The 72,089-nt window shown below is 43.9% G+C and overlaps 1 protein-coding gene across 1 annotated transcript; it reads right to left on the bottom strand.

Annotated features, from left to right (window-relative positions):
• On the bottom strand, positions 34,264–62,751 carry BNC1 (basonuclin 1). The gene is made up of 5 exons (XM_018066593.1): positions 62,607–62,751; positions 46,270–46,369; positions 44,981–45,216; positions 40,760–42,624; positions 34,264–36,337 (listed from the first exon to the last, which is right to left on the bottom strand). Exons 1-5 carry the CDS (start codon positions 62,613–62,615, stop codon positions 35,656–35,658), a joined length of 2,892 nt encoding a protein of 963 aa, XP_017922082.1. The 5' UTR covers positions 62,616–62,751; the 3' UTR covers positions 34,264–35,655.

The raw sequence follows: 72,089 nt of genomic DNA, 5'->3' as shown, positions 1-72,089 counted from the left end.
TGCATAATGGCTACTTATTTTCTCTTTTCTTTGAATTGCTCTCTTATTTGTTTATTTTTATTGGGTTATTTATCTTGATCTTACTGATATATAGAGGGCTAACCCAGAAAATCAGCACTTTATTGGTCATATTTATGGCATGTGTTTTTCATTGCTCATAATTTGTTTTTGGAATACTTTTTCATTACAGAAGTTTTAAATTACTATTGTGGTTTAACTGACCAATCTTTCCCATTGTGCCTTTTAGATTTTGCTTCAAACTTACTAGTGGTTTTCTCATTCCACAGTTATAAAAGCATTTATCCATGTCGGTTTCAGTACTTGATGGTTTCATTTACACTGTGTGATTGTGCATGCTCAGTCGTGTCCAACTCTTTGGAACCTCATGGACTGTAGACCCCCAGGCTCCTCTGTCCATGGGATTCTCCAGGCAAGAATACTGGAGTGGGTTGCCATGCCCTCCTCCAAGGGATCTTCCTGACCCAGGGATTGAACCTGTGTCTCTTCCATCTCCTGCATTGGCAGGCAGATTCTTTACTGCTGTGCCATTTGGGAAGCTCTCATTAACATTGAAATTTTTTATTGTTGCAGATTTTTTTTGTGGGGGGGTGGTGATAACAGAGAGAAAGTGAGAGAGAATTACAACTCCACAATAGAGAGGTCATTATACAATTTCAGTTGTTATCTCATCCTCTTCACTGATCTAAAATACCATCTTCATCAGATCCCAGATGCTGCTTATTTTGAGGTTATACTTCTGTACTCTTGATTCTCTTCTGTTGATTTGTATGCTCCTGTGCCAATGTTACTCTTCTATTTCTGTATATCTTGGATATTTTCATTTATCTATAATAATTTTGTAATCATTTTCAACCTCAAATAATTATCTGAATCAATATCCCTTGGTATTTTTATTGCACCAGATTTATGAAATTGAGCATTCCCATGGAAGAGTAAAGTTTGTCTTTCCATAGGTTCACATCTATTTTCTGGGTTTTTTTGGTAGACTTTTAAGATTTTCTTCAGTTAGGTCTTATATGTTTCTTATGAAGTTTATTCCTGGGACTTTAAATAAATTGAGGTTATAATTGGTATGCAGTAAACTGCACATATTTAAGGTGTACAACTGGGTAAGTGCTGACAAAAGTATATGATCATGAAAGCATCAATTCAGTCAAGACAATGATCATACCCCCAGAAGTTTCCTGGTGACCCTTTGTGATCATCATTTCTCCAAGCTACCACTGATCTGCTTTCTGTCACTACAGATTAGTTTGCTTTTTCTAGAATTTCATGTAAATGCAATCATACAATCTGTGCTCTTTTTTTCACAGCTTTCACTGTACTCTTCTTTTTGTTGTGGTTGTTTAGTCAATAAGTTGTGTCTGACTCTTTGCAACCCCATGGACTGCAGCATGCCAGGCTTCCCTGTCCTTCACTATCTCCCTGAGTTTCCTCAAACTCATGTCCACTGATTCTATGATGCCATCCTACCATCTCATCCAATGACTCAGCTCTTTGCATCACGTGGCCGAAGTATTGGAGCTTCAGCTTCAGCGTCAGCCCTTCCAATGAATATTCATGGTTGATTTCCTTTAGGATTGATTGGTTTGATCTCCTTGTTGTCCGAGGGACTCTCAAGAATCTTCTCCAGCAATACAGTTCGAAAGCATCAATTCTTCCGTGCTCCACTTCCTTTATGGTCCAACTCAGGGATGCCCACTCTTCTTTTATTCAGCATAATTATTTTGAGATGCATCCGTGTTGTTCCCTGTATCCATGGTTCAGTTTTTTCATTTCTGAGTGCCATTCCATTGTATGAATATAAGTTGTTTATCCATCCAGCTGTGGAGGAATAGTGGGTGTTTCCAGAATTTGGCTATTACAAATAAAGCTGCTACGAATATTTATGTGCAAGTTTTTAATGTAGACATGTGTGTTCTTTTTTTTTTTTTTTTTCCTTTGGTAGGTACCTAGGAATGAGATGTTTGGGTCATAAGATAGGTGTAAGTTTGACACATTCAGTTCAGTTCAGTCACTCAGTCATCTCCAACTCTTTGTGACCCCATGAATCGCAGCATGCCAGGCCTCCCTGTCCATCACCAACTCCCAGAGTTTACTCAAACTCACGTCCATCGAGTCGATGATGCTATCCAGCCATCTCATCCTCTGTTGTCCCCTTTTCCTCCTTCCCCAATCCCTCCCAGCACCAGGGTCTTTTCCAATGGGTCAACTCTTTGCATGAGGTGGCCAAAGTATTGGAGTTTCAGCTTAAGCATCAGTCCTTCCAATGAACATCCAGGACTGATCTCTTTTAGGATGGACTGGTTGGATCTCCTTGCAGTCCAAGGGACTCTCAAGAGTATTCTCCAACACCACAGTTCAAAAGCATCAATTATTCTGTGCTCAGCTTTCTTCACAGTCCAACTCTCACATCCATACATGACCACTGGAAAAACCATCGCCTTGACTAGAAGGACCTTTGACACATTGCTAAACTATACTGTAAAGGGACTGTACCATTTGACATTCCCATGAGTGATGCCTGAGAGTGTTTTAGATTCTATTTGTGTTATTAACTTCTGCTTTGGGGACTTCCCTGATGGTCCAATGGTTAGGACTTGCTTTCCAATGCAAGGGGTATATGGGTTTGATCCTTGGATGGGAGGTAAGATCTCACATGCCTCGTGGCCAAAAAACTAAAACATAATTTAGAAGCAATATTGTAACCAATTCAATGAAGACTTTCAAAATGGCCCACATCAAAAAAATTTCTAGGTTTAATGCATTATTAGAACACAATGGAGTCTGATTTTATCCTACTTTTTGGAATTTATGGGGTTTTCTTTTTGGCCTTACAAAAGATTGATTTTTATAAAGGTTGTATTGGTACTTGAGGAGAATGTATTCACCATGCTTGGGTATAGAATCCAATCTTATTGATTATACAATTCAGAGCCTTTATAGGCCTACTTATTATTTATCTATTGTAACTGTCATGTACTCAGAGAAATGAATTACAGTCTCTTAATGCTATTACGTTTTTGCCAATTTCTTATTTTCTGAAGTCTTTGTCTTATGAATTTTATTTATTGCAAAAAGATTCATGACTGCTATAACTTCACTGTGGATTGTTCCCTTTAACATTATAAAATCTCTTTTTGTTCTCTAAACCACTTTTTCATTTAATTTAACCTTGCTCAATTTTAAATTATTAGCTTGTATAATTCCTTTTGCTGAATCTTCAAAGCTTTTGTTATGGAAATTTTCAAGCATGTGCTAAAGTATGAAAAAAAACTCAGTATAATGCACCTACATTGTATCTATTGTCCAGTGTCAACAATTATCAACCGATGGCCAGTCTTGGTTGTACTCTGAACACTGTCTCAAACATGGATTATTTTGAGACAAATATCTGATATTATATAATTTCGTCTATAAAAACATTTCAATATGTACCTCTAAAAGTTAAAGACTCCTAAAATTGACAGTAATTCCCTAATATCATCCAATATTACAGTCTGCATTCAAATTTGAAATCAATGATTTGATAATTTCATTTTTTAATTTTCTTGCCCCAAATATGGAATCAGTACTTTCTCCCAGAAGCCCTGCTTCTTTTTAGTGGGTAAAGCTATTTCTAAATCATAACATAGATGTTAAGGACTATATTCTTTATGTTTTCATATGGTCTATGTCTATGCCCATACTTTGATTTTAAGTCTTTCAGAATCATTTTATTTTAGATTCATGAGTTGGGTTTTGTTCATTAGTACATTCTGAGGTTAGCAAAATAAACTGGATTATTTCCATAGTTCTTGAATGTTTAACTGAAATAGACCTATTCAGCAACTTTAAGAATTCCTACACTGGCTTCTTTATCTATTGAATGAGGACTATTGCAATAGGGAGAGTTAAATAGAAAACTTTGAAATGTTTCTCCCCTGCCAGGATATAAATCAGAAGCATATCTGGAGGGTTTTCAGAGGTCACTGTTACTGTCAAAGATTTAAAAGATACAAGGACGTTGATTCTATTGTGTGTCAATTTACCTTCTGTTTGGGCTGCACAGAAGGTGGCTGGAACTTTAAGAACGACATTTGATAATCTTTTTTTTTTTTTTTTTTTTGGCCACGCTGGGTCTTCATTGCAGCATATGGGATGTTAATTGTGACATGTGGGGTCTAGTTCCCTGACCAGGGATTGAACCTGGGCCCCCTGCATTGGGAGCTCAGAGTCTTAGCCACTGGGCCACCAGGGAAGTCCCGACAGCTCATTATCCTTAATCAGGTGAAGATGCCAACTGCAATGGCTTTTGAAGATGTAACGTCTTTTCTGGAGCAAATCTTGGTACACAGCTATGAAAGTGAAAGTGAAAGTGAAGTCGCTCAGTCGTGTCCGAGTCTTCGGAACCCTGTGGACTGTAGCCTACCAGGCTCCTCCATCCATGGATGATTCTCCAGGCAAGAATACTGGAGTGGGCTGCCATTTCCTCCTCCAGAGGATCTTCCCGACCCAGGGATCGAACCCGGGTCTCCTGCATTGCAGGCAGACACTTTAACCTCCGAGCCACCAGGGAAGCCTATAGCCTTGACTGCTAGTACACAGCTATAGATGCAACAAATGAATTTTTTTTTCCCCTATGTCAGTTTGCAGGGTTTCCTGAAGCAGTTTGCTTCCACCTAGCAGCTATAATAATACACTCTCACTTGTCTTAGGGCCATGTCAACTCTCCTGTTCTCTACCAAGATCTATTGGCTGAAATACTGTCTTGAGATAGAAAATTAAAATAGCCCACTACATTCATGATATAACGATGCTTGGTTCTGATGATCAGGAAGTGCGTGTGTTCATGCTCAGTTGTGTTCGACTCTCTGTGACCCCATGGACTACTGCCCACCAGGCTCCTCCGTCCATGGGATTTCCCATGCAAAAACAATGGAGTGGGCTGCCATTACCTTTTCCAGGGGATCTTCCCAACCCAGGGATTGAACCCGCGTCTCTTGCATCTCCTGCATTGGCAGGCGCATTCTTTACCACTCGTGCCATCTGGGAAGCCCTGAGCAAGAGGTAGAAGATATCTTAGATGTCTTATTAAGATACATGTGTGCCAGAAGGTGGGAGATAATAGTCACAGAGTTTCAGGGGTTTACCTCAAAAAGGTTTTTAGAAGTCCGTGGGTCTATAGCATGCTGGGATATCCCTTCTAAAGGAATTCACACACTATCTTGCATTGCCAACCATTAAAGAGGCAAAGTGCTTGATTTTCCTCTTGGAAGAAGTATAAGCTATATTTGACTGTGTTCCAGTTCATTTATAGGGCACCATGTCAGCTTTGAGAGGGGCTCAAATGAGAAAAGGCTCTGAAGCAGGTCTCTGCTTTGCTGCTTGGTTCCTATGACCCAGATGTACTTGAAAAGGCTATGGGACAAAGTGAATGGGCCCCTGGAAAGCCCTATAGGAGAATAACAAGTAAGGTCTCACTTGAGGAGCAAAGTCATGACCCATTCTCCAGCTGAGAACTGGCTCCTACTCATTTCTGGAAGGGCTAGAATGTTTAACCATGAGATATCAAATGGCTGTGTAATTTGAGTTTCTCATCATAAACTAGGAGTTATCTGGCTCGTTAAGCCATAAAGCTGAGCAGGCATAGCCGCAGTTCATGATTAAATAAACATTGTTTAATAGAGTTCAAAATTAAGCAAATTCTGAAGGCATAAATTAATTACATGAGCAGTTGTCTCAGACTCATATGATGCCTACTACTCCTGCTTAATTCTGTCTTCTCTCCTTTTTATACCTGTACTTTATTGGTGAATTCCTTACTACCAATCAGCTAAGGAAGAAAAAGCTCAGGCTTAATGATACTTCACAAGACCCTGACACCCTCAGGAAGTGACTTGCTGTGTGTAGTATTACAACCTTAAATAGAACTATTCGTGAAAGACATTATTGGAGAAAAATTCCCTCTCCTAGTGCAACTTCAAGTGGTCCATTTCACTGACAATTCATTCAACATGTAATACCTGGAGATGAGAATCTATATTTATCTCTTGGAAGAGGTTTATTAATTCACTTATTTTTAAGATATTTCTTTATTTGGCTGCATCAGGTTTTAGTTGCGGCATGAGGTATCTTTAATTGTGGCATGTGAACTCTTGGCTGCAACATGTGGGATCTAGCTCCCAGACCAGGGATCGAACCCAGGGCTCCTGCATTGGGAGCTTGGAGCCTTAGTTGTAGGACCACCAGGGAAGTCTCTTGGTAGAGGTTTATAAGTTGGCCAGTTGGTCAGGGATTTGGAAGGAACGATACTGTAGTGATAAGGAGATCTATGGGCTTCCCAGGTGGTGCTAGCTGTAAACAATTTGCCTGCCAATGCAGGAAAAAATAAGAGAACTTGAGTTCGATCCCTGGATCAGAAAGATTCCCTGGAGGAGGGCATAGCAACTCACTTCAGTATTCTTGCCTAGAAAATCCCATGGACAGAGGAGCCTAGCAGGCTACAGCCCACAGGGTTGCAAAGAGTCAGACACGACTGAAACGACTTAGTACACACCCAGCAAGAGATCTAGGGAACAGGTATGAAGATGGACCTCCTTGAAAGGGCACAGAGTATAGGGACATTTATGTGGGTGCTCACCAAAGGGCATCTGCCATCAAATAATAAAGCAGATAAGAAGACACGATCTGAGGAGGTCAATAAGTCTCTTTTCCCATCCACCTTAGTGCTTACTGAATGCTCTGTATTCAAAGTGGCCATGATAGCAGTAATGGGCCCCACACGTAGACCTCCTCCTCATCAGGGCTATGTAGCAGCTGACCCCCTTCTTTGCCTGTTAATTGAGTGGCACATTAAAGTCCAAATTGGCCAATGGTAGTCTCAACTTATAATTCAAGGATGTTAATCAATTAAGATCCCTAGTGGAAACATTCTTCCCTTAGAAACTGAGACCTCTAAACTAGCAGAAACCTGTCACATTTGGAAACACATGCTTTGTGAGTGGGTTATTAGAAACACTCCAGCTTCCACCTCTTGATCCCTAAACCTGAGTATTTTGATTGTGGAAACCTATTACAGTCCAGTCCAGTACTAGATAACCAGTTGTGTCAGCTGGATACCCAGGCTAAATTTGTTGGACTTACAAACAAATTGGACTTACTTATGTGCTCCTAGAACAGAAGTTGTCCACAGGTAGGAGACTTACAGCAATGAGCAGAGTTCCCTAAGCTATACAGTAGGTCCCTGTTGGTTATCTATTTCATTTCATTTCTTTTTTAAATTAACTTTTTTATTAGAGTATAGTTGATTTACAATGTTGTGCTAGTTTCTGCAGTACAGCAAGGTGAGTCAGTTATACATATATCCACATTTATAGATTCTATTCTCATACAGCTTCATTACAGAGTATTGCAGTCTGTTCTTTGTGAATGCTTTTCTAGAGGTCCTAGACGTGATAATGCTGTGCTGTGCTTAGTTGCTCAGTTGTATCTGACTCTTCGACCCCATGGACTGTAAACCGCCAGGCTCCTCTATCCATGGGATTCTCCAGGCAAGAATACTGGAATGGGTTGCCATTCCCTTCTCCAGGGATCTTCCTGAACCAGGGATCAAACCCAGGTCTCCTGCACTGCAGGTGGATTCTTTACTGTCTGAGCCACCAGGGAAGCCCAGATGTGATTATCAGTTCAGTTCAGTTGCTCAGTTATGTCCGACTCTTTGCGACTGCATGGACTGTAGCATGCCAGGCCTCCCTGTCCATCACCAACTCCTGGAGTTCACTCAAACTCATGTCCATTGAGTCAATGATGCCATCCAACCATTTCATCCTCTGTCATCCCCTTCTCCTCCTGCCTTCAATCTTTCCCAGAATCAGGGTCTTTTCAAATGAGTCAGCTCTTCACATAAGGTGACTAAAGTATTGGAGTTCAGCTTCAACATCAGTCCTTCCAATGAACATTCAGAACTGATTTCCTTTAGAATGGACTGGTTGGATCTCCTTGCAGTCCAAGGGACTCTCAAGAGCCTTCTCTAACACCACAGTTCAAAAGCATCAATTCTTTGGCGCTCTGCTTTCTTTATAGTCCAACTCTCACATCCATACTTGACTACTAGAAAAACCATAGCCTTGACTAGATGGAACTTTGTTGGCAAAGTAATGTCTCTGCTTTTTAATATGCTCTCTAGGTTGGTCATAACTTTTCTTCCAAGGAGTACTAGTCCTTAAATTCATTCTCATGAAGAAGTTACCTAGGTACTTGTATTTAGTTAGGGTTCTCCAAACAAACAGAACCAATAGGGTGTGTGTGTGTGTGTGTGTGTGTGTGTGTGTGTGTGTGTGTGTGTGTGTGTGTGTGTGTGTTGTGTATCTGATGGGGTAGGCTGGCAGGCTGGAGACTTAGGGAAGAGTTATAATTTTAGTCCAAAGGCAGTTGGCTGGCAGAATTTTCTCTTTCTCAGGGGAGGTCAGTTTTTGTTCTATAAATTTTTCAACTGATTGAATAAGGCCCACCCATGTTATAGGGCTTCCCTTATGGCTCAGACAGTAAAGAATCTGCCTTCAATACAGGAGACCTGGTTCAGTCCCAGGGTCAGGAAGATCCCCTTGAGAAGGGAATGGCTATCCACTCCAGTATTCTTGCCTGGAGAATCCCCTGGACAGAGGAGCCTGGTAGGCTATATTCCATGCGATCGCAAAGAGTTGGACACGATGGAACGACTAACACTTTACTGTGAGAGGTTATTTGCTTGACTCAAAGTCCACCAGTTTAAATGTTAATATTATCCAAAATACACCTTCGTGGAAATATCCAGAATAATGTTTGACTAAATAATTGGACACTGTGGCCTAGCCAAGTTGACACAAAATTCACCATCAAAGGACTAGTATTTTTTGAATGGTGATATCAAGAAAGCAAGAATACTGAAGTGGTTTGCCATTCCTTTCTCCAGTGGACCACATTTTGTCAGAATTCTCCACCATGACCTGTCCATCTTGGGTGGCCCTACATGGCATGGATCATAATTTCATGGAGTTAGACAAGGCTGTGATCAGACAAGGTCCATGTGATCAGTTTGATTAGTTTTCTGTGATTGTGGTTTTCATTCTGTCTTCCCTCTGAGAGGATTATGGAAGCTTCCTGATGGGAGAGACTGATTGTGTGGGAAATTGGGTCTTGTTCTGATGGGCAGGGCCTGCTGCTACTGCTGCTAAGTCACTTCAGTCATGTCTGACTCTGTGCGACCCCATAGACGGCAGCCTACCAGGCTCCCCCATCCCTGGGATTCTCCAGGCAAGAACACTGAAGTGGGTTGCAATTTCCTTCTCCAATGCATGAAAGTGAAAAGTGAAAGTGAAGTCGCTCAGTTACGTCCGACTCTTAGCCACCCCATGGACTGCAGCCAACCAGGCTCCTCCATCCACGGGATTTTCCAGGCAAGAGTACTGGAGTGGGGTGCCACTGCCTTCTCCGATGCGCAGGGCCATGCTCAGTAAATCTTTAATCCAATTTTCTGTTGGTGGGCAGGGCTGTGTTCCCTCCCTATTGTTTGACCTGAGACCAAACTATGGTTGAGGTAATGAAAATAATGGCCTTAAGGTGGCTCAGAGGTTAAAGTGTCTGCCTGCAATGCGGGAGGCCTAAGTTCGATCCCTGGGTCGGAAAGATCCCCTGGAGAAGGAAATGGCAACCCACTCCAGTATTCTTGCCTGGAGAATCCCATGGATGGAGGAGCCTGGTGGGCTACAGTCCACAGACTCGCAAAGAGTCGGACACAACTGAGCGACTTAACTTTCAACTTTCAGCGCTGAAGAAGCTGAAGTTGAACGGTTCTATGAAGACCTACAAGACCTTCTAGAACTAACACCCCCAAAAGATGTCCTTTTCATTATAGGGGACTGGAATGCAAAAGTAGGAAGTCAAGAGATATCTGGAGTAATGGGCAAATTTGGCTTTGGAGTACAAAATGAAGCAGGGCAAAGGCTAACAGAGTTTTCCCAAGAGAATGCCCTGGTCATAGCAAATACCCTCTTCCAACAACACAAGAGAAGACTCTACACATGGACATCACCAGATGGCCAATACCAAAATCAGATTGATTATATTTTTTGAAGCCGAAGATGGAGAAGCTCTATACAGTCAGCAAAAACAAGACCAGGAGCTGACTGTGGCTCATGAACTCCTTATTGCTAAATTTAGACTTAACTTGAAGAAAGTAGGGAAAACCACTCAACTATTCAGGTAGACCTAAATCAAATCCTGTATGATTTATACAGTGGAAGTGACAAATAGATTTAAGGGATTAGCTCTGATAGAGTGCCTGAAGAACTATGGACAGAGGTTCATGACATAGTACAGGAGGCAGTGATCAAGCCCATTCCCAAGAAAAAGAAATGCAAAAAGGCAAAATGGTTGTCTGAGAAGGCCTTACAAATAGCTGAGGAAAAAGAAAGCTAAATGCAAAGGAGAAAAGGAAAGATATGCCCATTTGAATGAAGAGTTCCAAAGAATAGCAAGGAGAGAAAAGTAAGAAAGCCTTCCTCAGCAATCAATGGAAAGAAATAGAGGAAAACAATAGAATGGGAAAGACTAGAGATCTCTTCAAGAAAATTAGAGATACCAACAGAACATTTCATGCAAAGATGGGCTCAATAAAGGACAGAAATGGTATGGACCTAACAGAAGCAGAAGATATTAAGAAGAGGTGGCAAGAATACACAGAAGAACTATACAAAAAAGATCTTCATGACCCAGATAATCACAATGGTGTGATCACTCACCTACAGCCAGACATCCTGGAATGTGAAGTCAAGTGGGCCTTAGAAAGCATCACTATGAACAAAGCTAGTGGAGGTGATGGAATTCCAGTTGAGCTGTTTCAAATCCTGAAATATGATGCTGTGAAAGTGCTGCACTGAATATGCCAGCACATTTGGAAAACTCAGCAGTGGCCACAGGACTGGAAAAGGTCAATTTTCATTCCAATCCCAAGGAAAGCCAATGCCAAAGAATGCTCAAACTACTGTACAACAACACTCATCTCACACGCTAGCAAAGTAATGCTCAAAATTCTCCAAGCCAGGCTTCAGCAGTTCGTGAACTTCCAGATGTTCAAGCTGGTTTTAAAAAGGTAGAGGAACCAGAGATCAAATTGCCAACATCCACTGGATCATGGAAAAAGCAAGAGAGCTCCAGAAAAACATCCATTTCTGTTTTATTGACTATGCCAAAGCCTTTGACTGTGTGGATCACAAGAAACTGTGAAAAATTCTGAAAGAGATGGGAATACCAGATCACCTGACCTGCCTCTTGAGAAAACTATATGCAGGTCAAGAAGCAACAGTTAGAACTGGACATGGAACAACAGACTGGTTCCAAATAGGAAAAGGAGTACGTCAAGGCTGTATATTATCACCCTGCTTATTTAACTTCTATGCAGAGTACATTATGTGAAATGCCAGGCTGGATGAAGCACAAGCTGGAATCAGGATTGCTGGGAGAGATATCAATAACCTCAGATATGCAGATGACACCACCCTTATGGCAGAAAGTGAAGAGGAACTAAAAAGCCTCTTGATGAAAGTGAAAGAGGAGAGTGAAAAAGTTGGCTTAGAACTCAACATTCAGAAAACTAAGATCATGATATCTGGTCCCATCACTTCATGGCAAATAGGTGGGGAAACAATGGAAACAGTGACAGACTTTTATTTTCTTAGTCTCCAAAATCACTGCAGATGGTGACTGCAGCCATGAAATTAAAAGATGCTTGCTCCTTGGAAGAAAAGTTATAAGCAACCTAGATAGCATATTCAAAAGCAGAGACATTACTTTGCCAACAAAGGTCTGTCTAGTCAAAACTAAGGTTTTTCCGGTAGTCATGTATGGATGTGAGAGTTGGACTATAAAGAAAGCTGCGCGCTGAAGTATTGATGCTTTTGAACTGTGGTGCTGGAGAAGACTCTTGAGAATCCCTTGGACTGCAAGGAGATCTAACCAGTCCATCCTAAAGGAAATCAGTCCTGAATATTCATTGGAAGGACTGATGATGAATCTGAAACTCCAATACTTTGGCCACCTGATGTGAAGAACTGACTCATTGAAAAAGACCCTGATGCTGGAAAGGACTGAAGGCAGGAGGAGAAGGGGACGACAGAGGACGAGATGATAGGATGGCATCACCAACTCGATGCACATAAGTTTGAGCAAGCTCTGGGAGTTGGTGATGGACAGGGAAGCCTGGCGTGCTGCAGTCCATGGGGTTCTGAAGAGGTGGATATGATTGAGTGACTGAATTGAACTGATCAAGAAAGCAGCTGGGTAAACAGGAAAGGACAAATTATCTTCAGACGTGTAGAATAGATTTCATCAGCCAACCAAACATTAGAGAAGCCCAAAGCTTCTGTGGTAAATAACTATCCTCTTTAATAAAGGGTAGGGACTTCCCTGGTGGTCCAGTGGCTAGGACTCTGTGCTCCCAGTGCAGGGGGCCTGGATTCCATCCCTGGTCAGGGGAATAGATTCTACAAGCCACAACTAAGAGGTATCTGCCTCAACTAAAGATCCTGCATGCCACAACTAAGAGCTGGTGCAGCCAAATAAATAATAATTTTTTTTAAAGGCTAACCCACTATGTAGCATTTTACTCATTCAAAGAGAAGGCAAAGAAAATTAGAGGTGATGAATCAATAGGTGTAACCACAGCTTTGGGAAGACCAAAATGCCTTCCAGGTTATCAAAGAAAGAAGGTAATTTGCATAAGCTAATGATGAAAGAATCATGGTCCTTCATACGGACCACAACATATGCCCCAGGAACTACCTATGCTCATCTTCCCCCTTTCCCAACTTCTGTTTGGTTAAGTGCTTCCACCCTTTGGGGCCCAATTCTGTTCATCTCCTGCAGCAAAATTCCCCTCTATGATTTAGACTTCTATCAAAGGCTAATGCCTTTGGTATCTGTACTAGGCATTTATTGATCACTTATCTTACATATCCATCCTTCTGATGCACAAGACTGCAAGTTTCTCAAGGAACTGTGTCTTCTCTGGAGTCCAGCACACAGGGTGGGGAGTTAGTGAGCTGATAACATCTACTAAAAATGACACTATGTGGACTTCCCTGGTGTTCCGGTGGCTAAGACCCTCAGCTCCCAATGCAGGGGTCCCAGGTTCCATCCTTGGTCAGGGAACTAGATCCCACATGCTGCAGCTAAGATCTGGAGGAGCCAAATATATAAATAAATAAATATTAAAAAAAGAATGACACTATGCTCTCTTTCTTAACACTGGAATTTACATGGTACTATAAAACTGTGATATCTTTATATAAGATTTCAGGGTTAAATGGTGAGTTGAGTAAAGGCAACCTACTCCTTCTATCTCAATCCCAATGGAAATGAACAAGCAAAAAAAAAAAAAAAAAAACACCTAGAAAATGTCCTAGCTCTTTTCTACAGAGGAGGACTGTTGCATGACAGAAAATTAATTTCTGGAAGTCACAAACATGATCAAGGAGAGTTTTGTGGTTGTTGTTTAGTTGCTCAGTTGTGTCTAACTCTTTTTCGACCCCATGGACTGTAGCCCAGCAGGCTCCTCTGTCCATGGGATTCTCCAGGCAAGAATACTGGAGTGGGTTGCCATTTCCTCCTCCAGGGGATCTTCCCACCTAGGGATCCTACCTGAGTCTCTTAAGTTTCCTGCTTTGGCAGGCTGGTTCTTTACTGCTGAGCCACCTGGGACACCCTCAAGAATACCAAATATTAATTTGTAATTCTACTCCCAAGAAGGCAGTTGAACTGGTGGATTCTTAAATCTAAGAATTCCTAGTTGTTTCTTTTTTTAAGATGGGAGGGAACTCTGAAAGCGGGCTACAGGACAGACAGATGACACTCAACTAGTATCTTTTGGACTCTCAGTGACATGTGAGGGCCTGGTTCTGGCACAGAAGCTCTATCAGACACAGAGAAGAAACTATGTGCAGACCTTGGGCCCCAGCCCTAGCTTCCTCCCTCTTCTCTTTGAGAGGCTTGATCACTGAACTGTAACAAGTTCTTTACCGTGGGATATGCTGGGAGAATGCCATCAGCACCTGAATCACGCATGAGGAATCTAAGAAGAATGTTGGGGGCAAACGCAAGGCATGGATGGAACTCTGAGCATCCAAATCCGAATAAACACATGCATACACAAAGAAGCTCTATTCGGTGACTTGAAAGGTGGCTTGTCAAGTTCTCCTGAGTCAGAAGAACATGCATTCAGAGGAGGCATTTTGTTTTGGGTTCTCAAAATTCAGGAGAACTTCCACGTAGCTCTGATGATGGTAGTCACCTAAATTTGTGCCTTTCCACACTTTCTCCAAAGACGATACAGATAGACAGGAAAAACAAGTGAAACCACCACTAACCTGTGCCTAGAAGGGACTTCCCTGGTGGTCCAGTGGTTAAGACACTGCACCCTCCATGCAGGGTACACAGGTTCAATGCCTGGTTTGGGGAAGTAAGATCCTGAATGCTGTCTGGTGTGGAAAAAAAGTATTAGAAGACAGAGAACACTACAAAATTCAAATTCATTTATATATGTAACTTCAGCTCTAAAGCAAAAGAGGGTCAAGGGTGGAAGAATAATATGTTTTGGGAAAGACAGAATTAAGTTCATGGATTGTTGTTTAGGCAACAGGTGGCAGTCACTGGATACTTTTCATAATTAACAAACCCAATGTATAAAAATAAATATTTATTGTTAAATGCATATATAAATAAAAGATAAAAAACAAAGTTATTATAAAAGGTCTAAATATAAGGATAACAGTTAAACAAATATTCTGTGACTTGGCAAACCTCTTTAAATACCTTAAAAATTAGAACAAAGAGAATACATCCAATAGAGAAAGAAATGCAATAAAATAAATAGGCCAAAATATACCAGGTAAATGGAAATTGAAAGAAAGCTGGAGGTGTGGTCCTGATATCAGTCAAAGCAGCATTTAAGCCCAAAAGCATTGTACATAAAAGATAAAGATGATAAACTACACCTCCCAATTAAGATATAACAATTATAGACAGGTATGCACCAAGCAGGGCTTCCCTGGTGGCGCAGGTGGTAAAGCATCAGCCTGCCATACAGGAGATCCAGGTTTGATCTGTGGGTCAGGAAGATCCCCTGGAAGAGGAAACGGCAACCCACTCCAGTATTCTTGCCTAGAGAATTCCATGGACAGAGGAGCCTGGCCGACTACAGTCTATGGAGTTGCAAAAAGTTGACATGACTGAGCTACTAACATTTCACACGTACCAAGTAACATGGCAACCAGCTATAATCACAAGAGTTAAAGATAGGAAAACACTACTACTAGAAGGAGGATGTAACATACCACCACGAGTACAAGACAGATCAAATGGCCATGGCCACAGTCAGCAGGCGTAACGAAGACAATATAACCGATAGGGCAGATTTTACGCACGTATAAAACTTTTACACCCTGACTGCAGAAAATACACTTTCTTAAGCACACACAGATCATTAGGAAAAACTGATCATGTATAAAGTCATAAAGGAAATATTAAATTTCATAAAGTAGAAAATATTATTACAGTAATACTTTCTGATAACTTAGAATAAAACTAGAAATTACTGACAAAGTATTGTTAATGGTCCACCCAGAAATTTAAAAACTTCTATTAGGTCTAATTTTTCCAATGTTTATGGAACATCTACAAAAATTAATTGTGTATCGGGCTACACAGAAACTTCAATTAATTCCTCAAAGCTGAAAATGAATAGGTCACACCACATCTTATTATGATGCAACAAAACCATAAAGTAATAACCCAAAGTTAAACAAAGAAAGAAAGAGTCTTGTAATACTTGGAAATAAAAACAAAATGAATTTATTATATCTTGGATCAAAGAAGATATAGAAGTTAAAATTACACTATATAGAAAGTAATAATAATAACATTATATTTTAAACCTCCATAATAAGAATTAAATTCTTAGCAGCAAATTCTTATACTAGAGTAAGAATAAATGATTGAATATTCAACTTATGAAAATGAAAATAGATGGAAGAAAAGCAGGAGTAAGGAATTAATAAGGATAAAAGTAATATATTTATAAGTAGAAAAGTGAATTAGTGTTATTGATAAACAAATTGAAGGAAAAAGAATAACACAGATTTATGACTGGATTGATTTAGAAAGGAGAAAGAAAATACATGTTTATATTACCCAAATTGGGAAACTACTATTAAAATTGGCAAAGTAAAGGCATTTCTTTTTCTTCCCCTCCTATTCCCCACCTCAAAGCTCATCAAAAGCAACCATCAAAGAGAATGTGTTCTACACTGTGCAATGGGCATAACACTTTCTATGTTTCAAAAGACAGACCAGGACTTCCCTGGTGGCCCAGTGGTTAAGAATTCGCCTGCCAACTCGGGGACACGGGTTCGATCCCTAGGCTGGGAAGATCCCATATGCTACAGGACAGCTAAGCTCATGTGCCACAACTGCTGAAGCTTGAGTGCCTAGAGCACGTGCTCTGCACAAGAGAAACCACTGCAGTGAGAAGCCTGAGCACCACAACTGGAGAGTAGCCCCTGCACTCTGAAACTAGAAAAAAGCCTGAGCAGCAGCAAAGACCCAGCAAAGTCAAAAAGAAGTAAATATTCAGAAAAAAAGAGAAAATCCACTTATTAAAAAAAGGGAGAGAGAGAGCCTGGGAGGAAGCAGGCACTTTGTGGATTCCATTATCTGGAAGGTTGTCTGGGGAGGGGTCTGGCCTTGGGTGCAGTGTGGCAGAATTTCACGGCATCCAGAACCAGTGACTGAGGTCCCAGCTGGTGTGTGGTCTGCAGTAGTAGAAGAAGAGAGGTCTCTGCTGGGTGAGTCACCCGTGTGGATAGGCAAGCATTGCTCCTGGCTGCGGAGCCTCCAAACCCGACTTGCTGTCTGGTTCCCCTGGCGGTTTTGTGAGCCACTTAACATCTTCTGATAAATTCCTTTTCGAGGTACAATAGCTTGAGTGAGTTATGTAGTTAATGACCAAGAACCTCCTGATCTGAGAAGGATCAGAGACCTCAAAGTTCATTGCAAGGGGCAGTCTTCTCCAATTTTTTTCCCTTTTGGCTGCGCTGGGTCTTCGTTTTTGGGAGCTGGCTTTCTCTAGTTGCAGCAAGAAGGGTCTACTCCTCGTTCTGGCGCACTGGCTTCTCATTGCAGTGGCTTCTCCTGTTGCGGAGCTCAGGCTCTGGGTGCATGAGCTTCAGTAGTTGCGGCATGGGCTTAGATGCTCCACGGCATGGGGAATCCTCCCTGATCTGGGATTGAACTGGTGTCCCCTGCATTGGCAATGGATTCTTATCCACTGGGCCACGAGGGAAGTCCTTCTCCAAACATTTTTGATGGTGAAACCACTACCAGAATAAAATAGACACACGGCAACCCCAACACATATTTATTACCTGTGATTTATATACAAATATTGGTATGGTCATGAATGATAAAACAGATTAAAGGAGAAAATTTAAACTGATGAGATTTAATTGGACTAAAAAATATTTAAGGACAGATCATTTTAATTTTACTTATTAACAGTACATATTTACTCATATAAGAATCCATGCATCAGATACTTTTTTTTTAAGATAAAATTTGGCTTTTTCTTTTTCAGTATATCTGACTAGGTTGTCGTTTTTACTCTGGAACATGGCTGATGAAAAGTTCATTTCTAATAGTAAAAGGGGTGTTATGTTGGCCATTTTTGTATTTTGCCCTCTTTTTTCATATTCTTTTCCATTATAGGTTATTATAAAGTATTCAGTGTAGTTCCTGTGCTATGCAATAGGTCCTTGTTTATCTCTTTTATACACAGTGGTGTGTATCTGTTAATTCCAGGTTCTTAATTTACTCCTCCTACCCGCTTTCCGTAAGCTTGTTTTCTATCTGTGAGTCTGTTCTTGAAACCACGGCTACTTGATTAACTCCACAGAAGTTCCAAACTCCTTCTTTGTTGCCGCTTCCCCTATGTTGTTGTTGTTTAGTTGCTAAGTTGTGTCTGAGACTCTGCAACCCCATGGACTGTAGCCTGCCAGGCTCCTCTGTTCGTAGAATTTCCCAGGCGAGAATACTGGAGTGGGTGGTCATTTCCTTCTCCAGGGGATCTTCCCTATCCAGGGATCAAACCCACATCCCCTACATTGGCAGGTAAATTCTTTACTACTGACTATAGAGGAAGGGGGAGTGTTAGGTCGATCAGTTCTGTCTGACTCTTTGTAACCCTATGGACTATAACTCGCCAGGCTCGTCTGTCCATGGAATTCTCCAGGCAAGGATACTGGAGTGAGTTGCCACTCCCTTCTCCAGGAGATCTTCCGGACCCAGGGATTGAACCTGGGTCTCCAGCATTGCAGGCAGATTCTTTATGAGCCACCAGGGAAGCTTGGCTATAGAAGAAAGGAGAACTAAATATCTGCTTTCCCTGCTTCCCTTGCTGCTAAGTATGGCTATATGACATGGTTCTGGTCAATGATCCATAAGCAGACATCTGCCAGGGCCTTCTGGGGGAACTTTTGTTTTTCCTGATGATACAGAGAAACATACCTTGTGCCACTCCTCTACCCCTCCCTCCTACCTTCAGCTCAGGTGTGGAGGCTGGAGTCAGAGCAGCCTCTGTGTCCCTCTGAAGGACCAATGCAGGAAAGGTCGAGAGAATTGCATTGCTGCTGGCCCTGGCCAGGCTAGGCCACTAGACAAACCCCAGCAGTTACTTATGCTTGAATTTCTTGATATTTGAAATAAATTCTGTCTGTTTGACACTGATTTTTTGAATTTTCTCATGTATGCTTCAAAGCATTCCTAAGTGCTAAAAGACACCTCGTTATAGACTAACATTATAGAACATTTCATGCACACACATAGAGCATGTCTCTCCATTTCCTCCCTCCTCTTAGCCACTCATCCTCACTCTATTCTTTAGCAAGTAACCAGCCCCATTCAAAGGTGAAAAGTCATCAGAAAGAACAGTGCATGGCAATAGCAAAAGCAAAGTGGGAAAGGAACATAGGCAGTTGAAAACCATGCATCCCAAGAAGAATTACTCCTTTGGAATAAGGAGCTCTTAGAAATAAATAAATATAAATATCTATGAGAATATAAACATAATAGCCAGAATAAATGTTACTTAGATAAAAATGAAAAGTAAATGATTAAACAGATATTATTTTTTTTAACAAAAGAAAGGAAAAAGATGGAAGAATGTTGGCAGGGTGGGATTTTTTAACTTGTATCTTTTTCTGTGTTTTCATTTACCTTCAGCATCCCGCACCTAATGAGTTTCATTATTTTGCTTTCAGAAAAACCCCCAATATTTAAGAAACACTGTCACCTTATTATGGGCTTCCTAGGTGGTACAGTGGTAAAGAAACCACCTTCAATGCAGGAAATGTGGGTTTGATCCTTGGGTCAGGAAGATCCCCTGGAGTAGGAAATGACAACCCATTCTAGTATTCTTGCCTGGGAAATCCCATGGACAGAGGAGCCTGGTGAGCTACAGTCCATGGCGTTGCAAAGAGTTGGACACAACTTCGCAACTAAACAACAACCACAACAACTACTTTATTATATTCTCATGTCTGTACTCTGGTGGCTTGGATTTTAGGTCTGAGGAGACCCCTTTCTTTACCGAAAGGCATGCTGTCCTGACTGTGTTTATTTTTTTTACCCAAGGATTGTGCAACAGCTTTCCTCTTCCGTCCCTCAGGAAGGTGTGTGGGCACATCCCACCTTGGATCCTGACCTCAAGCCATCTTTGCCAGCACAGCCCTCACCTGAGAAGCTCTGGGAGATCCAAGTGGGGTCTGAACTGTGGGCAACAGAGTTAACACCATCCCTATAAAAATTCCAATGACATTTTTTCATAGAAATAGGAAAACAATCCTAAAATTCGTATGGAACTATAAAAGACCCAGAATAGCTAAAGTAATCTTGAGCAATAAGAAGAAAACTAGAGGCTTCATATTTCCTCACTTCAAACTGTGGTACAAAGCTATAATCACCAAAACCATATGGTCCTGGCATAAAAATAGACACATAGACCAGTGGAACAGAAAGCCCAGAAGTAAACCCATGCACATACAGTCAACTAGTTTTTGACAAACATCAATAATATACAGTGGGGGAAAGAAGAGTCTCTTCAATAAATGGTGTGGGAAAACTGGACAACTACACGCAAAGAAATTAAACGAGACTCATAGTATAAAAAAAAAGACTCAAAATGGATTATATTCTTAAAAGTAACACCTGAAATTGTTAAACTCCTGGAAGAAAACAAGGGAGAAGCTCCTTGATGCTAGTCTTGGCAACGATTCTTTGGAATTGATTCTCAAAAAATTAAAAATAGAACTACCATGTGATCTAGCAATCCCTGCTCTGGGTGTATGTCCAAAAGAAATAAAATCACTATCTTGAGGCGACATCTGCATTTCTATGTGTGTTGTAGCATTCAGTAGCCACGATATAGAAACAACCTAAGTGGATAAACAAGATGCATGCGTGCGTGCTAAGTCCCTTCAGTTGTGTCTGACTCTGTAGCCTGTCTGACTCCTCTTCTGTCCATGGAATTCCCTAGGCAAGAATAGTGGAGTGGGCTGCCGTTCCCTCCTCCAGGAGATCTTTCTGACCCAGGGATGGAACTCATATCTCTTATGTCTCCTGCATTGGCAGGCAGGTTCTCTACCACTAGCACAACCTGGGAAGCCCCAAAGAAGGGGTGTGTGTGTGTGTGTGTGTGTGTGTGTGTGCATGTTGTTTAGTCCAACTCTTCTGCCTGTCCAACTCTTTTGTGACCATTGGCTGTAGCCTGCCAGGCTTCTCTGTCCACTGGATTTCCCAGGCAAGAATACTGGAGTGTGTTGCCATTTCCTTCTCCAGGGGATCTTTCTGACCCAGGGATCAAACCTGTGTCTCCTGCATTGCAGGAAGATTCTTTACCATGGGGTCGCGAAGAGTCAGACGTGACTTAGCAACTGGGCACACAGCACATACTCTCATACACACACCCATATGTATCCCCTTTTTCTTTTTAGCAGAACACAAAACAAAGTATTACAGTCTAGTATGTGAGAACAGAGAGAAGGGCAATGAACTCCTCCTGTGGTCGTTGCCCACCTGGTTACTCCTCATACCTGCTTTGACTTGTGGGGCCCCTTGAAGTTCCTAGAGCACTCTGAAATACAATATGAAACTGCCATGTGATAGACAGAGAAATGAGGCCTCCAGGCGTGAGAGATGTTTAAGGCCCCACAGTTAGTGAGGGGCAGAGGTGGAAGTTGAAACCAGGAGCCCGCAGGCCCCAAATGTCATTTCCACCACATTATGCCTCCACGTGTGGGCTGACTGGAGAGCAGGTGGGCCTCTGGTTTCACCTTCCTTTAAAAAAATATTTTTATTTTAAGTCATTTATTTATTTGGGTCTTAGTTGCAACATGTGCGATCTAGTTCCCTGACCAGGGATCAAACCTGGGCCCCCTGGATTGAGAGCTCAGAGTCTCAGTCACTTGGTTTTACTTTTGGTTCTAAGGAAGGCAAGTGGGAAACTGTGAGTGACAGAAGGAAGCCTGTGTGAACTTTTCCCTGAGACCAGTGCCCTAGGTGGAGGCACTCAACTCTAGGAAGTGGGTTTAAGAACATTCAGGAAGCATGTCTTTTTAGCTGGATTTGGCATTGGAGGTATGCAAGTCACGAAGCAACGGTTAGAATTGGACATGGAACAAGAGACAGGTTCCAAAGGGGGAAAGAAGTACGTTAAGGCTGTATATTGTCACCCTGATTATTTAACTAATATGCAGAGTACATCATGAGAAATGCTGGACTGGATAAAGCACAGGCTGGAATCAAGATTGCCGGGAGAAATATCAATAACCTCAGATATGCAGATGACACCACCCATATGGCAGAAAGCGAAGAAGAACTAAAGAGGCTCTTGTTGAAAATGAAAGAGGAGAGTGAAAAAGTTGACTTAAAACTCAATATTAAGAAAACTAAGATTATAGCATCTGGTCTTATTACTTCATGGCAAATAGATGGGGAAACAGTGGAAACAGTGGCAGACTTAATTTTTTGGGTTCCAAAATCGCTACAGATGGTGACTGAAGCCATGGAATTAAAAGGTGCTTGCTCCCTGGAAGAAATGTTATGCCCAACCTAGATAGGATATTAAAAAGCAGAGACATTACTTTGCCAACAGAGGTCCATCTAGTCAAAGCTAAGGTTTTTCCAGTGGTCATGTATGGATGTGAGAGTTGGACCATAAAGAAAGCTGAGTGCTGAAGAATTGATGCTTTTGAACTGCGGTGTTGGAGAAGACTCTTGAGAATCCCTTGGACTGCAAGGAGATCAAACCAGTCAGTCCTAAAGGAAATCAACCCTGAATGTTCATTGAAGGACTGATGTTGAAGCTGAAACTCCTACTTTGGTGACCTGATGTGAAGAACCGACTCACTGGAAAAGACCCTGATGCTGGGAAAGACTGAAGGCAGAAGAGGATGAGGAGAAGGACAGAGGATGAGATGGTTGGATGGCATCAGCGACTCAATGGACATGAGTTTGAGTAAACTCCGGGAGTTGGTGATGGATAGGCAGGCCTGGAGTGCTGCAGTCCACGGGGTCGCAAAGAGTCGAATACAACTGAGCAACTGAACTGAACTGAACTGAACTGGCATTGGAGGAAAAGAGGGAAATTTCCAAACACATTTCCCAGATCAGACAGGACTCCAGTAGCGCACAATGCCAAGTGCAAAACCAAGAAAATCCAGCAGAGGGCACTATTCACCAACAATCTGAAAGGTGGCTTGGCATCAAAGATCGGAAACCCAAACAGTTCTTTAAAAAAAAAAAAAAAGTTTGTTTGTTCTTAGTATTCCCAGCCCTCTGCAATACAGACGAATTAAGAATCAATCACAGGCTTCTAGGCTGTAGCTTTAGAAGCCTCAGGTGACCAATAGACATTCAGTACTTTGTACATTTTTTCTGATGCCACTTTTTTTTTTTTTTTTGCAAGCCTCCTAGTTTTTATTCATTTTTTCTTAATTTATTTTAATGGGAGGCTAACTACTTTACAATATTGTGGGTTTTGCCATGCATTGACATGAATCAGCCACGGGTGTACATGTGAAGCCACTTTAAAAGTTTCTTGAAAAATATGGTTTGAATGAATAGCCAAGAGTAGACCTTGCAAAGAAGGAGTTGTGGGTGAGGAGGGAGGGTGACAGGGGCTGGACTGCTTGTCAGGCAGAGATTCAGAGACTTCTTTTTTTTCCTTCTTAAATTAATTTATTTGGCTGTGCTGGGTGTTAGGTGTGGCTCGCAGGCTCCTCCTGTGTCATGCGAGACCCTTTGCTGCAGTGCACAGGCTCTCTGGTTGAGGCACTCGGGCGTAGCTGCTAGTCGCTCTGGGGCATGGAGTATCCTAGCTCCCTGTCCAAGGATTGAACCTGCGTCCCCTGTGTCGCAAGGCTGACTCTCAACCACTGGACCAGCAGGGAAGTGCCCAGACATTTCTCTTGCACCCTGGCAAAACCATTTCCTCATGAGTAAATCAGGGTTCAAAGATGTTGCCCCAGGGCATCTCAGGCTCCTTTGTAGATGCCCCTCCCAGGATCTGAGCGGGTAGGAGGGGAGGCTGAGAGAGGCTGCCTGAGCCGGAGGTCAAGTCTATTCTCCCCAAGAATGGGATGACTCACAGGACCATCCCTTTTAGGAATGGTCTAGATCAGTGGCCCTCACCTGGGGACTATTTTGTCACCTACTCCCACCAGAGGTCATTTGGCAATCCTGGAGAAATCTTCAGTCATCAGAATTTTGGGGGTGTCACTGGCACCTCGTGGGTAGACACCAGAGAAGCAGGTGAACATCCTGCAGGGCACAGGGCAGCCCCCTACAGATAATAAAGAATTCTCCGGCCCCAAATGTCAAGAGTGCCCAGACTGAGAGACCCTAGTCTAGAGACAAAGAATTCTCAAAGCGTGGTCCCCAGTCCAAGTACGCCAGCATCACCTATTTAACTGTAGATTCTCTGGTTGTTTCTCAGACCTGTGAGATCAGAAGCTCAGAGAACCACTCATGCTTCATTCAGTGAGCCCTCGAAATGATATAATGCACGTCAGGGGCTTCCTGGTGGCTCAGTGGTAAAGAATCTGCCTGCAGTGCAGAAGACACGGGTTTGATCCCTGGGTCGGGAAGATCCTCTGGAGAAGGGAATGATTACCCACTCCAGTATTCTTGCCTGAGAAATCTCTTGGATAGAGGAGCCTGGCGGGCTATAGTTCATGAGGTTGCAAAGAGTCAGACACGACTGAGAAACTAAACAATGCATGTCTCGTTTGAGAAACACTTGTCCAGGGGCGATCCTGCTTGAGATTTAGAAGTCTAAGTGTGCTTCTAAGATATGTGTGTGCTTACAATCCCCGTGAAACTGTTAAAATGCACATTCTGGTTTAGCAGTCTGGGAATCTGCATTTCTTGTAAGCTGATGCTGATGTGGCTGGTTGAGGCCCACACTTTGAGAAGCAAGGATTTGTGATATGGCTTCCAAAACCTGCCAGGTCATGAGGGAGACCTGAAGTGTGTGTGTCGAAACTTCAGATTCTCAGGCTCCCCCTCAGGCCCACTAACCAAGCCATCTCCAGAGAATGGGCCTGGGAATCAGTATTTTTTAGTAAGTGTCTCAGAAACTTCTCATGATCAAGCAGGTCTGAAAGCACTGACTTCTGACAGTAGGTTCAGGAGTTATCAGTTAACGATGTCATCTCTGGGTCCTCTGTTTATACTGGAAGTTCTCAACCAGGGCTGAGGAGAATCATCTGGGGAGCCTCAGAATCCTAGCAAAGGCCAAAAGGCAGATTGATTACATCAGAACCTCGGAGGATGGGACCTAGGAAGTGGTACTTTAAAAAAAACAATTATTAAAAAATTTATTTTTTAATTGGAGGCTAATTACTTTACAATACTGTAGTGGTTTTTGCATACATCGACATGAATTAGCCACGGGAGTACATGTATTCCCAATCCAGAACCCCCTCCCACCTCCCTCCCCATCCCATCCCCCAGGGTCATCCCCGTGCACCAGCCCTGAGCGCCCTGTCTCATGCATGGGACCTGGACCAGCAATCTGCTTCACATATGATAATATACATGTTTCAACGCTATCCTCTCAAATCATCCCACCCTCGCCTTCTCCCATAGAGTCCAAAAGACTGTTCTTTACATCTGTGTCTCTTTTGCTGTCTTGTATATAGGGTCATCGTTACCATCTTTCTAAATTCCATATATATGCGTTAATATACTGTATTGGTGTTAAAAAATAATTATTTTTAACTGGAGGATAATTGCTTTTCAATGTTGTGTTGGTTTCTGCCATACAGAAATGTGAATCAGCCATAAGTATATGTATGTCCCCTTCCTCCTGAAGCTCCATCCCACCCCTCTAGGTTGTCACAGAGCCCTGGTTTGAGCTCCCCGAGTCACACAGCAAATGCCCACTGGCTATCTGTTTTACATATGGTAGAGCATATGTTTCTGTGCAACTCTCTCCATTTGTCCCAGGCTCTCCTTCCCCCACCATGTCCATAAGTCCATTCTCTATGTCTGTATCTCTAGTCCTGCCCTGCAAATAGGTTCAGCTGTACCATTTTTCTAGATTCCATAAATGTGCATTAATACATGATTTTATCTTTCTTATGGGCTTCCCTGGTTGGCTCAGACAGTAAAGAATCTGTCTGTAATGCAGGAGACCTGGGTTCGATCCCTGGGTTGGGAAGATCCCCTGATGAAGAGAATGGTTATCTACTCCAGTATTCTTGCCTGGAAAATCCCATGGACAGAGAAGCCTGCCAGGCTACAGTCCATGGGGTCGCAAAGAGTCAGACATGATGGAGTGACTAACACTTTCACTTTCTGATCTAGGAAGTGGTACTGTTAAAAGATGCCTAGGTGATTTCAATGTGCAACTACATTTAAGAATCAGTGCTTTACCTATGGGACTCTCAGGTGGCACAGTGGTAATGAACCTGACTGCCAATGCAGGAGACATAGGAGACACAGGTTTGGTTCCTGGGTCCAGATGATTCCCTGGAGGAGGAAATGGAAACTCACTCCAGTATTCTTGTGGGGAAAAATCTCATGGACAGAGGAACCTGGCGGGCTACAGCTCATGGGGTTGCCAAGAGTCAGACATGGTGGAGCGCACACACACATGACCTTATCTATAGCAATTATAATGTCAAAAAAGAGAGAAATGGAGGATGAATCTATGACACTTAAGAAACATGTTACTGCAACTAACACAACATTGTAGATCAACCCTACTCCAATAAAACTTAAAAACAAATCTCTACACAATCTAAGCAATATGGGTGCATGCTGAGTTGGTCACGCATCTCACTCTGCAGTCCCTTGTACTGTAGCCTGCCAGGCTCCTCTGTCTGTGGCATTTTCCAGGCAAAAATACTGGAGTGGATTGTCATTTCCTCCTCCAGGAGATCTTACTGACCCAGGGATTGAACCCATATCTGCATTGGCAGGGGATTCTTTACTGCTGAGCCACCTGGGAAGCCCCTCCATGGAAAATATTTTGTATTAAAAATGTGGTATTAATTGAAATATGACTGGAGATATTTAGATAAAAATAAACTTAATCTATTAAGAATTCTCATAGAATTTTAAAATTATCAAAGAAACCCATAAAAACATATATGTGAAATGATATGTATATATAATAACCTACATTTATAAATACAATTTTTAAAGTTTGAAACACACACACAAAAAGAAACATGTTACAGTGCATGGCCTTTGCTTAGATCCTAATTCAGTAAACAAAGAGCAAAAATTAAAAAAAGAATCAATGATATTAAAAAACAGTCCCCAGAATTCCTCAAAAAGTTAAACACATAGTTTCGATATGACCCAACAAGTCTACTCCTAGGTACATACCCAAGTGAACTGAAAATGAAAGTTTACACAAAAAGTTGTATATGAATATTCATAGCAGCATTGTTCAAAGTAGCCCCAAAGTGGAAACAATCCATCTGTCCACTAACTGACGAGAGGAAAAACAAATTAAAATAGTTATGGCATATCCATATAATGGAATATTACTTAGCCATGAGAAGGAAGAACGTACGTTACAACACGTATGAACTTTGAAAACATGACAGTCAGTGAAAACAGCCAGATGCAAAAGATGATATTTTATGACTATACTGTATGATTCCCTTTATATGACATATCCAGAATGAGCAAATTCATAGAGGGAGAAAGCACATTAGTGGTTTCCAGGGGCTGGTGTGAGGGGCGATGGAGAGTGATTGTTAATGGGCACAGTGTTGTGTTTGGCGGTGAAGAACATAATTTGGAACTAGATAGAGGTTGTAGTTGCAAATATTATAAACATACTAACTGCCACTGAATTATTCACTTTGAAATAGCTAAAATGGCAAATTTCACGTTATGTGAATTTTCTCAGTTAAAAAAAAAAAAAAGAATCAGTGACCTATACAATTTCCTGATAGAGTTGAAGAAATCCGGAAAATCTGGATGTGAGGGGAATTAGTTCATTCAGAAGAAGCCCTAAGATGGGTCATATTTACCCTCCCCATGGTCTATTTTTTTGGGGGGGGTTCTTTTCTAAATGGAGGACAATTGCTTTACAATGTTGTGTTGGTTTCTGCTGCACAACAACGTGAATCAGCTGTAAGTATACATCTATCCCCTGCCCCTTTCCCACTATCCCACCCGTCTATGATTTCTCTATGATTCCCAGTGGTCTTTGACCCTCTGCTGGAGGAGAGAGTGAATGGTTTTTGGAAGCTTGATTGCAGGAGTAGATATGATCAGATCCCTGTGACCAAGGGCAAAGAAGCTAGTTTTCATCTGTCAGTTGAAGCTGTATTGATTTGAGTTTGCTCGCAGAATCTGGGAAGCTCAGGCTGTTTTTACATTCAAAGGCTGATGGAGAAAGTGACGGCTGAGATGAGTTCTCTTCAAGTGTGGGACTTCTTTCATGTGAATATAAACAGAAGGGTGATCCACACAGCTGCAGGTTTAGGGATGTGCAGCAAATTGACAATTAAGTTACACTGATGTAGCCACATGTCCGGGAGGGGAGACAGAGCACCCAACCTCCAGAAGGGGAGGTCACGGGGAGGTCATGACCCCATGCCCTCAGTCAGATGGACACAGCAGGGAGGGCTGCTAGGGAGAGAAGTTGTACAGAGACCTCTTTTCTGGAAATTCCACTTGTATATATTTTTTTAAATTTTTTGGTTTATCGTCTGTCTTCCTTGTTGTTGTTCAGCTAAGTCGTGTCTGACTCTTTGCAAGCCCTAGGACTACAACATTCCAAGCTTCCCTGTCCTTCACCAACTCCTGCAGTTTGTGCAAACTCGTGTCCACTGAATTGGTGATGACATCCAACCACCTCCTCCTCTGTCGTCCCCTTCTCCTCCTGCCTTCACTCTTTCCCAGCATCAGGGTCTTTTCTAATGAGTAAGCTCTTCACATCATGTGGCCAAAGTATTGGAGTTTCAGCTTCAGCATCAGTCCTTCAATGAACATTCAGGTTTGATTTCCTTTAGGATTGACTGGTTTGATCTCCATGCAGTCCAAGGGACTCTCAAGAGTCTTCTCTAACACCACAGTTCAAAAGCATCAATTCTTCAGCACTCAGCCTTCTTTATGGTCCAACTCTCACATCTATACCTGACTACTGGAAAAACCATCCTGACCTTTGTCAGCTAAGTGATGGCTCTGTTTTTTAATACGCTGTCTTGGTTTGTCATAGCTTTCCTTCCAAGGAGCAAGCATCTTTTAATTTCATGGCAGTCACCATCCACAGTGATTTTGGAGCCCAAGAAAAAATAGTCTGTCACTGTTTTCATTGTTTCCCCATCTAATTGCCATGAAGCGATGGGACTGGATGCCATGATCTTAGTTTTCTGAATGTTGACTTTGAAGCCAGTTTTTTCACTCTCCTCTTTCACCTTCATCAAGAGGCTCTTTAATTCCTCTTTGCTTTCTGTCATAAAGGTGGAAAGTGAAAGTGAAGTCGCTCAGTCATGTCCGACTCTTTGCGACCCCATGAACTGTGTAGCCCACCAGGCTCCTCTGTCCATGGAATTTTTCAGGCAAGAAAACTGGAGTGGGTTGCCATTTCCTTCTCCAGAGGATCTTCCTGACCCAGGGATTGAACCTGGGTCTCCCGCATTGTGGGCAGAAGCTTTACCATTGAGCCACCATGGAAGCCCATTAGGGTGGTGTCTGTCATCTGCATATCTGAGGGTATTGATATTTCTCCCAGTAATCTTGGTTCCAACTTGGAATTCACAGCCCGGTATTTCCCATGATATACTCTGCATGTATGTTAAATAAGCAGGGTGAGAATATTCCAGCCCTGATGTACTCTTTCCCAATTTTGAACCAGTCTGTTGTTCCATGTATAGTTCTAACTGTGGCTTCTTGGCCTGCATACAGGTTTCTCAGGAGACAGGTAAGGTGGTCTGGTATTCCCATCTCTTTAAGAATTCTCCACAGTCTGTCTTCCTTTCTGGGATTAAATTCCACAAAAGCAGGGACTATGTCTACTGCATTTGGAGTTCTCTGCTGATTGAGAGCCAGAGGCCACAAATAAAGCCCTTGGTGAGGAGTGAATGTTGACAGCAGAACTGCCCCGTGAAGGGCTGGGGGCAGGGGAAGGCAAGCCAGTGAGTAAACCTGACTACCCATGGGTGCCTAGAACCGGCTCTCTTCACTCAACACCAAGAGGGAGACAGAGGGAGGTTGCCAGGGGCCTCTGAAAGTGATGACACCTGAGCTCAGTCTCCAAGGAGGACCAAGGGTCAGTGGGTCAGAGACTGGAAAGGCAGTTTCTGCAAAGAAAGCAGCAGTTGCAGGGCGTTCAGGACCTGACCGGCCTGGGGACGGTGAAGCAACTGCAGGGTTGTCCGCCTGGCTGAGGGCAGGCTCCAGGGGAAGCACCTGGAGGGGGTCACACCGTCAGACCTTGGACTGCTGTCTGGAGGATGGGCTTGAGAGAGAAATAAAAGGAGGAGGCCGCTGAAAGACTCTCAAGAGAAGGGAGTGGAGGATCTCCTTGATGAACTGACATTGATGGTGAACAGGAAAAACAGGGAGGATGTGAGTGTTTTTTGGAAAAATTTTTGGCTGTGCCAGGTCTTCATGGTGGTGCAAAGGCTCAGTTGAGGTGCGCAGGTTGTTTCCCTGAGGCATATGAGATCTTAGTTCCTGCACCAGGGACTGAACCTGTGTCCCCTGCGTTGGAAGGTGGATTCTTTATTTTTTAAAGTTTATTTATTTTTAATTGGAGGATAATTGCTTTACAAGATCCATCGACATGAATCAGTCATAGGTATACACGTCCCCTCCCTCTTAAACCTCCCTTCCCCCTCCCACGCCATCCCACTCCTTGAGGTTGTCACAGAGCACCGTGTTTGAGCTCCCTGCTTCCTATTTTACATGCGGTAACGTCTAGGTCTTCATGCTACTCTCCATTCCTCTCATCCTCTCCTTCCCCACCATGTCCACAAGTCTGTTGTCTAAGTCTGTGTCTCTGCTGCCCTGCTAATAGGTTCATTAGTATCGTCTTTCTAGATTCCATATATATGCATTAATAATTATTGCTTTTCTCTTTCTTACTTACTTCACTCTGTATAATAGGCTCTAGGTTCATCCACCTCATTAGAACTCAGATGTGTATCATGGCTGAGTAATATTCCATTGTGTATATGTGTACCACAGCTTCTTCATCCATTCATCTGTTGATGGACATTTAGGTTGCCAGAAGGCAGATTCTTAACCACCAGACCACCAGGGAAGCTCCATATTGGAATATAGTTGCTTTACCATGTTGTGTTAGTTTCTGCTGTACAGCAAAGGGGATCAGCTATATGTTTACATACCTCCCCTCTTTCCTGGATTTCCTTCCCATTTACTGTAAGCGTTTTTTGGTAGATATATGTGTTATTTGGTGACTGACTGCTGCTGTTGAGAGCAAGCTGTAAAGAAAAGTCTAAAAGAGGAATGATGTTATTGATGAAGACAATGCTTACGGCTGAAGTTAGATGAGTGTGTACGTGCCAGGCACTGCGCTAAGTGCTTTGTGTGACCATGTCATTTGAGTCTCATCATGAGCCACTGAAGCAGAGATTATTTTTGTACCCATTATACAGATGAGGAAACTGAGACCCAGGGAAGCTATTACCTGGCCAAGGTCAGTCAGAACTAAAGAGCTATGCTCCTAACCACACTCATGATAGCCCCCAGGGTTTTAGTTTGGTTTGGTCAGGTAATGGCACCACTCCCTCAATTTGAGGAAATGGAAAGAAAATGGTTGGTGGGGAAATGACAACTGAGTGGAGGACAAGTTGAGCTGGAGATGCTGTGGATTATTCTGTGGTAACCAATAGTCAAGAGTGCAGCTCTAGAGGGATCCTGCTGGGGCTGCTGATTAAGGAGGTATCAGCCTACAGAGAGCAAGTAGTCTGAGTCATGGGGATAAAGGAGCCAACTAAGCAAGAGAGTGAGGGACAGACCAGGGTACAGCAAGGAACCAGATGTGTCCTATAAACATGACCATCTGGGTGTCACTGGGAGCAACAAGTGTGCAGTGATAGGAGAGCAGCAAAATCCACTATTATGGGACTTTCCTGGCAGTCCAGTGGCTAAGATTCCATGTTCCCAATGCAGAGGGCCTGGGTTCAATCCCTGGTCAGGGAACTAGATCCCTTATGCTGCAACTAAGAGTTTTCAAGCCGCAAAGTTTGCATTCTTTGCATGCCTCAAAGAAACCACAGGACACAACAAAGATTGATGATCCCATATGCCACAGCTAAGATCCAGCACAGCCAAAATAAATAAATATTTTTAAAAAGTCTACTAAAGTTCTTGGCTGCACAAGGAGGAAGAAAGCAGAGTCACCAGAAGGGATTGGGGAAGAGGGGACAGAGAGTAATTTTTTCTTTTAATCATTATGATGAGAGAGATTTGCAAATGTTGCAGGCTAGAGAGACAGAACCCTTAGAAAGATGAATTTGATAATCAATGGGAGAGAGGAGTGACGGAGTGACATCCTTGAGGCAGCTGGAGGGATGAGGTGGGAGCATCAGTCTTCAAAAGGAAAATGAACACTTGAGTTCAGAGAAAAATACAGGTTTAAATCTACCTTGAACAGGCCCTGGGAGCTTTAGAAAGGGAAGGGCTGGCCAAGGGCTCCAGCCACCGGGATTTATGTCCATTGCTGCATTTCCCATGGGCTGCTTGTAGCCAATGATGAAGCACGGCAGGGACCCGATTTTCAGGGAACCCACCTTGGGAGGTAGGGGGCTGCTCAGATGGTTCATCTGGGTTCAAGGACTTGCTAAAGGCCTGGCTGAATCTTCCTCAGGTGCAAGGCAGGCTCACATACTTTCACCCAACCTTCCCTCCTTCACTTGGGGTCAGACCTGCATTGTTTACCGGCTCCTCCAGCTTTTTCCAGCTTCCTTCCTCTTTTCTCTCAACTGTCTCTTAATATAATCTGTGTATGTTTATATCTACCGTGTCTATTCAGATCCACTGGCATCTGCTTCTTGGAGGACCCAGACTAACACAGCCATCCACAGGCACACAGGTAAAATCAGAAAGCCTGAAGGACTTTCCTGGTGGTCCACTGGTGAAGACTGCATGCTCCCAAAGCAGGGGGCCCCGGTTCGATCCCTGGTTGGGAAACTAGACCCTGCAGCCCGCAGCTAAGAGTCTGAGTGTTCCAACTCAAGAGTCTGCATGTAGGGTCTTCCCTGGCAGTCCAGTGGTTAGGACTCTGCCTTCCAGTGCAGGGGTCAGGACTCAATCCCTAGTCAGAGAGCTAAGATCCAACATGACTTGGGGCCAAAAACAAACAAACAAACTCCACCAAAACATGAAAGAGAAGCAATATTGTAATGAATTCAATAAAGGCTTTGAAAATGGTCCACATTAAAAAAAAAAAAACATCTTAAAAAAAAGCTTGTATGCTGCAATGAAGATAGAAGATCCCGAGTCCTGCAACTAAGACTCAGCACAGTCAAATAAATAAATAAATATTAAAAAACATTCCCTCTGATGAGGGGCTTCCCTGGGTGGCTCAGCTGGTAAAGAATCCACCTGCAATGCAGAAGACCTGGGTTTGATCCCTGGGTCAGGAAGATCCCCTGGAGAAGAGAATGGCAATCCACTCCAGTACTCTTGCCTGGGAAATCCCATGGACAGAGAAGCCTAGCGGGCTACAGTCCATGGAGTTGCAAACAGTCAGACACGACTTAGTGACTAAATCACCAACAACATATAATGGAAAGGTAGAAAAAAGACGTGAAGAAGTTGAAAGATAATAAAAACTTTAAAAAACTGAATATTTAAGAAAGAAAAGGCAATGGCACCCCACTCCAGTACTCTTGCCTGGAAAATCCCCTGGATGGAGGAGCCTGGTGGGCTGCAGTCCATGGGGTCGCTAAGAGTCGGACATGACTGAGCGACTTCACTTTGATTTTTCACTTTCATGCATTGGAGAAGGAAATGGCAACCCACTCCACTGTTCTTGCCTGGAGAATCCCAGGGACGGGGGAGCCTGGTGGGCTGCTGTCTATGGGGTCGCACAGGGTCGGACACGACTGAAGCGACTTAGCAGCAGCAGCAGCAGCTCTTTAACTGCATTTCATTTTGAGCATTGGCCATAAGGCTTATCTTTGACAGCACAGTATTTTTAAAAATCCAGGTATTTTCCCTTGATATTTGATACCAAGCCCCTCCTCCCAGGGAAGTAACCACTTAATATCTTTGGAACTCACGACCGCTGCAGTTCCTGTGTGAACGTGGTGTGCGTGTGCATGCTAAGTCACTTCAGTCACAGTAGTTACTGATTCCCGGCCACCAGACCTCCCCTGAGTGGCAGGATCTGTCAGATTCAGTATGTGTGTGATGACACACTCATCACACTCATATGACATGCAGGATGCACTCATATGACAGGCAGGATGTGTGACAAAACTGCTCTGACAAATGTCTGCCTTTTTAAACAAAAAGTGTGCATATATTTTTATTAAATCATAAAAAACTCATTTGTATACAAATTCTTCCATTTGGGGGACACTGGAATATGAAACAGCTGTGTAACAAAACATTTCAAAGATACATCTCACTTTAAGCAGAGACAAAGTTTAAGCTGTCACGTTTATTTTTTTTTTAAAATGTTGAAATAATCATAACACATTATTGGCTTTTTTTCACCTTTGGGCCAGAGGAACGGTATCTCTTTTGACTCCCCGACTCTCATTACTCAAACCAACCATGAGTTTAAAAAGTGATTAACTTGAAAGTTTAATACAAAATCAATTTCTTTTTTTTGCAACCATGGGCTTTTAGGGCAAATGCTGAATTTCAGGAGATGGTCTCCTTTCACAGGACCTGTTAAGTTTCTTTTCTACAATAGCAAACATGTATAATGGTACAGAATATATTTCAGAATAAGTTAAATATTAAGACATACAGTATGGCAATAATGTCCTACTTTTCTTTCTACCATGTAAATTCCAAAGTTCATCCTAATCTTACACATCTGTAAAAGGGTGAAGACTGAGGGATCCAGTGATACTGAAAATACACAACAACTGTCAGAACCACATTCTCTAAATGCTTTGGCTGATTATATACAAATGGTCCTGCCAGCATCACGCCTGCATTCGTTCCACGGGGGCTCTAAATGAACAGATACCGGAGTTCACCAAGCAAAAACAGGCAGTGGTTTTGAATTTTAGGCTGTCACTCACTCTGCTTCTGAGCAGAGACTCAAAGGTCACACTGTGACATGTCTGCACTCACCCCAAATACTCACATAACATAAACACAAATTAAATACTATCAAACTTATTTTAAATTAAATTGAAGACCACTATTTTTAAGTGCATGAAGTACTTCCCGCTAGCTTCCTGAACGTGTGTTATGGAGCAAGAACTAACATCCCAGGGAACATCCGTGTTCCTACATATTAAAGAGGCCAACCCACTTTCTCTGAGAACTCCCTGGAGTAACACATGAGACCTGTAGGGGAAAGAAAGCAATTCTCCAATCTAAATGGAGGGACAGTCTCGGTCATTTTCCCAAACTCCAGTTTGGATTTCAGACTCACTAAGGCAGGAACTCAAAAATGTGATCTTTGGGACTGGCTCCTGGTGTCACCTGTGGTGACAGTCTGTGTCCTCAGGACACTTCATTGACCCTTAATACTACAACCTCCCTTCCAGCTCCCCTCTGGGTCCTGGGCCCCTGTGGTCAAGACATAAACCTGGCACTGTCCCAGGTGATGTGTAAACAAATCTGGGAAAACCGCATTTCTGCAAGTGTTTGCTATATCAGTGAAAAACCTCTTGGGCTGGGAAAGATAACAGGAAACGCTGCCCCTATGACAGCTTCTCACAAGGCCTCTCTTCTGTTCATCCTGCTCTTGAAGACTATGAAGTCAACCCACACACTCTTTGCCTTGCTTGCCCCAAATGGTATTAAACATAGTGAGAAACTTTGGACTACCTTATTCCTGAATTCTGACCAGTGCTTATTCAAGCCAAGTCATCTACCGTCTTGTTACCGCAGGTGACTAGGAGAGGAGGTGAGGCTTCTGTGCAGGTTGGGGTTCTGGCTGTGTCTGTTCCGGCTGCGGACAGATGAGAACATGGTGTTGCAGCCAGGGACCTTGCATTTGTGCAGCTGGCGGAGGTGCACGGTCTTGTAGTGGGCCCGAAAGGTCCCCTTATTGCTGTATGTCTTCTGACAGAGATGACATGTCAGGGGCAGCCCGGAAGGGAAGCTGGTGAGGCTCTGGTCAGCCTTCCCCATCAGGACGCAGAGTGGGTAGTCCTCCCCGGGCACCAGGCCTGGCCCATCACAGCTCCCGTCGCAGTCCTCCGTGAGCACAGCGCCCTCCTCACTGGCCCCATCTGAGTCCCAGGAGGAGTGGCTGCTGCTCTCCGACTTTACGCTCGAGGTAGTGCTCAGATCCAAGACGGTGCCCTCGCTGGGTAGACCAGAGGCGTAGCTCTGTAGGCCGGCACTGTGGACCTGGGCTAGTGGGTACACCAGACTGCCCATCCGGCTCATCCCCTTGAAGATGACAGACGTCTGGGAGGCTTGTGGTGTGAAGGCTGCCTCTTGGTATGCCTCCTGGGCTGTATCTTTCAGGAGGTAAGCTGCCCGGAAGGGGTCTTCACTGCTCTCCAGCACTTCTTGGGGCAATACTTTCTGGTGGAGGTTTAGGTTTGAACTGTGTCTACAAGAGTGAAAAGGTGGTTAGCAATGGGTAGGGCTGTCATCTTTGTTGTTTTAAAGACAGTTTTTGTTCTGAGTAGAGACACTAGGTAGATACCAGGAAAGCTTGTGGCATGAGGGAAGTGACGCTAAGGGGCTCAGGATGCAGTGCCTGTATGGTAGACACTGCCCACTGCCGTCCATCGCTTGTCCCAAGTCAGCATCTGACCAGGGGGGTTGACAGAATGTGTAGTTCTCTTCAGCTTGCACAGTTTGACTGACATGTAAGTTCCTGTACCTCATCTTTGGAGAATGGCTAGACTGCTTCAGTTAGGCCCATTCAACTGGTACACTAAAACCAGGAGATCCCAGAAGAAAGCTGGTCACAAACAGTAAAGAACTAAGCAGAGGACTTTATTTCAATGAAACCAGGAGACACGCTCTTCTAGAGCTGTACTATCCCAAATAACGGCTACTCAAAAGCAGCTACTGAGCACCTGAAAGGTGACTACTGTCATATACTGAAATGATAATATTTTGAATAGACTGAATGATAGGAAATACATTACTAAATTTACTTGTTTCTTTTCACTTTTTTTTTTTTAACTGTGGCTACCATAAAACATTAAGATTCCCTATGTGGCTTGCATCGTGGACTAGAGCATCTGAATGAAACATCACCACATGGAAGTTCTTCAGGTGAGAGGCTAGAAGTGGTATATATGTGTGTGAGTGTGCGTGTGTGTGAAATTTAGTTCATATTTGCAACATTTCACTATATACCAGACAGGAATTTTGCAAGTGCAGCACTGTGAGCACACTGCCAATCACCCACCCAATGGTTAGTCCTGAAGGGCAGATAATGAGTATCCATTATGACACACGCCTTTTACTCATAATGTATCATTTGGATGTAACTTGTCAATCAATGCTGGCCTTGCTCAGAGATCCCCTAACTTCTAACGAGCAAAAATACCCCTTACTACAAGGGCATATTTTCAAAGGTGGCTGGAGAATTATTCTGAGCAGGGAACATACCTCTTCCAATACAGATCAGGATGCGTGCCAGGGTCAAACTGGGAAAAATATCCTCACCAAAATAACAAGAAATCTCCAAAGATGTCTTCAGTGGGGGGCTGTGGGGGGGGGATGTTACTCAAAGTGCATGAAATTTGTTACTCAACTTCTTTTTAATCCTTGTACACTTTCTTTTTTGGGGACATAATCAGAATTATATTCCCAGATCACCCACTTTGCCAGCAGCCCTTTTCCATTGCAACTCTGCCCTGTGATTATGTCAGCGTCCTGGGTTGAAGGGGCAGGTATGTCTCGGCAAAACACCAGACACTAGATTGACAATTAGATTCCAGGATATACAAGTGGTCAAAAAAAGGTCAGACAAACACATTTACTGGAACCCTGTACAGATGTAAGAGGGATGTAATAGAGGGATGTGATGTAACAGAGGGAACCTCTGGGTCCTGTGCTCAACTCCTGAGGATTCTATGAACACCAAAAGCTAACACGTGGGCAGCCCTCTCTCCTTCTTAACCATCCTGAGGGTTAGATGCACTTTCCAAGGTGCCATGTCCCCTAAGGCCAGTGACAACCACATCTGCAAAACCCTGGGACCATGTGCTGGGCTTTCTGCTTCCAGGACTTTGCTAACGCTGTGCCTCCTGCCCAGGTCTGCATTTCTTCACTTCAACCTCAACCTCACACTCCAACTCTCCCCTCCCCTGCTCCTGACTATGGAGATTAGCTGATACCAGGGTTTCAAAGTGTGATCTGGGTACCCTGAGTGGTCCCTGAGATCTTTTCAGGATGTCCCTCAAGTCAGACTCATCTCATAACAATACTAAGACATGATTTTCCCTTTCAGCCTCATTCTCTCACTGGTGTGCATGTTTGTGTGCTAAGTCACTTCAGTTGGGTCTGACTCTTTGCAACCCCATGGACTGTAGTCCACCAGGCTCCTCTGTCCATAGGATTCTCCAGGCAAGAAAACTGGAGTGGGCTGCCGTGCTGCTACTCCAGGGGATCATCCCACGACTCTTAAGTCTCCTGTACTGGCAGGTGGGTTCTTTACCACTAGTGCCGCCTGGAGTGGTATTCCAGAGGCCACATGACATGTGATATTTCAATAGACTGAATGCAGAAGCTGACATGAGAATCCAGTCGTCTTCTACTAAAGATACTAGCAAAGAGTAAAACAAAGCCGCTTCTCACTAAAGCTCTTGATCCGGAAAATGTAATTTTTCATAAAATTGTAATAAACTGATTTATTAAGTGATGCGATGTATGTATTAATTTTCAGTTTTAATTTCTAACAGTAAATATTGATAGATATACACCCAAACAGACATAAGTTCTTGAGGTTTTAAGAATTTGTAAAGGGGTTGTGACATCAAAACTTTTGCAAGTGGCTGGTTTAGACATAATGCCATGTAAAAATGATTTATGGGAACCATCCCTAACTTCTCGAAGAATTCGGTGAGATGCCCTCCCATGTGCCCATTATAGTCTGTATCCCCCCAGTTATAGCAGCCACCACAGTCAGTTGTAATCACCCGTGTACTACTGCCTCCCCACTGGCCTTTGTGGGCAGGGACTGTGTCCAGAGCACCTAACACAGAAGGTGATTAAACACTTGCAGTCCAAGTACCCACAGTGCTGTGGCAGTCCCCTTGATGGGTCCTAGGAAGTGCTGTGGGCAGTAGCCGTGGCTTGAAGACAGGAAGGCAGCTTCCCTCACAGCAACGCAATTCTCATCTCTGACTCAGAAAAATGGTGGTGGACCTGGGACTGCTAGCCAAGTCCTGTTCAAGATGGTATCATTTTAATCACAGATTCCAGGGAAAACGCAGTGCCAGTTCTAGATTACTAGAATTAGTGGTTTACATTTAGCATGCAAGATGATTTCCTGTGGTGTGGGGAGGAGGCTCGCATCTCAGATAGATCCAAAAACAGGAAATTATTAAATATGTGAAAAATAAATATGAATAGTATCTTAAATACAATATGCCTTCTAACTTAGCAGGTGATGTAGGTCAGAACAGTATCATAAATAACAAGGATAATCTGACTGACAGGACTATCCCTTCTTTATAACAACAGCTTATTCATGAACAAATTCTTCTCTCAGAGTCTGGAGGAGGAGGACCAGCTCACTAATTAGGTGTCCTGGAGGTTGGGTGCAACATCCAGCAACGGAAACAGGAATTTTAACAAATATCACCCCTGCCCGATCCTCTCTGCTCGAGACAATGAGTGTGTTCTTAGGAACCCTGTCCAGGAATGTGTGTGGGAGTCTATACCTTTTCGCCCTGTTAATAAATTAGGGGCTACAATTTGGGCTAAGGCAATGGGGATGTTGAGCTGCTTGAAATAAAGCTTGTTTGGACAAATGTAACATTTTAATGTTCTGTGAACCATTTAGCATCTCTAACGCTGCAGGTGAGGGCTGGTTTCATCAGAGGGCTGGTTCTCTCCCTAAAGCCTCCTGGTATCATCTTTCGGTAAGCCTCCTCTTCCCTTTACAGGCTGGGGAGGTAGGCGACCTGTAGCATGTTTCTGCAACCCGAGTTCATCAAGAAAAATAAGACAGGAATGCCAGTGCTGTGTGACCACAGTGATGAGGGGTACTCTAACCCCCAGCAGTTGGCGAGCAGTCTGATAGAAAACCCAGCACCGACAGACCTCTCATCTTTCAACTACATGTCACAGACATGGAAATAACTTGTTAATTGCCTTTACTCTTTGATAGCTCAATATTTCAGACATCTTCAATCAGGCAGTTATTCTTCTTTTCAAATAGAGCAATTAAGTAGAAATCAGAGAAAATGCTTCATTTTGTAGACTTCAGTTTGAAATGAAAGTCAGACAAGCTTTGGGAAGCTACGATCCTAACATGAAAAGCTCCCTGCCTCCCTTGCTCCTCTAATGTGTGACCTAGTTCATGGTTCCTGATATCCCAAACCACTGGGACCAGATGTGTTTCTGAATCCAGAATTCCTCAGGCTTTAGAAAGGCAAAGTGGTGCATACACTGTGATATCACGGTAATGTCCCCATAAGAAATCCATTAACATTTCTGTACTGAATATATACAAAGCCCCACACAAAGGGAGACTCTAAAAGATCAGATAGCCTCATGTCATTTCATGTCAGGTCTTGTGACTAAATGAGTTTAAACACTGGAGCTGAAAACGCAGGGACCTGGATCTATAGGACACTCTTCTTCAGACCATGGCCCCTGGAATAGCTCAGTGTCCCCTGGGAACTTAGCAATGCAAACCTTCATATCCAGTCCCAGACCTGCTGTGACAGAAAGAGTAGGGGTGAGGCTCCGAAGTCTGCTTTAATGACCCTCCCGGTGATTCAGGTGCATATTAAAGATTAAGACCCATTGCCCTGGAAGCAAAGATCGCCGCCAGGTGTCTTACCTGTCCCTGCTCCTGCGGGAGGGGAAGGTGGCCTTGCAGCCCTCCACTGTGCACGTGTGCATTTCCCGGGAGTGAATGTTTTTCTGATGCATCTTCACGCCGCAAGCGTTTTTAAAGGTCTTCTTGCAGATGTCACACTGGAAGCGATTCTCCTCCTTTGACCTCACTGATGCTGGCTGACCCAAGTGCTCCGGCTCTTTGGAATCTTCGAAACAAGGAAAAGCCATTCCTTGGGTGGACAAGGCACCAAAGAGGCCCCCAGCCAGCAGGTGCTGCTGCAGTTTGATATAGTCAGGAAAAGGCACGCAGGGTTCCAGCCTGGGTGTGAGGTGAGGTTCACGGCCATCCTCCTCTGCGTCCCGTGGCACAGTGTTCAACACTGACTTCTGCCCAGTCTCCCTCTCCGAGTTGTGCGTGGCCTGCTCAGGAGTCTGGCGGATGGCTCCACTGGACTCAATTCCTGGCCCGAGACAGCAGGGCCTCTCTTCCTCAAGGCGAGGCCTCTCGGAGCTCCCTGCTGGCGTGTGCAGCTCCTCTGGGGCTCCGTCTGACTGGGGGCTGCAGGTCTCCGGCTCGTCTTCACTGACCACCTGCAGGGGCATGTCTTCATCAGAGCTCAGAGGCTGCCCCTTCTCGTCTGCTGTCTCCATGGTCTCCTTCTCTATTTTGATGGGCATACTGGACTTGCGGGATTTCTTCTTGGGCAGGGTGTCAAACGGCGCTTCGTTGGAAGCCAGCTGTTCCGGGATGGACGAGGACAGCAGAGGGAGGGAGGGCAGCATCCCAGGGGTGTTGGCCAGCTCGGCTGGAGTGGCTGGGCTGCGGTAGAAAGGCAGGACTGGCTGGACAGTCTTCAGGTTGGGGAAGAGCACCCCATTGTGGCTGAGGCTCGGGAAGGTGGGCTGGCTCCGGGAGTCTTCCACGGGCCCCGCGTAGCTGGAGAGAGGCCGGCAGTCTGGAGGCGTCACCCCGCGGCCGGGGCGCCTGGTGCTCTCCGGGGCAGCCAGCGTCAGGCCGCTCCTCAGGTCTCTGTCCCTGTTGTTTCTGTTCATGGGCATGTGCAGCCGGGGATTGGGGTTGGCGCTGTGGCGGTTGCGGCTCCTCAGGGAGCTGAACACCATGTTGCAGCCTTCGATGGTGCACTTGTGCTTGATCTTCAGATGGACGGCGTTGTAGTGGATCTTCAGCGTGCCCTTGTCATAGAAGGTCTTCTCACATGCGGTACAGAACACCCGGCCTTTCTTTGTGCCCAGGCTGTTCCTCTCGGGCTTCACTTTGGCCTCTGGGGACAGCTGTGTCCTTTCAAGCTTCGTGACTATGCTGTATGAACTGGAGTCGCTGAAGTGGGTGCTGTCTTCCTTTTTGGTGACAGCATCGGGACAGTTGAGACACGGATCTTTTTCAACCTGAAATGGGGTAGAACTGGAAGTGAGGAAGCTGCTGTCAGGGAAGGCTCCATGGACTTCCTGTTTGGGGTCCTGGCTTTGGTCTTGACTCTGCTCTAGCACATAGGGATCGGGCAGTGACCCTATCAGTGCTGGGGGCAAGGGGTTGAAGAACTGGAAAGGCAGCATGAAGGTCATGTTGTTTATGAGGTTCTCGAAGGGGTGCACGCTGCTGGGGTTTCCTTTGTCCACGGGAGTGGGGAGGCTGGCACTCCGATGGCTGCAGCTCTCGATGAAAGCCCTGATGTCGACATTGGCTGTGGAAGGTGGGATGACAACAGACTGCTCTTCTTTCTCCTGAATTGCCATGAGCTCAACTATGGACTTGGTCTCTCCAAAACGAAGGAACTGCTGTAAGGTGGCCACCTCCTCCTCACTGGTCATGATGCTCCAGTGATCCAGCACTTTTCCCGATGCATCCTAAACCCAAACCAGAATTTAAAAGGACAATTAATTTACTGTTCCTTACTCTTCCCAGGTGGCTCAGCAGTAAAGAATCTTCCTGCAATGCAGGAGATGTGGGTTTGATCCCTGGGTCAGGAAGATCCCCTGGCATAGGAAATGGCAATCTACTCCAGTATTCTAGCCTGGAAAATCCCATGGACAGAGGAGCCAGGTGGGCTACAGGCCATGGGGTTGCAAAACATTCAGATATGACTGAACGACTAAACAGCAACCACCACAACCCTTTTCTCTAAGAAAGGAGTCATGCCATGTGGTTAGGGCCTCCTCTAGCATCATGGGACACTTTTGTATATGTTAGAAAAAGACACCCCTGGGAGTGCTGGGCTCGATAAGTTCAGTCCTCACTCACCCCACTTTCCTAGGAAAGAAACTCTCTGTGGAAAAATAAACTGCACAAATGTGAGTGGTGGTCCAGAAGATAGAAATAAAATTATATCACCCAAGCCTAAGGGAAGTTTGGTGATCATTTTCCAGCCTATTTCAAACCAATTGGTAGTCTTGAATTAGGCATACAATTTTCTCCCACTAAAATTAAAATATGTATCATTTGAACAACAGTAATTTCTTTATCTAAAGAGTATAGATGGGAAATCAGGCCTAGATATAGCTCAAGTATTTATTTGCTGCAGGTTGAATGATCTTTCCCAAGCAACTAACATCAAAATACAAATGAACCTGTATTGATCTATTGCCTGTGTTCACAAAGCAGAGCGGTAATTACACTGGAGTGTTGGAGATTTTTCAAACTCTAGCAAGACCTAACTTTTCCCAAAACTACAATAAATATTTTATCACAGAACATGTATTTGATGGCCTACTGAGATTTTTCACAGTGCATGTAAGAGTTTTGAAGATGATGAGGAATGTAACATCATAAATTTTTCATGCGCTGGAGGTTCAAGGTAATTGATTCCATATTTTTAATCCTAACACTAGAAAGCAAGATTATTAGGATCATTAAATATTGATCTATGTCATAATGTAAGAGCATAATGCTGTTCTACATAAAAGGTGGTTTCTGGCCTGCTAGGGGTCCTGCACTCGAGGTGAGCCTACAGGGTTCCAGAGGAAGCCTGCAGGTGTTGTCAGAGTCAGAGAGAAATGGGTTCACATTTCCAGTCTGCTGCATGCAAACTGAGGGACTTCAGCAAGATCCAGAAGCACTCAGCCTCTGTTTTCCCACCTGGAAAATGGGGATAATCGACCTACCTTGTGAGATGACTAGAAGAGGGACTAAGTCAGTAAATGGTGGTTTTTCGTGCTTGTTTCAAGTTTATGGCCTAGCGGAGTTGGACTGAATGTATGTGAGTCTTGGAAATACATTCATTGAAATTTTTACCAAAGTCAGCTGACATTTTCTAGCATAGTGACAGGGAAGAAATGCTGTAGCTGTTTCCTATGTCAGAAAAATCCAGGAAACATGTTCTTTGCCTGTGAAAACACTTCGACAGCCTCTCTGGATAGGAAGCATAAGGTCGACCCCTGGAACACAAAAGAGAGGTGAAACTACTCTGCAAAGAAGAGAGATGAGAGAAGGGATGAAAGGCATAGGATGATGGAGTGATGCAGAGAAGAGGCAAGAAGGCTGGAAGAGAACTGGTAGGAGAGACAATGAGCGAGAGGACGCCCACAGAACTATCACAAGTCACCGAGGCCTGGGAAGGATGATCACCAATTAGGTGGATGGCAGAGGGCTTTAAAGGACAGGGAGGCATGGGATGAAACTGAAACTGTCTGCTGTGCCTTTCTGCAATGTTAAGTTCCTCAACCCCCACCTTCAGTAAAACTGGAAACCAATGATGTCGTGTGTCAGTAAATGCTCTGAGGATGATAAAAAAAATGGAGCAGTGCCAAGGATGGGGCCAACAGCTGACTGTGCGAGGGAGTGTGCGATGTTGACTGTGCAAGCTGGCGAGTGAAACCCAAATCAGAGAACATGTAATGGCCCAACTCCCTGAAGTCTAACAGATACTAGCGCCTGTGTGCTCAGTTATGCCTGACTCTCTGCGACACCACGGACTATAGCCCACCAGGCTGCTCTGCCCATGGGATTTCCCAGGCAAGTGTACTGGAGTGGGTTGCCATGCCCTCCTCTAGGAGATCTTCCCAACCCAGGGATCGAACTCACATCTGCACTGGCAGGCAGGTTCTTTACCACTGTGCCACAAGGAAAGCAATGGATTTCTCCCTGAATGTGAGATAGGGCTGGGGCCAAGACGAATGACGATGAAAGGGAGGGATGACTACCGGCAGCTGGAGCACTGGGTTACACCTGTTCTGCTCTCGGGGAGTGGCACCCACATCCCCGTACCTGCAGCACGTATCCTCGGATGTAATCCTGGAGGGTCCAGTCCAAGGCGTGCAGGATCTGGAGGACTTCGTCTTGCTTCAGCACACTGAAGAGCCGGTCCAGAAGGATCTTCAGGCGGACAGGGATGGCCTGGGTCCCATAGAGCATGAGGCTGCTGATGTCGAACACCACGTTGGACTGGACGATCTCCACCTGGCTTGTGGGGTACATGGCAGGGATCCTCAGCTTACTCAGAGCTGAAAAAGGAAATTGAAAAAATGTTGTTTTTCAAGATTCTACCTTTAAGAGAAAAACACTGCTTGGGAAGTAGGCTAAGGGCTTAATCTCAGTTATTTGTGCCAATGGAAAAGCCACAAATATGCAAACAATTAATAATCTTAATGGCTATTTGGCTCCACGTTATTCAGAGGAACCTCTAAGGCAAAATGGAGCGCCCTGAGAGGCCTCTTTTCCCCCTTTCCTGTGGCATGCCTAAGGAGTACAACAGCCACAGGTAAGGACAACACCTGGGAAACTGGTAAAAATGAGGGCGGCAGGTGTGTAATCAAGAGGATGGGAAACCAGGAAGCACAGGGCCTGGGGGAGAAGCTAGACTTGGGTTCTCCCCCAACACCTCAGACTGGGGTGGAGCGCCAGTCTGGTACCCTCCAGATGTCAGGCTCGGCAATTGAGCCCATGCTGTCCAATGCAACAGTCACCAGTCAAACACAGCTGTTCAAATTTAGATTTACATTAATTAACATTAAATAAAACTAAAAATTCAGCTCGCCCGTTATGGTAGTCACATTTCAAGGGCTCGTAGCCACATGTGGCTGGTGTAGTGCTGGGTTGTCAGCACTACAGGAATAAAAACACAAGAAGTTCCTATTAAACTTGAATATAGGTTTCAGATAAACAACAAATAACTGGGATATACTTAAACCAAAAATATTAATTGGGATATACTTAGGCTAAAAAAGTTATAGTTTAACTGAAATTCAAATTCAACTGAGCATTCTGATTTTTCATCTAGCAACCCTGGGCTAGAGGCTACTTACTGTATATGCACAGAATATTTCTTTCATTGCAGAACAGCCCTGAAGCACCACTTTCTACATCTTCAGAAGGCAGTGGATAAACACTTTTCAGAGTTAAGATCCAAAGAGATAACACATATAAAGCTCTTAGCCTGTTTCCTGGCACACAGCAGTAACTTCAGATGTTAGCTGTCATCCATGGATATTAAACCTGTTCCTGAGTAACTGCGTTAGTTAGAGGAAACACTACAGGCCAAGGGGGGAAATGGTTACCGTGAGCCACCCATCCATGTCTGCACTGCTCACACTGACGGTGGTTGATCTTCCCTGGTTTGAAGCTTTGGCAGCTGCAGTTCAGAGTACAGCCAATAGCCTACAGGAGAGAACATGGGGACACCCGGGATGTTAGTGATGTGTGGAACACACACAGCATCTACAGGACAGAACGCGTTCCTCCACTGAGCAGCACTGGCTAAATGACCTGTGCCCACTCCATGCCAGGTCCGGACATGCATACTGTCCCCTGGAAAGAGGAGCAGCTCCCTGGAGACAGCAAACACACTACACAGATATTCCACATGCAAGGATAGGTTACAACCCTAGAACTCTTTATAAGAAAGGATTACAGGCAGGAAGGAGATAGCCTGCTTATTATGGAAAGGGCATGGAAAGGTGAAGAAGAGTCACATTCTCACTAAATCTGTAAGTTGACCAGAACACCAACCCAGAAAGGGATATTGGGGCTGCCCTGAAACAAGTAAATAGGAGAATGATCCAAACTGAGAGTGATGCACGTGTCCTTCGTCACTCCCTCCCTCAACAGGGCAGATGCTGAATATCATGACAGATCTGGGGACATGCAACGGCTGACCACACCAAGGATCATTCCCTGACTCCGCTGACTGGACTGTGTGATTGACAGCCAGATGCAGGCTGGACAAGCTCTGCACCAATGCCCAGGTGCAGGTTAAGGTGGTGGCTGTGGCGTTGGGGGTGTGGAATGTGCAAGCATACGACTGAAATGGAAGATACAGATGTACGTGTCAACAAAGTTCTAGGATTAAGAACAGAGGTTCACATATATTTTTAAGATGGATTTTTCAAAAGGGGATAAGAGGCTTGAGGAATGTAATCTATTATTAAAGAGAAAAAGCTCTCACTGGAGCTCTGTCAGTGAGATTTCTGGGAGGAGGTGCTGGATGGAATCGTATGGTTCAAGAGAGCTTGGACAGCTGGGGAGTGCCTGGGTGTTTGCAGCCATGAGAAAGCCCTAAGACTGGGGGTTTAACCTCCATGGGACCATTAAGGGACTGTGTGGCCTTGTGTGCGGACAGGGAAGGAGAGAATCTGGCCAAGGACACATTAAGGAGCATATTAACTAGTCTTCACTTAAAAATCAGTTGTTGGTAGGAGTGTAAAATGGTGCAGCCACTTTGGAAAATAGTCTGACCGATCCTCAAAAACACAGTTACCTTACAACCAACTGATTCCACTCCTAGGTTTAAGCCCAAGAGAACTGAAAACCTATGTCTACACAAAACTTGTACCTGAACTTTAAAATCAGCATTATTTACTAGCCTCAAAGTGGAAACAACCACCATATATATTAATTGATGAACAGATATTCAAAATGTGGTATGTCCATACAATGGGATATCACTAGGCAATAGGAAAGAATGAAGTACTGATACCTGCTAGAATATGTGTGAACTCTGAAAACATTTATGATAATGAAAGAAACCAAGTACGAAAGGTCACAGGCTGAATGATTCACAATTTATGTGAAACGTCAAGAACAGGCTAATCCATAGAGACCCAAAGCAGACCAGTGGTTACTGGGGTTGTGGGGAGCAGGTAGGATGAGGAGTGACTGCTAATGGGAAAGGGGTATTTTTTTAAATTGTTTTCATTGTTTTTAAAGACAGCTTTAAGTTGAGACTATATTACTAGTTCACATATCATACAACACCCATTTAAAGTAAACAAATGATTTTTAGAATATTCAGAGTTGAACAACCAGCATCACGATACAATTTTAGAACATTTCCATCATCCCCAAAAGAAACCCTGTGAACAAGTTTATGACAGACATATGCTTTCATTTCGTTGGGATATATTCCTAGGAGTGGAACTGAGTGATCATATAGTAACTCTATGTTTAACTTTCTGAGAAACCCCCAAACTGTTTTTAAAGGTTTATTTTCCCACCAAGGTATGAGGGTTCTGATTTCTCCACATCCTCGCCAACACTAGTTATGGTTTGTTTTTCTACTGTAGTTATCCTAGTGGGAATGAGGTGGTATCTCCTTGTGTTTTGATCTACATTTCTCTGATGGCTAATGGTGTTCAGCATCTTTTCAAGTGCTCAGTGGCAATCTGTGTGTCTATTCAGATCTTTTGCCCATTTTTAAATTGGGTTGTATTTTTAGTATTGTGTCATAAGAGTTCTTTATATATGCTAGGTACAAGTTCCTTACCAGATATATGAGTGGCAAATACTTTCTCCAATCCTTGGATTATCCTTTTACTTTCTGCATGATATCCTTTGAAACACAGATGTTTTCAATTTTGACCAGTTTCTTTTTGAGGTAATGGAATGTTCTAAAGTTCTTAGCAGTGATGTTGCACAGCTCAATGAATACAGTGAAACCACTCAGTTGACTTTTATGGTATGTGAATTATATTTTGATAAAAATATAATTTTTAAAAATCAGCCCACCACACTATTAGAATGGTTGAAATCTGGAACACTGACAGTATCAAGAGACTGTGAGGATATGGAGCAACAGAAATCTCATACATTGCTGATGACAACACAAAACATAAAGCAACTTTGAAACTCAGTTTGGTGGTTTCTTACAAAACTAAACACACTCTTACCACACAACCCAGTAAACTGCATTCCTTGGAATTTAAAAGGCATTGAAAATCACACAAAAACTGCACATGGATATTTACGGCAGCTTTCTTCATAATTTCTAAGATTTAGAAGCAACCAAGATGTCCTTTAGCAGGCAAACAGATAAATAAACTGTGGTATGCCCAAACAACAGAATATTATTCAGCATTAAAAGACATGAACTATTAAGCCATGAAAAGACGTGGATGAAAAGTAAATGTGCATTACTAACTGAAAGAAGCCAATCTGAAAAGACTACATACTGCACGATTCCAACTGTATAACATTCTGGAAAAGGCAGAACTATGGAGACAGAAAAAGCTGGCTTAAAGCTCAGCATTCAGAAAACTAAGATCATGCATTTGGTCCCATCACTTCATGTCAAATAGATGGGCAAACAGTGGAAACAGTGACTGACTTTATTTTTTGGGCTTCAAAACCACTGCAGATGGTGACGGTAGCCATGAAATTAAAAGACGCTTACTCCTTCAAAGGAAAGTTATGACCAACCTGGACAGCATATTAAAAAGCATAGACATTATTTTGCCAACAAAGGTCCGTCTAGTCGAGGCTATGGTTTTTCCAATGGTCATGTATGGATGTGAAAGTCGGACTATAAAGAAAGCTGAGCACCGAGGAATGGATGCTCTTGAACTGCGGTATTGGAGAAGGCTCTTGAGAGTCCCTTGGACTGCAAGGAGATCAAACCAGTCCATCCTAAAGGAGATCAGTCCTGGGTGTTCATTGGAAGGACTGATGTTGAAGCTGAAACTCCAATACTTTGGCCACCTGATGTGAAGCGCTGACTCATTGGAAAAGACCCTGATGCTGGGAAAGTTTGAAGGCAGGAGGAGAAGGGGACGACAGAGGATGAGATGGTTGGATGGCATCACCGACTCAATGGACATGAGTTTGGGTAAACTCCAGGAGTTGGTGATGGACAGGGAGGCCTGGTGTGCTGCGATCCATGGGATCACAAAGAGTCAGACACAACTGAGCAACTGAACTGAACTGATGGAGACAGAAACAAGACCAGTGGTTGCCAGGGGCTTGACAGGAGTTGGGGAATGAATAGGTAAAACAAGAGGGCGTTGAAAATGCTTCGTACAATGATATAATGATAGATACCCAGCACTGTATATGTTTTTCAAACCCGCAGGATGTACAACAACAAGCAAGAACTCTGAGGTTAAACCACGGATTTTGGGTGATTGTGATCTGTCAATGCTGGTTCATCAATTGTTATCAACCAGTGAGGGATGTTGAAAATAGGGCAGGCTATGTCTATGTGGATGTAGGGGTTATATGGGAAATCTTTGTATTGCGCTGGCCAAAAAATTTGCTTCCATTTTTCAGTAAGAAGTTACCAAAAAACTCAAAGTTTTTGGACAGTGCAACACTCTCCTTTCAAATCTTCTGTGAATCTAAAAGTGTACTAAAAAAAAAAAGTCTTTTTAAAAAAATCAGTGACCTTACTTAAATACAGGTTAAAATTGGCATGATTTGAATGTTTTCTATAGTTTCTTTTGGATTACAATGGGCCTGAACAGAAGAACTATACAGAGATTTTCAGGTGAAGGAATAAGGCTGCTGATAACTGAGGTGCAGCAGGTAGCAACAGTGTTACCCAGTCTCTTCAAGAGGCTATGGAAAAATAGGAAATCTAGGGGAAAACGGCTTCACTCTGTACTAAGTTATAGACTGTAACACAAATAACTCCAGACGACCAAAACAGTCTCTCACTCTAACCATTCTCAGCTGGGGAACACCATCCCCAAAAGGTGAGAACTGGTCTATTCTTTTTATGTGTAAAGCACACACATACATACATAAACAGATATACAGTAGATGGCATGACACTAAAATTTCATTGGGGGAGGCACAGTTAGGAAAAAAATTTCCCAAGTCTCCTTAGATGTGTGTGGGAGTGAATAATAAAAAAGATTGAGAAATATTGCTCTAATGAAAGACATTATATTACTTTTTCATTATAGAGTTTCTATTTGTGTATATACATAGACAAATGTATTACATACACAAACACACACATCTAGACTCATATATACATAATTATATAGTTATCTTGGCTGGAAGTGAAAGGATAAAGATGAGTGATGGTTTAATTTCTATTACACACTGTCAAAATTTAGAAGAGCATCATTAGGTTTGTGGCATTCCTATGTCGTCCAGCTTCTAAACTTCCGCACCTCTCTGAACATCAGCTCACAGGTGAGCCAATCATCGATATTCTTTTTTTTTTTTTTCACAGATCTCAACAGCTACCAGCACACTAAGCACTAAACTTCTGAAATATTTCACCACCTACATTCTATAAATATGACTGTCTTCAAGGAAATTTTTAAAAGAAGAAAAGTTCTTATTTTGGATAATGTCCCTCAAGATGCATTCACTCTTTAAAAACAAGGTATCTGAACTATACAAAGTGAATTCACATTTCAAAAAACAGGACCTATCTGAATCAGAGAAAGATGTCCTTGAGCACACACCTCCTCTACACCCTAAAGGGTGCTTGAAAAGCTCACTACTTCGGACCCAGCACAGCAAAACTATAGAAGGAACAATTCCAAACTCATTTCATAGCCTAAGGTTGAAAGCAATTTTTTCTGCATCTCCTGATACCTAAGTCAGGATTTCGCCAGCATCACAGACATTCTGAGCTGGGTAATTCTCTGTGATGGAGGGCTGTCCTGTGCATTGTAGGATACTGAGAAGCACCCACGGTGTCTACCACAGTAACACCTCCCCTCGTCCCCAGCTGTGAAAACCAAAAAGTCTCCAGACATTGCCAAATGGCCCCAGCTGAGACTCCGTGATCTAACGTGACTATTCAGATACAGAAGATTCTAGTTTGGGGCCTGAATTTTAAGCAGCTTTATCTATAATTCCAGTGTATGAATGCTGCTTTATTTAAAAAAAATCATGTAGTTCTATATGAACTTATTTGAATAAGGCTTAATAAAGCTCATTAAACATCTATGGAAATACATTTCAGAGGAATTATTTATGAACCAAAAAAAGCTGATTACAGCGTCTAAGAAAACTTCTAATATTAAAGTCCTTGGGTTTTTCCACCCATCTCAGAATTCCACGATGTAGTAGAATTATAGCACCATTATCTAAAGACAAATTAAAACTCCTAGAGTGAAATCAAACCAAAAATTCTAATTATAGGACGAAAAGAATTCATGTAAATCAAAATGGAAAACTGTTAAAACTTACATCCTTTCTTTTAGAATTTTGATACTCATTCCATTCTTCAGAAACATAAAGCAGATGTTTACCACATTCTGAATTCATCAAGGCATGATTATGCTTTTTACGCACTCATTTTAATCAGACTATTTCTGAATTGTTATTAGTCACTTTGATGCTCTACAAATCAACATTCAAAATTCTGGCTTGCTTTTTTGTCACTGACATTTGCTCATTCATCCACCCAGAAATTACTGACACACCTAGCATGGGATGGATGCTTTAGTTATTTGCAGTCGTGGGCTGGCAAGTCTGGGAAGTTATGACCTAGATAGTAGGTAGATTTGAGGGCCCCACTTCCTCTCCTGGATACCTGTGATCTACCTTGAGCATGGCTGGATGCTGCCATGGGCCTCTTGTCAGAAAGGCTGACTGCAGTTCCTAGCAGCAGCCAGGATGGGCGTATGCACAGACATCCACTGCTGGACAGTGCGGGCCTTTGATGGGATTTGAATTATTGAGCTTGAGAATAGAAACTACCCACTTCAAAGCTATTTTCATCTGTAGTACATGCAAACATTTTCATATCACTGAAGATAAATTCAGGGGGATACTCTTGGGGGACCAGATGGAATGGGGCAGGGGAAAAATCAGAGGACTTCGGGGGACTTTCAGACTGACCATCTGAGGGGAGTCATTTGTAATCTGGCTCAGGAACATAACTGAATGATATACCAGCCAGACAGCTTTGTAGCATCGAGTTAATCTGCCTTAATAGTACCCGCCAGCCACATGTGGCTACTTAAAATTAATTAAAATAAAAATTCAGTTTTTTAGTCACTCTAGTCACATTTCAAGTGCTCAGGAGCCACACGTGGCCAGTGGCTACTGTACAGGACAGCAGAGACAAGAACATTTCCATCATCACACAAAATCCTACTGGACAGTTTTGAGTCCAATGGTGAGACAAGCTACTCTTCCAGCATCTGTCTGTCCACACAGTGGCATTCGTATGGAATAGGTGATCTCATTCAGTCCGTACTGCCTCACTGTGGGGCAGGAATTATTCTCAGGAAACTTAAATTTATGGAAGATTTGTAATCTGCACAAGGTCACACAGTTTGTGATGGTGATTATTTATCATGTGTGAGGGACTGTAGTAAGCAGTACCTATGAGCTATCTCATTTCTTACTACCACCCCATTTTATAGATGAGGAAGCTGAAGAACTTCCGGGCTACTTGAAAGTGGTCTCAAATTTGGATATTGAGGGCAGATTATATCTTGGAATACCAATATTTGGTACTAACTGCATTTGTATTTATGGTTTCATTTCATCTCAACGGCAACTATAAGAATATTAAATTTTCACATGGCAAGGAAACCCCATTCACTGAATAAATATTTACTGTTTATGAGCCAGGCTTTCTAAACTCTGGTGGCTAAAGTGTTGAATGAGAATGGTAAGTCCTTGCCCTTGAGGAGGAGGGAGACAGAATAAACAAGTAAACAGACAATATCTTTTCAGAATAAGGCAGGTGCTATTAAAGAAACATGCAGAAAGCTTTGCTGGCAATTTTCCTGGGTGGCATGGGGAGGCAGGGTAGTGCCTTTCAAACAGAGTCATCATTAAAGGCTTTTGAAGAGAAGACTCCTAAACTGAGTTACAAGGGATGGCAAGGGGCCAGTAAAGAACTGGAGACCGAAGGCAGAGAGCAGAGCAAGTGCAAAGGCTCTGGGGCATGAAAAGAGGCTGGAGGTGTTCAGGGAACAGAAAGAGGCCAGGGCAGCTGGAGCGGAGTTACCAGGTCCACGGTAGGAAATGACGGTCAGAAAGGTGACAGAACCACTCTGCACAGGATCTCATGCGGCAGGCCAAGGAGTACGGATTTTGTCCTGAGTCTAACAGTGAGTCGTTGAAAACAGTATGAAACTATTAATATTAATATAATGTGATTTGCCTGCTAAAGTGACACCTCTGGATGCATAGCTGGGGAAACTGAGCTCCTTCCTAAACTCCTTCTCATCATACTGAGCATCTTTCTCTGAGAGACACTGCAATCTACAACTGACCTCAGTCTATATCTCGCTTCCTGTTGAGCCATACAGCCTTCAGCTCCATGGCTTGGATTCTTTGACTATAAAGCAGGCTGGATATCTGCTCCTGCCAACCTCTAAGGCTGATCAGCCACATTAATGAGGATATACAGATAGAGAGTGGAAAAGACCACAGAGCACAGCAAAACTGCTGTTGCTACCAGGCCTATGACAGATCTTAGGTCCTCTGGGCTCTGATGATCTGACTCTGCACAGACAGAGCTACCAAAAATACCCATGATAAAAACGTCCCAAAAAGTTGTTCCATAATGAATCATCCCTGAAAGAGGCAACAAGACAAGTGAAACTCCAAACCTTGTGGCTAGCATTGGGTCTGCTATTCTGTAAGATTTCCAACTGGTATTAAGAGAATAAGGAATGAACCAATTAGAGAGCTGCACCACTCTTATTAATTACAGACACACATCCAATATCCTTTGCCTGATCTGCCTTGGTAAAGAATCTGCCTGTAATGCATGAGACCCAGGTTTGATCCCTGGATGGGGAAGATCCCTGGAGAAGGTAACCCACTCCAGTATTCTTGCCTGGACAGAGGACCTGGCGGGCTACAGTCCATGGGGTTGCAAAGTCCAGTTAGTTGCTCATAATGGAGCAACTAACAGTTTTGGTAGGTAAATCACTAAGGACTGACGTGCGTAAGTATAAGTTGTTGGATAGAGGTTTACAGAAAGCTCTTTACAAATGGGAGCTGACTCAGCCAGGGGACTTTTTTTTTTGCCATTCTTCCTTCTTCCCTCTTGGAACAACATAGGTGCAAACATGAGCCCAACCTTGAAATCAGACCCTAAGGATGGCTGAGCAGAAAGGATGGCAACTATTATTTAGGAGCTTTTTCACTAAGCAGCAGCCAAGTGCCATTCCTAATTTACACACTGATCTTCCTATCGACTCTTGAGAGTCCCTTGGATAGCAAGGAGATTAAACTAGTCAATCCTAAAGTCACTGGAAGGACTGATGCTGAAGCTGCTGATCCAATACTTTGGCCACCTGACGCGAAGAGCTGACTCACTAGAAAAGACTCTGATGCTGGGAAAGACTGAAGGCAAAAGAAGAGGGTGGCAGAGGATGAGATGGTTGGATGGCATCCCCAATTCACATGGGTGAACTCCTGGAGATGGTGAGGGACATGAAGGCCTGGCATGCTGCAGTCCATGGGGTCACAAAGAGTTAGACACGACTTAGTCACTGAACAACAACTTCCTATTGACTGTGGAGAAGGAAACATACAAATTATGTAAAAAAACTGCTATTAATAGTAGAGATCACTGAGGCCAAGTTTAGAGTTTATGGTCCTCTCTTTGAGTGTGAGATTCTAAGGCTGGGCCAGATTCTCAGTTCTAAGCATCATAATTTCCCAACTTGAAATCAAAGGATCTGGTCTGATAAATCACAAATCACTTTTTAAAAGTCATTAGCCTTTGGAGGAAAAGTGATTCAGGTTGTTCCAAACTGTATTTTTAAATGTTGAATATAGACAATTGCTTTTCATATGTTTGAGTCCTGGAAATCTACGCTGCATATCAAAAACTGCCAATCTATAATACAAAACGTCTTCTAAAGTGGCTGGACCACCCTTACTTGAGGGGAGAGGACTTCTTTCTTTTCATTTACAGTGACAATGTATTTCCACTCTCTGCTGGCTGCAGATCTAGCCTTCCTAGTTTGGAAAAATGCTTGATTCAAGGGTGGGAGATCTCTATCCCATTGCTCTTTGCCTCTTACACACATTTTGCACTTCTAACTTCTCTTACTAGAATTAGCTTTTTGTTGTTGTTGTTGTTGTTCCCTACTTTCCCTCCTGCCATTTTTCTCTAACTTCTTCCACTTTCCATTAAATTTTTCTAACATATGCAAACCCACAGAGTTATAACTAGGATTCTAAAAGTAGTATCATTGTTTGCCAGGTGTCCCAGGACAACTGGGGTGAAGGGAGAAGAAAATCCATGTGGTCCTTTTGTGTGAGGCAGTTTATCTGCTGCTGGCAGCACCATACTGAAGTCCACCTGGAGAACTCTACATGGACCAGAAGTGCATCGTGCCATCGTCTTCCATAGGAGTTTGACAAAATGAAACCAAAATCTTAACGAATTTTTTTTTTTCTGTCGGGGACGGGGGAGTGTCATTATTTGTTTTTAACAAGTAATAGTTAACAGTGGGGAGCCTCGGGCAGACAGGAGGAGGAACTTCCAGTGTCTGCTCTAGGGGAGCAAGCACATGGCTTCACTGGGAAAGGAAAACCATGCATCCTGGTTGACCAAGAATTGCTGAACAGAGAATATGATTTGCTAAAAATTAGTGTGAGTCATTCAGTATTACTAGAACCTAGCAAATTCAAAAGATAGTAAAAACAAATGTAAAACTCACTGGCCACCTTTCGAGGATGCTATGGAACCAAAAAAAATGGTAAAAAAAAAAAAGTAAAGAATCAAGCACGCACCCTTTTTTATACAAAATGTACTGCAGAGCAAGCAAATGGTTGATGAGGCAAAGACTCTCTTTAGAACATTCCAGTGAATAAATAAATGAAGAATTAGAATACTAGCATTCTGCAACTCTTAAGGAAAAGACAACAACCAGGTCACTTGCCTCAGCGCTGGAGGATACATACTACTACATATGGGTGTTCTCGCCTCAGAAGTTCGAATCCGAATTAGATCAAGCCTTTTGGTATTGGGGATGGAGGAATGCTTAAACTTTCCTCACAAAGATATCACAAGGATTGTGTGACATCCTTGTGTGACATCACAAGAAAACAAAACCCCAAATCCAGGCCGGGGAGTACTCCATAAGACAAATGACCCAGCTTTTTCAACAGGTAAATTACAAGGAAAAAAGTAAAATTTAAATTTGTAGATTAACAGACACAATTTATGGACCTTATTTGAATCCTGATTTGAACAAATCAATGATAATATAAACTTCAAGAGACAACTGAAGAAATCTGAACACTTAGAAATTTAACGACATTCCAAGTAATTGTTAATTTTTAGGTGCTATACAGTCAGTATACTGCATTTCTTTAAAAAGAGCTTTTTATTTTAGAGCTACATATTAAAATATTTATGAATCAAACAGTATAAATGTTCAGGATTTGCTTCAAAGGAATTCAGTGTTGATGATGGTGAGGGAAATGGGTAGAAGAAACAGACGAAATGGGACTGACTCAAAGTTGATCACTGTGGAACCCCCAAGCACGTATCACCAAGCATTCTTAAACTAATCTAATTTTGCTTAAAATTCTAAACAACAAAAAGTGAAAAAAAAAGATAAATCAAGACTCCACCTCTCCCCTCAATTTTAGTTTTGAGTAAGATAGTGTAGAGGGAGGGAGCAATGTTATGTAGAGGCCAGAGGAGTCTTCACGCTCTCAACAGTGCACGCAAGAAACGCCACAGTCCTAGGCAAAGAGAAGGCTCACCCTGAACATGTGCGTCAGGCCCAGGAGGCTGATTTCTGTCATGGGCGATGAGAGCTAATTCAGAAAGGCAAAACAGGGTTGGGGTCGGGGTGGGCTGTCCAGAAGGGCAGCCACGAGTCTCTCTCTTAGGTTCATGGAATCATCAGGTTCTTAACAATGGGAAGACAAGCGTTTACTGTGAGCATGGTTCAAAGAGGGATGTGAGAAGTCTCAGAAACCGGGAAGGTGGCATCTGCAATATAAAAATGACACTGAAGGAAAACGGACAGAATCTGGTTTCTCACTGCAAGGATGGGGATGAAAAGAGAGGCTGGTCAAAGAAGACTGAGAGAGTGGAGCGGGGTCTGGCAGAGAAAAGGGCAGGTGGGAGGCAGAACTCAGGGAACGGATGTTGGGCCAGGTCTACCTGTGAGTAGAAAGCATGCGTGACACACTTGGGAGTGTTCTCTTGCTGCTCAGTTCAAAGAGGGAGATGGGGAAAATACTTGTTCTTTTGATCTCTATAAATCAAAGTATAAACTCTGTGCCAAACTAATTTAACAGCTGTGCCTTTTTTTTTCTTAAAATTATTAGTTCTAAAAACAGAAAATATAAAAAGCAGAAAAATACGCAAATAAGACAATAGAAGCCAAACCAAATATTTCTTCTTTAAAAAAGCACAACAGCAACAAAAATCTATAGTTATATAAATGGTACAGATACATTTTTTTCTCCTTCATGTTTGAGAGAGCTCAGTTGTGATTTTCAGAAACCTTTGATAACAAAAAATGGAAGAATGTTATTCATGTAGGGAACTTCTGGACACAACCGTCAACCTAGGGAAAAAGAAATAAAAACCAAAACAAAAAAAAACCCAACACATTTACACTTCAGGAAAAACTACACAAACCATGCAAGTTCACCTTTTCTACTGTTGCAAAATAATGATGAAATGAACATTACTAAGTAAAATTCTGCAAACCTTTCAGGGACTTACTGAGAACTAGATTTTAAAGACTATAGTAAAAAAAAAAAATCCCGAGATTTTCCAAACGAAGTTTTTAAAAAGAAAAGATCAGATTTATGTATGCCATTCTGATCACAATCTTAACATTCAGCATGGTGTTACTGTGAAACAGAGTTGTCTGTATAAAAATTTTATACTCATAAGGAATAACGAAAGAAATAATCAGAGGGCTACAGAAGGAGAACAATACTTCTGGAAGCTGATGCAGAGTTGAAAACAACTTTGATGTTTGCTAGCACCTACTGAAGGATCACACGAAGAATCTGTAAGAGTACACAAACTAATATAACTCTGTGAAAAATGTTAGCAGCCTGGATTAAGTTTACTTGAGACAACCATTTCCTTCCACATAGGCTGTTTGGACCTGGCCTTAACAACATTTTATTTGTCTCTCTGTTCTCTCACATTAGCTAACTGAAATTATCAGCCCCCACCGGCAAGGCAGAATCCTCCTGTGATACGTTAGGCTGGTTTATAATCATGAGTCCATGTGTGGACTGGAATAGCTACAGCTGGTTTGCTTATTCACGCGAAGTTTGAGGAGACCCCAAGTTGGACCCTGGCGAAGCAGGTCTGCTCTGTTTAGACCCACCATTTCTGGATAAAATAGGCATGTGTCTGAGTAGAGAAATGGGGCTGCATCGTAATCTTGGAATTTCCAGAATTAGGAAAAAGGGCTTCAAAGAATGACAAGAGCAAATAAGGTTTTTCAGGTGGAAACCGATGTAAAAGGAAAAAAAAAACAAACCCTTTCCAGATGCCTCTTCTGTGCAGATCCAGTTATCTTTAACATCTCTCAGAAAAGTCATCAAAAATAAAATATCTAAATAAATGAAATTTTAAAATCTATAGACTGCTCAGAATAGTAATTTTGAAAATCTATTGACTCTCTAAATCTCAACCTCAGATATCAAAAAGATGTGCTGCTCAGCACTGAGATTTCACCTTAGCTGTGATATTTCTCCTTCTTTTAAAACAGGACTGTTTCTGACAAAAGTAACTCATTCTAAATGACATCTGTAGAGGTGAAAATTCACCCCAGGGTAAAGCACTTGCTCCTCCTGCAAGTAATTTACTTCGTGGAACCTTCAGGGCAACTCTAATGGCCACTGTCAAAATAACTTCTAAAGCCATACACAAAAGCTAAAAGACACTTATACCCCTCACCCTGTACGCTGTGGTTTAACTGTACTGGCAAACTGAACTTTTCAAATGTCTTCCCATTTATATTTATCCCTAGGCGTTCATAAATAATAAGCGTATGCTTAAACGACAATTATGATTTGTCCCACAGGGAAACCCATATGGCTCTTCTCACCCAATAGGTTGGTTCATCCTTCTTTCCAAGCTGAGGTACAGAATGCCAGCATGGGCTTGGACACAGGCCTAACTGCTGCATGGGAGAGGTGTGAAAAATTAAAATAATATAAAGGTAACCCTTTGCGCAAACTTTATGCTTCTACTGCAATAACTCCATTTGAGTTAATATGTCAAGTGTGAATTATAACCAGAAAAACAGATCATCATTCCACATTCCTGTAGATATCAACAGCCAAATCACCACTTCAAACTCATTACACTCTCTGATGGAAAAAGAAGCATGATGCTAAATCCTTACAATTCTGAAGGGAATACAACAATGGACATAGATGATATTCCAAATCAAATTATGCAGATGTCTGAACATGAGTTCCTAAAATATGAGCAGTACTTGTGCTAAGTGAAGATTCCACCACTTCTCAGCATTTAGCTAAAACAGAACATGTTCAACCAACTTCCTTGGTGAAATTAAAGTCAGCAAACTTCTAAGGTGAGAAATTAAATAATGACACATCTTATTCTTTTAGGTATGCCACAAAGGATAAAGCTATTCATCAAAATTTATTTCAGCAAAAGCGGTGGCTATCTTTCTACACCTATTTAAAGCAAAAATCAAATCCTGGACAATCTGTAACATTTGAAGTAATGTTCTTTTACGTGATGCACAAAAGTTTATTTTGACATATTCAATTTAAAGGAAATATTGATAAATCAAGAGATTTGGGGACAACGGAGAAGCCATATTAATCACTGAACAAAACTGTTAACATATAAGCACATATTCGCAACCAAGAGTCTACGAAATCTTATGCCATGAAATCCAACAGCAAATTAAAATAAGGAACAGAAGGACACCAGAAAAAGAAATGACCTGTTAAATGCTGTTTTTCAATTCACTTACTGTCAAGCCAAAATCTTTGTTGCTTTGATAAGAAGAATATGCTTTTAAAAAAAAAAAACGGTTGCTAAATCTGCTCTATGAATCCAAAGCTGTAGGAACACATATTTCCCCCTACACACACACACACACACACACACACACACACACACACACACACACACACACACACACACACACACACACACACACACACACACACACACACACGCATACACACCGGGACAGGGATTCCCAGGACACCAGCGGGGCCTCTTTTAGGCCCCTTAAGTGTTAACAGCAGAGGCCTGGCTGCGACCAGGCGTCTGGCCCCATTTAAACGCCCTGTCTTCAGAGGGCTGCGGTGAGCACAGCCATAAAACGAGGGGACATTAGTGAACCTTAGCGTGTCTGATCCTCCCCCCAACAACACACAACTTTACTCATACAATTAAGGCTGCTAGTTGGCATTCCATTTAACTGTCAAAGTCAGGCCGGTGGCAGCCCCGCCGCCACAAAGAGATGCCTTAAATGAGAAGAACATGTTTCTACACCGCATTTGAGAAAGTTTGGCTCCGAGCTATGCGCTGATTAATATCAGATCTCCTCCTTCACTCGCCGCTCTCAACAATCTTGTCACATCTGGCTGACAAATCCTTAGGAGCTTATGCAAAGCCGGGCGGCCGCTAGGGCTCGGGGTCTGGCCCGAGGAGCAGCGGGGACCACGCAGTGGCCGCCGCCCCTTCCTCCGCCCGCGGGGGGCCCCCGGTCCACTGCTCCGCCGGCCGGGACCCTGCTTGGGAGCGCGGGAGGAGGGAGGTCGCGGCACCTCCGAGCCGGGAAGCCCAGAGCGGCCCGCGATTCGACACCACCGCCGGCTCTGCAGCCCGGTCCGGCCCGGTCACCCGCAGGCAGCCCGTCCCGCCAAAGGGCCAGAGCCCCGTTTGTTAGGCTCGGACTTGTAAACACTTGAGCCCGACCCCGATTCCCCGGGCTGCGGCAACATCTCGCGCTGAACCGTTCCGCGCACCCGGCAGGTCAGCTGGAACGTTTATAAAAACCTGACCCTGAACCCTCGACTCTCTGCTGTCCCGGGAAGCCCCTCGACCCGACCGCGTCTCCATTTGTAGTTTTGTACAAAAGACTCCCATCCCCATCCAACCACTCCATCTCGACAGAAGCCCCCGTCACTGCCCCTCACCCGGCTCCGCAATTCTCTGAGGGACCCGAAGGCACGCTCAGTTCTCCAGAAACAAAATCCAGGTGAAAAACGGTCACTTTAAAATAGCAGCTGTGTAATTAATTCTGCGGTAAGAGCGGTTGAAACAGTCCCAACGTCCTGGACAGAACAGTGGTGGAGGTGCTGAGGGGGCGGGAAAACGCGCGCAGGGAGGACGCGGCCGCCCGGTCCCTCCCGACCCCGCACTTTCGACGCTTCGACGCGGCCCCGGGGACGCCAGGGACCCGCCCTCGCCCGCCGACCCGGGTCTCACACCCGGAGCGCGTCGGGCGGCTCCGGGGCGTCGGGCGAGACCGGTCCGGGCGCCCCCACGGGGCCTCCCCGCCGCGGAGGCGCTCCCTCACGCCCGGCCCCGGGGAAGGGCCGCGCCGCCGCCGCCCCTGCCGCGCAGGTGGCCTTCAGGGAGGTGGCCCGGGGCGCGCCCCCGAGAACCGAGCGGCCCCGGATCCGAGTGGCGTTCCCGGCCGCCCCACCCCGCGCGCTGAGAGGGCCCCGCGTCCGCGGAGGGCGCCGTGCTTACCTCGGCCATCCTGCGGCCGCTGCAGTGCCGGGGCTACCGGCGCGTGTCCCCGTCCCGGGTCGCCCCGCGTCCGCCCCAGCTCGGCGGGCGCCGCCTCATCCAAGCTCCGGCCGTCGGGGCCCGCCGCGGCGAAGTGGGCGGCTCCCCGGGCGCCCCAGCCGCGCCGCGCGGTGGCCGCCCCCGCCCGCCGCGCACCGCGTGTGCCCGCACGCCCGCCCCCTGCGCCCCGGGGGGCGCCCCTCCCCCTCTCCCCTCCCCCTCTCCCCTCCCCCTCCCGCCGGGCCGCCGAGTCGCCCGCGGCTCAGGCGCTGCTGCTGCGCCGCCTGGAAGCCGCCTCCCGCAGGGGCGGCCCACGAACGCGCTAAATCGATGCAGCTGAGGCGAGGCCGTGGCCCCCGCAGACAGCGGAGACCTCGCCGGCGGCCGGCGCGGAGGTGTCTGCCCCCGCCGGGCTTGAAGGCACTTGTCGGGAAAGACACGGACGTGTCGATGTTCGCCTATCCCGGGGAAGGGCGAAACGCTCTGAAGTTCTCTCTCTGGCTCCCATCGCGGGCGATGATCCTGCAGCTCTGCCCGCCCCGGGGCGCACTCGGGGTCCCACCGCGGCCAAGAAGAGGGCTGTGCCACCCTCATCACCAAAAACTTTATTTCCAGAGGAAGTGGTGGTGGGGGTGGGGGACGTATCCCAGGATGTGGAGAAAGGAGGGCGCCAGGAAGGTTTATTACAACCGCTAACGGGGCAATCCCGCTGCCTTTCTGTAGTGTGAGTTAATCAGTTCCCGCTTTACCGAGTCCCGAGGACGAGTGACTGCTATCTAAGCCTCAGTTGCTTCCGGTGTAGAGTGGGATTAAGTTTTCACCTGCCTTATGGGGTGTTAAGGACAAAATGAAATGTCCTGGGAAACCTAATAGAAACTCGGGCCCCCATGAGGAGAAGGGGGGGCGGCCTGCGGGGGGAGCCTGGCCTTCTGTCCTGGAGACACAGCGTCCTTCACCCCTAGAAGCAGACAGACATGGCCTACGGCTGCTGAAACAGGACCCAGCTTTTCTTCTGCCCCGCACTGGGGCAGACGCAGACCCTGCGGGAGAGTCTTGCCTTCTCTCCCTTTTCAGGTCCCTAAAAGAATTCTCTGAAGGCTGGACTTAGTGGGGATCCTGCCTTCTTCTCCCCCAGTTTATCCCACCTACCTTGCTGCTAGTGAAGATCTTTGAAGGAGGAAAAGGAAAAAAACAAAAAAACAAAACCTTGCACATTGTGAAAAAAGATGAGATGGAAGGGAAAAGAAGGGAGTTGCAGTCATTCAGTCAGAGGGTCCTGGCTCTGAACCTCACAGACCTCTGAGTGGAAAAGGAAAGAAAGGAGCAGCTGTGGTGTCTGTGGAGGAAAGTAGGAGAATCTGGGCTTCATGAAGTAGTCCAGAGAGCTCCTGCTGCCTGTGCCCAGCAGGCTGGACACACACATCTTGTGTCCTGGTCGTGTCCCGGGTCTGCAGCGTGGTGCCCTTCCTTGCAGGTATGAGGTTGCCTGACCTCCTGTGATAGTCTCTCTTTGCCCTGCCTTGGCAAGGTGTTGGCAAGATGCGTTTTCTCACATGACTGTTTTTATTATGAAGCGTTGCTTTGTGAATTGCAAACCTAAACAGCTTACCTTCTGTTCATATCCTCCTTCCCACTCCCAGCATTTTGACCTTTCTCCTCCTCTCTGCCTGTTGTAATGCAATGCATCCTTCAGGACCTTTCTCAAATGTCACCGCTTCTCAGAGGCCTTCCCTGATCCACCAGCCCTCCACTCCGCCTGCTTTTGTCCTCTTCTGACCCCCAGGCACTTGCAGCTGCGTCTCTTATTGTGCTTATTACATTCTCTAGCCTGGTTGTGATGTGTCCTTGTCTTGACTTCTTTGGTCATTACTCATCTTAGTGACTTCTGTGTTACGAGTTGCTGCAGCAGACAAAGCCCAGGTTTTGGAGTTAGAATGGTTTGGGTGTAGCTGGTTCCCACAATTGGAAACCGGTTGAGGAGGACAGCTTTCTTGGCCTCACTGTTCTCATCTTTAAAAGTAGGTATGAAGTCCTGTCCCTAGTTAGATAGGTAGAGTCAAATAAGATAGTTTCTGTTCTGTAAACGCTATTCTTCTCCCTTTCTGCTGCTCATAAAACTGATCTTGTAATTAATTTAAATTCATTTCCAGAGAAGTTCTTGGTTTCAGCATTCTTGAATGGCTGCATAGGCTTATTATAAATACACTGAAATGTCAAAGACCCAGACAGTGGCCCAGTTAAATACATTTATTCTGTCTCATTGACAATTTTAGTCAGTATCTTTGTGTTGTAAAATTAATTTACAACTTAATTATATTTTAGTAAAACCTTTCACTAGCAGCAAAAATCAGGATCAACCTGTTTAACTCTAGTTACAGACAAGGAGGATTTTTGGCAATACACAACTTGAAAACGTGAAAATAGGCTGTCTGTTCCAACATGCACTGTTGGGATGCACATATGCATGCATGCATGCTCAAGGATGTCCTACTCCTTGCAACCCCATGAACTGTAGCCCGGCAGGCTTCTCTGCCCATGGGATTTCCCAAGCAAGAAGATTGGATTAGGTTGCCATGCCCTCTTCTAGGGTATCTTCCTGACCCAGGGATCAAACCTGCATCTCCTGAATTGGCAGGCGAATGCTTTAGCACTGTGCCATCTGGACACCTGAGGATGCACATATACATTTCTCCAAATGTGACAATTTGGACTCATATAGGGAATCAGTTAGGACTAGTGAAAATTGCTGATTTATTTTCTACAGGTTCATCGAGAACCATATACCTGATAAGTGTGACTTCTGACGTCAGCCTTCCTATTTATTCCCAGATTTGATGGACTTCTCTGCCTCTCCTTGGAAACATGTAAGCAGAAACTGGGCCAGAGAAACCACCCCTGAATGAAGAAAAGGATGTGGCACTGGCTGGGTAAGGACCATCCAGACCATGCTTCTCTTCTTCTACTGGTCAGTAATGGGCATGAGTTTCCTGTCTCCAGGCCTCAGCTTCTTCAGCTGGTGAATGGTGTACCCCAAGGGCCTACCCCGTTCTCACAGTTCTCCCTTTTTGCCTCTGTGTGCTTCTTTGCTTCAGCCTGGCCATTTCACATTTGTGTCCAGTTTCTTGTTGTAGTGAGCATAAAAAACCAGTATCTTCAATGATAGCAGGGATTAAAAAAAAACTTTATTAAAAAGGGTAAAAGTCGAGAAGGCGTAAATTAAGAAAAGCCCTGTGACCTGTTCTTATGGAGGCATAAAGCTGCTCTGTTGTTTTTTTTTTTTAAGTAATTCCTTTAAAAAATATTTTTATTTATTTATGACTGTGCTGGGTCTTTGTTGCTGCATGGGCCTTTTTGTAATTGTGGTGAGTGGGGGCTACTCTCTAGTTGCTGTGCCTTTGCCCTTGCGTCTTATGGTGGTGGCTTCTCTTATTGTGGCACACGGGCTTAGCTGCTCCATGGCATGTGAGATCTTCCTGGATCAGGGATCGAACCCTATGTGTTCTTCATTGGCAAGCAGATTGTTTACTGTTGAGCCACCAGGGAAGCCCAAAGCTGCTCTTTTTAAGTGAGAGCCTTGTCCCTGTCCCTGAGTGAGGCCTTTCCTGGGAGGGTGTGCTAGGATGGCCCACCCTGAGAACTGTTGGTGTATCCTGAGGGGCGGGGCAGCTTGAGCTGGGGTAGGCAGGACAGGTGGGGGCTGTGTGCACTGAGAGCCAGTGCCTGTGTGAGGTGATCAGTTTTTATTCTGCTTGTCATCAGCTGGGAATGTGGGCTTACTTATGCCAGATTTCCTGAGTTTTCAAGAGAAGCTGGAAATATCTTGATATTTAAAAGTTGGCAACTCATTAAAATTTTTGATAAATACTGTTTGAGTCAAACAAAGTATGTTTTCGGGCTGAATCTGGCCTATGTGCTGTTCATGTGCACCCTCTGCTATATATAGTCATGTCTTCTTGGGGCCTGGGTTTGTAGTATATAGTAGATGTGCAGTAAACATTTGTAGGGTGAGTATCACTCCTGATGCAAAATGGCTCAATGCCTACCTTAGCTTTAAATGGAATTCTCAAAAAGCCACCTGGAAATTAGTAGCAACCTTTTTGTTCTGGATTCAGAGCTCACTAACAGGCTGATAAACTTTTATTTTTTTTTTAAGAATTTTTTTGATGTGGCCTATTCTCAAAGTCTTTATTGAATTTGTTACAGCACTGCCCTTGCTCTGTGTTTTGGCTTTCTGGCCGTGAGGCATATGAGATCCCAGCTCCTCAGCTAAGGATCGAGCCTGCACACTCCCTCATTGGAAGGCAAATTCCAAACCACTGGACCACCAGGGAAGTCTCTGGGCTGGTAAACTTTTACAGTGTTTATACACTGATGAGACTCCCTCTAGTTGATAATAGTTCTATGAAATATAGAATTGCCTCTCGCTGAAAAACTAATTCTCACGAGAAGTTTTTCTCCAGTGGGAACAAATGAACTTGAAAAAAATTTTTTTTTGAATTAAAAAAGGGTGTTTTAAACCATGGGTCATAATAAAAAGGAAAAAATCTGCAGCTTTAGCTCTGTGGAGTTTTGGGCACCACTGATGGGAACAGTGTATGTCAGCATGGTGTGTGGGTGGCTGCCCCCCACTCTTCTGATCTTACCTGTGGCTGGAGGAGGAACTGCCCTTGGGCGGTTGGCAGGAGGACTGTGACGCCAGAGGGCTGGACAGGGAAAGGCTTCTGACATGCAGGGTGGGCAGAGAGCCATGGCTCTGTCAGACGTCTTCTGAGGTGGCCTCACCTGAGTCCTCCACGTTCCTCAGAGGATGGTGTCGGGAAACACTGGGAGGCAAGAGTCCTATTGGCTCGGTCACCTCCCAGCCCAGACACAGACACCTGGTGGCGGCAGGTCTGGGCACATCTGGAGCTCAGCTCAGCAGTGGAACCTGACTAAGCAGCGTTCAGGCCAACTGCACCCCCCACCCCACCGCCCCCAGCTGCCTGCTGAGGGGCAGGCCGGCCTGCTGCAGGCCTGGCCCAAGTGTTGCAACTTCTTCCCTCCAGCCTCTGGGCTGCTCCCTATGGAGAGGAAGGAGATGACGCTGTCCCAGAGGTGGCACAGGGTTTTGGTGGCAGAGACCTGTTCCTGTTTCTCCACCTCTCACACAAGGTCAGGGACTAGGGAACCACAATACCCTGAAGGTCCTGCTCCACAGTGGGGAATGCGCTGGGTCTTGTGTTGTGGGTTTGGTAGCCAAGACTGCTAAATCTCAAGGAGGGGATGTCAGAAGAAGAGTGATAAATTCTGTTGTAAATTCCCAACTGCAAACAAACCCAGGCCTGATACTCAGCTGCTTCCCTGGTCGCGTCTGCCAGTGCTGCAGTGTGTGAGCATCATTGGCACTCTCAACAATTGGGAAAGAATACTCATTTCTGACACAGACAGGTCGAATGCTTATGATGGTCTTGCAAGTGTAAGGCTTGGAGAAAATTTTGCGAGTTTGGCTACTACTGTTGTTTTGATATGTCTGGGAAATGTGAAGTTAGCTTCTCATTTGATCTGTCCTCCATGGCCTTTAAACAATTGGCGACAGTCATAAGAATGCCTGCCTTTTGAACAGCTCATTCTCTCTTCACCAAGGCAGTGGAAAGAAAATACAGTGGACCCCTCCCTGTACACTTTTATGTAGTACTACGGTTTCAACTCTGAACTCAAGGAGCTCTTCTAAGTAAAGTTTAGAAAAAATACTTAGTTGTTAGAAATCCCTTAGATTGGCCCTTCTCATATCAAGTTGATGGATTTGGAGTGGGTTTTATCAGGAAAGGGAAACAAGTGAACATGTGTCAAAAGAAAACTTGTAAGGTTCATTATACCTTGGAATATGGCATCTTCTGCAAATTTAATGACCTATTATTCAAGTCAAAGGAGAAAATATTTGGGTTCCTATAACTGAGAATTCAAGATTAGGTCATATTGCTTTTGGAAATTGGGAAGAAAGGGTTAGGGAAGATGGACCATAGGATGGATTTTAAATCATTCTCAATTACCCACTGATATCAAACTAAAAATATTTCTTTGGGAGTATTCTTAAGGGAAAAGAGAGCTGTTGGAAAAACAAACTTAGAGTTATACATTTTAAGTTTTTGAAGCAGTAAAAACCATCTTTGAATTTTTCATATCAAATTCAGAGGAAATAGATTCCTTTTGATAGCCCTCATCTCGGAGACTGAATAAAGATTAACTAGGGGACTTCCCTGGTGGTCCAGTGTTTAAGACTCCAAGCTCCCAATGCAGGGGGCCCAGGTTTGATTTTTCATATCAAATTCAGAGGAAATAGATTCCTTTTGATAGCCCTCATCTCTGAGACTGAATGAAGATTAACTAGGGGACTTCCCTGGTGGTCCAGTGTTTAAGACTCCAAGCTCCCAATGCAGGGGGCCCAGGTTTGATCCCTGATTGGGGAACTAGAGCCTGCATGCCCCAACGAAGTTCCCACGTGCTGCAACTAGAGACCTGGCACAGCCAAAAAAAAAAAAAAAAAAATTATCATCCAGAGTCTATGCATGAAAAAGGATTGCAACAGATGCTATGATGTGATTGCCTCCTCAATCTCCATTTCATTCCTTCTAAAGCGTGTAGCAGCTGTTTCTCCTAGGTAGGGACCCAACCTGAACCCCACAGGTGATTGGTTCAGGTGCAAGAAAGTGAAAGTGTTAGTTGCCGAGTTGTGTCCAACTTTATGATTCCATGGAGGGCTCCATTCTCCATGGAATCTTCCCAAAGAATACTAGAGTGGGTTACCATTCCCTTCTCCAGGGGATCTTCCTGACACCGGGATCAAACCCAGGTCTCCTGCATTGCAGGCAGATTCTTTACAATCTGAGCCACCAGGGAAGCCCCAGTCAACACCAAGGTATTTTCCTGGTCAGAGGGATTGGTTCTGTCGTAGTCCAATCAGCTCAAAGCTCAGTATTTTTGCTTGACGGTTATGGGAAGCCAAATTCTTCTTTCCCCATTGTCATAAAGGAGTCATATAATCTCTGATGTTACCTGTAGCTGAAGCTTTGATCAAACCATGCCCAAAGCCTTCAGCCTTTTAGAGTTGTGAACAGTTAAGCCAGTTTTATCATGTAAGCCAATGTGAGTTTTTCCTCCTTACAGAAATAGAAATAGAAAGCTTCTCTGCTGATGTAGAACTTATATTCAGTTTTACTGGAAGATTATTCTGGGATAAAGGATAAATGAAATACCAAGTGCCCTCTGTTATAACAGTCTTTGTTCAATCTATCACTCTCAGATGATAAAAGATTAGGAGAATCTCCAAACACAGACCTTAAATCCACAAATCCTGGGCAGGTGAGGAGATCCTTCTAATTAAAGCACGTCAATTTTTCTGGTCATGCTTATCTCCTTGATCCTAAGTAAAATGTTTTCCAGAAATGCACTGACCACATAATTTAATTTTTGAAGAGATTTTTCTTCTTGGCTTTTGAGATTCAGAAGTTAGAGACTGTTGATTCTTACTGTATCTAGAACAGGGCTCTTCTGGTGCTTCTTAAATAGGGGCTCACCTATAAATGTGTATATGAAGGGATTTAAAAATATATTCTTGACTTGTAGCTTCTTAAAAGTACCTTCTTATAAAATGGCGTAGTTGAAGACTTCTAAAAATGTAATTGCCAACTGCACTTGGGGATCCACTTTGTCAAACTGTGGCCTCTAACACCTTGTCTCGACACCAAATCAGTTTTGATACCGACATTTCTCAGAGGTGTGGCTTGAAATCCTCAAATTACCACACAAGTTTTAACAGGCCAGTTTTGTCTGTCACCAGGAGTTTAGTAATTAACAAAATGCCCCAGCACTAATGGTTTATCCAAAGGCAAGTCAGTAAGAGACATTATACAGGAAACAGACCTGTTCGCTCATGAAGGAACTTACAGAAGGAGCACCCCAGGTACACGTTATGCTCAACTTGGACCCAGTCACTGAAGCTCAGTCTGAGACTTCAAAGGGAGACCAGAAGCAAGCCCTGGGCATAGAGCCTATATATTAAAATCGAATGACCTTCGTAACGTCCGCTCTAGGAGTCACACACCTCCGAATCATTTTCACAGCCGTAGGTATTTCGCAACAGCCTTTGTTACACACCTTCTAATCAAAGTTAGTGGTTTTCTTGGGAGTCTGAAACAGAGCACATAACAGCCAGTGAGTAACCTGCCAGTAATGCCGTGGTGACAATTCTGCTTTGTTCTGTGGGAGTGTAAGAAGCCGAGTCAGGACACCCATCACTCTCCGCGAGCGCTGAGAAAGGAAGGTCTGCAGACTCACAGAGGGGAGTGCTGTCTTTATCTGAGGTGGCTGCCAAGTCTTAAATACTAAAACATGTAGGTGTACTTGAGTAAAGAGAAGGCACTGACATTTCAAAGATAACGCAATAGAAGGGAACCAAAAAAAAAAAAAAAAAGAGGAACCAGGTTATTGGGCAGAGATGTAAGTTTACCCCTGAAAAGGTGACCTGTCTTAGAACCTCGCCGTCCTCAGATCCTGGCAGAAGGGTCCACACACGTCCTCATGCTCGTGTTTCTGCTGAGCAGGCTTTCTGCCCAGACCTCTCCTCTCACTTTCTCTCTTCAGGACACCCCTAATGGATTGCAGATGTCCCATTTGGTTAGAAGCACGTTTCGGATACATCTGCCCTTCTTGCTTTTATGCAAAAAACACCTGCAAATCTTTATCTTTGGTTAGATTTACCACACATTTGAAGCTTTGAAATCTTGGTCCAGTGGGAAGGAGGCGTGTGTCACCACCCTCTTTCTTCAGTTGGATTCCACAGTGGTCAATAGCCTTTGGGGGGATATTTTCATTTCTATTAATATTTAAATATAAGAGTCAGGAAGACTTTCACAGCCCAGACCTACTCAACTGGAGACCAGTTCATTTCTTAAAGACTATAGAATCTATGGAAAAAAAAAAAATCTATGATGCCTGTGGAGGGGCTGCCATCATGTGTGTATGTGATTTCCTGATTTTCTGAGTCTTAATGAAGAAGGTAGGACCACAGCACCTGAAGAGGACAATAAAATGTAGGCAGACTGGTGAGGATATGGTTACAGGACCAAATGTGCCTTGAAAATGCATGTGATGTATTATTTCCAATAAGTGAGTAAGTCCCTCTAGGCCTCAAGGAAGTTTTTCAACCACTCCCTTTATTCATTCAGCTTCAGGATATTCCATCCCAGCACCCAGGGAATGACAAATGCCACTTAAATAGTTCTGAGAGAATAAAATAATAAAATCATGAACTGCCTCTGGGAGGTTGAGAAGGAAATTCATATTTAGTGTGGTTTTGCAAGGAAGAGGTAAGCACTGGCTAGCTGAACACTAGCTGTATAGCTTTCGGAGACTGGGTTTTCTACATGTGTTAAGTGATGGAGGTGGAGTAAGGTGGAGTAAAGTCAT

This window comes from Capra hircus, chromosome 21, assembly GCF_001704415.2.
Source record: "Capra hircus breed San Clemente chromosome 21, ASM170441v1, whole genome shotgun sequence".
NCBI lineage: Eukaryota > Metazoa > Chordata > Mammalia > Artiodactyla > Bovidae > Capra > Capra hircus.
The sequence above is the reverse complement of the archived record's forward strand: the minus strand, read 5'-3'. Positions and strand labels throughout refer to the sequence as shown.

Excerpts from the sequence above, each read along its gene's own strand:
- BNC1 (XM_018066593.1), bottom strand. Across the intron at positions 45,217-46,269 it reads ACATGGATGGGTGGCTCACG|CTCTGAGTAAGCTGAGGATC; the intron begins GTAACCATTTCC and ends TTCCTTTTTCAG. Across the intron at positions 36,338-40,759 it reads TCCCGCAGGAGCAGGGACAG|ACACAGTTCAAACCTAAACC; the intron begins GTAAGACACCTG and ends TCACTCTTGTAG.